The sequence below is a fragment of the Amblyraja radiata genome, chromosome 2 (genome assembly GCF_010909765.2).
Source record: "Amblyraja radiata isolate CabotCenter1 chromosome 2, sAmbRad1.1.pri, whole genome shotgun sequence".
Taxonomy (NCBI): domain Eukaryota; kingdom Metazoa; phylum Chordata; class Chondrichthyes; order Rajiformes; family Rajidae; genus Amblyraja; species Amblyraja radiata.
In genome coordinates, this window is record NC_045957.1 from 144,875,026 (window position 1) to 144,947,114 (window position 72,089).

At 43.2% G+C, this 72,089-nt stretch overlaps 1 protein-coding gene across 1 annotated transcript; it reads left to right on the plus strand.

The window, feature by feature from the left end:
• Positions 1-7,066: 7,066 nt before the first annotated feature.
• On the plus strand, positions 7,067-27,948 carry LOC116985479 (small nuclear ribonucleoprotein-associated protein B'-like). Its single transcript, XM_033040254.1, has 5 exons — positions 7,067-7,263; positions 14,709-14,820; positions 20,061-20,201; positions 23,715-23,838; positions 27,893-27,948. Exons 1-5 carry the CDS (start codon positions 7,067-7,069, stop codon positions 27,946-27,948), a joined length of 630 nt encoding a protein of 209 aa, XP_032896145.1.
• The last annotated feature ends 44,141 nt before the right edge of the window (positions 27,949-72,089 follow it).

The following is a 72,089-nucleotide window of genomic DNA, read 5'->3' on the forward strand; positions in this document are numbered from 1 at the left end:
AGCAAGTTTAGCAATTCAATATTAATTTCTTGGTGTCAGTTAATGTTAATTAGTGTGTGCGTACATATGTGCATGTTGGTCATTCACCGTCTCTCAGGTTATGGCATGCTGTTACGTATTGTGCACCAAGATGTGCCGTATTTCCTTCGCCAAGGATTATTCTTAGTTTTGATGTATCGTCTAGTTCTTTAAAATCAGGGGTTGCCACACTGAGTTTGTCAAAGTATGCTTTCCTTGTTTTGTCAACATTTTTGCATTTTAGGAGGAAGTGTACCTCTGTTTCAACCTCATCTGTCAAACAGTGGCTGCATATTCTGTTTTCTCTTGATTGCCAGAATCTCTTCTGTCTTCCTTTTTCAACTGCCAAATAGTGGTCACTTAACCTGTATTTGGTGAGGGTCTGTCTCTGCTTTATGTCTCTAACAGTTGAGAGATAGTCTGCCAATTTATATTCTCTTTTTAGGGCACGGTAACATTCTAATCTGCTTTGGCTTTTGGTTTATTTATCTCAATGTTCCAAATATACGTTTCTTTACATTGTTTGATAATTTGTTTCACTCTAACTGGTGATTAGGGGTCAGTATTGATCTGAGGCCGGTCAGGGTTTAACTGGATAGGGTTTAACTGAATAGGGGTAGTTAGTCTCAGTACCAACTGACACAGGGAACTCTTGTCTGGGTTCCCCTCTTGTGTTTGAAGGGCTTTAAACTGGAGGGTATCTGTGGGGCTAGATTTAAGGTGATTCCAAAAATTTAGTGCTCTTTTCTGGATATTTATTATCAGTGGGTATCTGCCTAATTCCGCCCTACATGCGTTTGTTGGTGTTTTGCTTTGGATATGAAGGATGTTCCGACAAAATTCCGCATGCAGGGCCTCCGTTGTATGTTTTTCTCATTTACTATAACTATGGTAACTGAGCGGACCACATACTTCATTACCATAAAGCGCAATAGGCTGGATTACACTGTCAAATATTTTAAACCAGATTTTAATTGGAATTTGGATGTTGTAGAAACTTCTTTTTATTGCATACAGAGCTCTTCGAGCTTTCTCTTTTAGTGCATTCTCTGCCATATTGAAGCTCCCTGATGCTGAAACAGTTAGACTAAGGTAAGTATAGCTCATAGTGTGTTCGATAACAGTACCATTGAGAGTAAATTTGTATTTATCTTCCTGACATCTGGGTCTTTTCTGAAAAACCATGATGTTGGTTTTCTTTAGATTTACTGCCTGGGCCCAATTTTGGCAGTACTTATGAAGTAGGTCCAACTGTTGCTGCAGTCCCTGTTCTGTGGGGGACAGCAGAACCAAGTCATCCGCATAAAACAGGGATTTTACCTCTCCGTCCAGAAGACAGAGGCCCGGCGCTGTGCTCTGGTCCAACTTTACTGCCAAATCGTTGATATATACATTAAACTGTGTCGGGCTCAGATTGCTGTCTTGCCGGACGCCTCTTCTCTGGGCGAAGAGATCAGTGCGTTTGTCCCCAATTTTAACGCCACATTTATTATTCAGATACATTGATTTGATAAGGTCATATACCTTTCCTCCTATACCACAGCCGAAAATCATTAATATATATGGTAAACAGTTGCGGCCCCAACACCGAGCCTTGCGGCACTCCACTCGCCACTGCCTGCCCATTCTGAAAAGGACCCGTTCACTCCTACTCTTTGCTTCCTGTCTGCCAACCAATTTTCTATCCACGTCAACACCCTACCCCCAATACCATGTGCTCTAATTTTAGTCACCAGTCTCCCATGCGGGATCTTATCAAAGGCTTTCTGAAAGTCTAGATACACTACATCCACTGGCTCCCCTTCATACATTTTGCATATCGCATCCTCAAAATATTTCAGAAGATTAGTCAAGCCTGAGTTTCCTTTCATAAATCCATGCTGACTTGGACTAATCCTTTTATTGCTATCCAAATGCCCCATTATTACTTCTTTTATGATTGACTCCAGCATCTTTCCCACCACCGAAGTCAGGCTAACTGGTCTGTAATTCCCCGTTTTCTCTCTCGCTCCTTTCTTGAAAAGTGGGATAACATTAGCTATCCTCCAATCCACAGGGACTGATCCTGAATGTATTGAACATTGGAAAATGATCACCAATGCGTCCACTATTTCTAGAGCCACCTCCCTGAGGACTCTGGGATGCAGACCATCAGGCCCAGAGGATTTATCATCCTTCAGTCCCATTAGTCTACCCAATACTATTTCTCGCCCAATGAAAAATGTCTTTCAGTTCCTCAACCCCCTGAGATCCTCTGTCCTCCAGTACTTCTGGGAGATTGTTTGTGTCTTCCTTAGTGAAGACAGATCCGAAGTACCTATTCAACTCTTCTGCCATTTCCTTGTTCCCCATAATAATTTCACCTGTGTCTGCCTTCAAGGGACCCACATTTGACTTTGCTACTCTTTTTCCCTTAACATATCTAAAGAAGCTTTTACTGTCCTTCTTTATATTCCTGGCCAGCTTCCCTTCGTACTTCATCGTTTCAGCCCGTATTGCCCGTTTTGTTTCCTTCTGTTGTCCTATGAATGTTTCCCAATCCTCTGGCTTCCGGCTACTCTTTGCTGAGTTATACATCTTTTCTTTTAGTTTTATTCTATCCCTAACTTCTCTTGTCAGCCACGGTTGCCTCCTACTCTCCTTAGAATCTTTCTTCCTTTTAGGAATGAAATGATCCTGCACTCTATAAACTCTTTCTTGGGGTCCTGAACCAACCTGATTTTACCAGTCTACCTGCATATTGAAATCCCCCATCACCACAGTGGCATTACCTTTGTTACATGCCAGTTTTATCTCCTGCTGCAACTTACACCCTACATCCGGGCTACTATTTGGGGGTCTGTAGATAACACCAATTAGTGTCTTCTTGCTTTACAATTCCTCAACTCAATCCACATTGACCCTACATCGTCAGTCCCTATGTCTTCCCTCGCAAAGGGACTGAATTCCATCCCTCACCAGCAGAGCTACCCCCCCTCCTCTGCCCACCTGCCTGGCCTTTCTATAGGATGTATAGTGGGGAAACTGCTAGAATCAGTTATTAAAGATGGGATAGCAGCACATTTGGAAAGTGGTGAAATCATTGGACAAAGTAAGCATGGATTTATGAAAGGTAAATCATGTCTGACGAATCTTATAGAATTTTTCGAGGATGTAACTAGTAGAGTGGATAAGGGAGAACCAGTGGATGTGTTATATCTGGACTTTCAGAAGGCTTTCGACAAGGTCCTACATAAGAGATTAGTAAACAAACTTAAAGCACATGGTATTGGGGGTTCAGTATTGATGTGGATAGAGAACTGGCTGGCAGACAGGAAGCAAAGAGTAGGAGTAAACGGGTCCTTTTCACAATGGCAGTCAGTGACTAGTGGGGTACCGTAAGGCTCAGTGCTGGGACCCCAGCTATTTACGATATATATTAATGATTTGGACGAGGGTATTGAATGCAACATCTCCACATTTGCGGATGACACAAAGCTGGGGGGCAGTGTTAGCTGTGTGGAGGATGCTAGGAGGCTGCAAGGTGACTTGGATAGGCTGGGTGAGTGGGCAAATGCATGGCAGATGCAGTATAATATAGATAAATGTGAGGTTATCCACTTTGGTGGCAAAAACAGGAAAGTAGACTATTATCTGAATGGTGGCCGATTAGGAAAGGGGGAGATGCAACGAGACCTGGGTGTCATGGTACACCAGTCATTAAAAGTAGGCATGCAGGTGCAGCAGGCAGTGAAGAAGGCGAATGGTATGTTAGCATTCATAGCAAAAGGATTTGAGTATAGGATCAGGGAGGTTCTACTGCAGTTGTACAGGGTCTTGGTGAGACCACACCTGGAGTATTGCGTACAGTTTTAGTCTCCTAATCTGAGGAAGAACATTCTTGCCATAGAGGGAGTACAGAGAAGGTTCACCAGACTGATTCCTGGGATGTCAGGATATGAAGAAAGATTGGATAGACTCGGTTTGTACTCGCTAGAATTTAGAAGATTGAGGGGGGATCTTATAGAAACTTACAAAATTCTTAAGGGGTTGGACAGGCTAGATGCAGCAAGATTGATCCCGATGTTGGGGAAGTCCAGAACAAGGGGTCACAGTTTAAGGATAAGGGGGAAATCTTTTAGGACCGAGATGAGAAATACATTTTTCACACATTTTCCAGGTGAATCTCTGGAATTCTCTGCCACAGAAGGTAGTTGAGGCCAGTTCATTGGCTATATTTAAGAGGGAGTTAGATGTGTCCCTTGTGGCTAAAGGGATCAGGAGGTATGGAGAGAAGGCAGGTACAGGATACTGAGTTGGATGATCAGCCATGATCATATTGAATGGCGGTGCAGGCTCGAAGGGCCGAATGGCCTGCTCCTGCACCTATTGTCTATGTTTCTATGTTTCTATGTAAGCAAATGTTTTTGCAGGGCATGGAATGCAAAAATTGCTTACAGGAGGCAAATGCCAATGATGATGTTGATCAGAACTAGAAAAGCTCAATGTTGAATGAAGACTTCTAACTTGAAGGTCCCAGACACAGCAATATTTCCCATTCACTGCTGGGATGTTTTTCCCCGAATTTACTGCTGGTTGTGTGATTTTTTTTAAACACACAATTGAGCACTTTGTTTGAATGTTTCATATTTAAAAAAAAACTTTAACATGCATGGCCCCAGTCAAAATGTGTCAGCTGATGGTTCACGTAAAATTGGTGTTACCTGGACTAGAGGGCCACCCCCGACTGCACCTGGAGCAATGCTGGGCTGTGATTAACTCGTGTCTGTCCTCACGCCACCCCACCCACCTGTCAAGTCAACAACATATAACAATGTTTTTATCATGCCAATAAAGTTTTTTTAATTGAAAATTGAAATTGAAAATTGAATTGGAAGAGGGAATTAGAAGCAACACTAGCAAGTTTGCGGATGACACAAAGCTGGGTGGCTGTGTGAACTGTGGAGAGGATGTTAGGAGGTTGCAGGGTGACCTGGACAGGTTGAGTGAGTGGGCAGATGCGTGGCAGATGCAGTATAATATAGATAAATGTGAGGTTATCCACTTTGGTGGAAAAAACAAGGGGGAAGGTTAGGTAAGGGGGAGGTACAGCGAGACCTGGGTGTCCTTGTACACCGGTCACTGAAAGTTGGCTTACAGGTACAGCAGGCAGTGAAGAAAGCTAATGGAATGTTGGCCTTCATAACAAGAAGATTTCAGTATAGGAGTAGAGAGGTTCTTCTGCAGTTGTATAGGGCTCTGGTAAGACCACATCTGGAGTATTGTGTACAGTTTTGGTCTCCTAATTTGAGGAAGGACATCCTTGTGATTGAGGCAGTGCAGTGTAGGTTCATGAGATTGATCCCTGGGATGGCAGGACTGTCATATGAGGAAAGATTGAAAAGACTAGGCTTGTATTCACTGGAGTTTAGAAGGATGAGGGGGTATCTTATAGAAACATATAAAATTATAAAAGGACTGGACAAGTTAGATGCAGGAAAAATGTTCCCAATGTTGGGCGAGTCCAGAACCAGGAGCCACAGTCTTAGAATAAAGGGGAGGTCATTTAAGACTGAGGTAAGAAAAAACTTTTTGATCCAGAGAGTTGTGAATTTGTGGAATTCCCTGCCGCAGAGGGCAGTGGAGGCCAAGTCACTGGATGGATTTTAGAGAGATTTAGATAGAGCTCTAGGGGCTAGTGGAATCAAGCAAAATGGGGAGAAAGCAGTTATTGATTGGGGACGATCAGCCATGATCACAATGAATGGCGGTGCTGGCTAGGAGGGCTGAATGGCCTCCTCCTGCACCTATTGTCTATGTTTCTATGTTTCTATGTAAGCAAATGTTTTTGCAGGGCATGGAATGCAAAAATTGCTTACAGGAGGCAAATGCCAATGATGATGTTGATCAGAACTAGAAAAGCTCAATGTTGAATGAAGACTTCTAACTTGAAGGTCCCAGACACAGCAATATTTCCCATTCACTGCTGGGATGTTTTTCCCCGAATTTACTGCTGGTTGGGTGATTTTTTTTAAACACACAATTGAGCACTTTGTTTGAATGTTTCATATTTAAAAAAAAACTTTAACATGCATGGCCCCAGTCAAAATGTGTCAGCTGATGGTTCACGTAAAATTGGTGTTACCTGGACTAGAGGGCCACCCCCGACTGCACCTGGAGCAATGCTGGGCTGTGATTAACTCGTGTCTGTCCTCACGCCACCCACCCACCTGTCCAGTCTCGTCGGCAGTGTGTGTACAGGGGAGAGTCGCAGCGGCTGTTCCACGATGGTGAGAGGAGTGATCCCGCGGTTCACGACCACATGTGCTCGCATTTCCCGGGCAGCGAGACAGCGCAGCCCCGGAAAAATGCGTGTGCTGGGTGGGTGGGTGGACTGAGAGTGAGCGGTTGGCAAGATGTTGGAGAATCTCTCTCGGTGGCACTGTGGATATTGCTGATTTAAAGCCACATTCTCAGGAACGACGGCGACTGAATTGGACTAGTTCTTGGGTTAAATATGTTATTACATCTACAGGTCTTTCCGATAGAATGATACAATTCTGTACAAATGCAATGGAACATTTTTAAGGAATAAAATGTAAAGGATTTGGAATGAGGGGCCACTCCACAAGGATTTGGAGCACACTTAGGAATCCATAGAGGGAAGTTGGATGAATCCTTGGAGGGGAGGGAATTCTAAAGAGGGGATGATTTGGCCAGGGCTTTTGTGTTGAAGCATCGAAGGCTGATGTGTATAAAATCGGCAGAGGCATAGGTAGGTGATTAGCCACATTATTTAACCCATGGCTAAACTAGATGGCATATATTTTAGGTGAGAGGGAAAAGATTTGAAAGGTACCGGAAGGTAATTTCTTCACATAGAGGGTGGTTGCATATATGGAAAGAGCTGCCAGAGGAAATGTTAGCAGTGGATGCAACTGCAATATTTAAAGTACTCTTCGATAGTACATGGATAAGTAAAGATTTGTGTGTGTGGGGGGTGGGGGGGATATGGGCCCAACATAGACAAATGGGATTAGTTTGATTAAACAACTTGGTCAGCATAGACATGTTACTGTGCTGTATTAGTCTAATAGTTTCCTCTTATTTTCAGCCTATTGGGAGAAGTGCTAAATTGGTGCGTTTTATGGATCACAGGATGCGCTGTGTTCTTCAGGACAGCCGTGTTTTCATTGGAACTTTAAAAGCTTTTGACCGGCATATGAACTTGATTCTTTGTGACTGTGATGAATTCAGGACGTTGAAGTATGTATGCTTACAATTTCACAATTTGAAAAAAATAGGTTTATGTTTTGACCTAGGTCTCTGTCGCTTGTAAACTGACTTTCATTATCCTGTTCATGAAACCACCGCCACTTCTGTGGATATCGCTGGATTTTATCATGTCACAGGAGTAGGTGGGATTTGTGGATGTCCCAAAAACTGGTGGAGGTGTTTATTAATACATTAACATATTCATTTCCGAATTCAATTCAATTCAATTTCAATTTAAAAACTTTATTGGCATGATAAAATACATCGTTATATTGCCAAAGTATAAAACATGACATACATATTTAAAATGCATAAGTATAAATACAAGTATACAGTGCATGGATAGATATGTTCCTGTACATAAACTCGCAATAGACCTATAGCCCTTTATTGATTGCTACATGTTATTGCAGCTGTAAGCAGTACAACACAATAGCAAGTTTAGCAATTCAATATTAATTTCTTGGTGTCAGTTAATGTCAATTAGTGTGTGCGTACATATGTGCATATTGGTCATTCACCGTCTCTCAGGTTATGGCATGTGTTACGTATCAATCAACCTTTATTGCCTGTTGCTTGCAAGATGACAATAAAGGTTGATTGATTGATTGATTGTGCACCAAGATGTGCCGTATTTCCTTCGCCAAGCATTATTCTTAGTTTTGATGTATCATCTAGTTCTTTAAAATCAGGGGTTGCCACACTGAGTTTGTCAAAGTATGTTTTCCTTCTTTTATCAATTTTTTTGCATTTTAGGAGGAAGTGCACCTCTGTTTCAACCTCATCTGTCGAACAGTGGCCGCATTTTCTGTTGGTTGCCAGAATCTCTTCTGTCTTCCTTTTTCAACTGCCAAATAGTGGTCACTTTCCTTGCCTTTGTACTTTGCTGCTTACCTTTGTAATACGTGGCTAGCAGAGCCTTGTCAGTATCTTATCACTTAACATATCGTCGGTCCCATTATAATCCCGGTTTTCCCAGACTTTTCATTCACACCTTCAGTAACGTTACCTTTGTCGCATGCTAAACCCAAAAGACGGTCTTAGCATCTGTTGATAATATAAACCATATAATCATATAACAATTACAGCAAGGAAACAGGCCATCTCGGCCCTACAAGTCCGTGCTGAACAATTTTTTTCGCTTAGTCCCACCTGCCTGCACTCATACCATAACCCTCCATTCCCTTCTCATCCATATGCCTATCCAATTTATTTTTAAATGATACCAACGAACCTGCCGCCACCACTTCCACTGGAAGCTCATTCCACACCGCTACCACTCTCTGAGTAAAGAAGTTCCCCCTCATGTTACCCCTAAACTTCTGTCCCTTAATTCTGAAGTCATGTCCTCTTGTTTGAATCTTCCCTATTCTCAAAGGGAAAAGCTTGATCACATCAACTCTGTCTATCCCTCTCATCATTTTAAAGACCTCTATCAAGTCCCCCCTTAACCTTCTGCGCTCCAGAGAATAAAGACCTAACTTATTCAACCTATCTCTGTAACTTAGTTGTTGAAACCCAGGCAACATTCTAGTAAATCTCCTCTGTACTCTCTCTATTTTGTTGACATCCTTCCTATAATTGGGCGACCAAAATTGTACACCATACTCCAGATTTGGTCTCACCAATGCCTTGTACAATTTTAACATTACATCCCAGCTTCTATACTCAATGCTCTGATTTATAAAGGCTAGCATACCAAAAGCTTTCTTTACCACCCTATCTATATGAGATTCCACCTTCAAGGAACTATGCACGGTTATTCCCAGATCCCTCTGTTCAACTGTATTCTTCAATTCCCTACCATTTATCATGTACGTCCTATTTTGATTTGTCCTGCCAAGGTGTAGCACCTCACATTTATCAGCATTAAACTCCATCTGCCATCTTTCAGCCCATTTTTCCAAATGGCCTAAATCACTCTGTAGAATTTGGAAATCCTCTTCATTATCCACAACACCCCCTATCTTGGTATCATCTGCATACTTACTAATCCAATTTACCACCCCTTCATCCAGATCATTGATGTACATGACAAACAACAAAGGACCCAACACAGATCCCTGAGGCACCCCACTAGTCATCTGCCTCCAACCCGACAAACAGCCATCCACCATTACCCTCTGGCTTCTCCCATTCAGCCACTGCTGAATCCATCTTGCTATTCCTGCATTTATACCCAACAGTTTAACCTTCTTAACCAACCTTCCATGAGGAACCTTGTCAAATGCCTTACTAAAGTCCATATAGACAACATCCACTGCTTTACCCTCTTCAATTTCCCTAGTAACCTCTTCAAAAAATTCAAGAAGATTAGTCAAACATGACCTTCCAGGCACAAATCCATGTTGACTGTTCCTAATCAGACCCTGGTTATCCAGATGCAATATAATCATTGTCCAGTTATCTCGACACATGTGGCAATCAAAGCCCGCCAGCTGGTATCTGCTATTAGAGTGGAAACAGCCCTTCCGTCCAACTCTCCCACACCGGCCAACAATGTCCCAGCTACACTAGTCCCACTTGCCTGCACTTGGTCCATATCACTCCAAACCTGTCCTATCCATGTACCTGTCTAACTGTTTCTTAAACAATGTGATAGTCCCAGCCACAACTACATCCTCTGACAGCTTGTTCCATACACCCACCACCCTTTGTGTGAAAAGGTTACCCCTCGGATTCCTGTTAAATCTTTTCCCCTTCACCTGGAACCTATGTCCTCTAGTCCTCGATTCCCCTATTCGGGGCAAAAGACTCTGTGCATCTACCCGATCTATTCCTCTCATGATTTTGTATATCTTTATAAGATCACCCCTCATCCTCCTGCGCTCCATGGAATTGAGACCCAGCCAACTCAACATCTCCCTATAGCTCACACCCTCTAATCCTGGCAACATCCTCGTTAATCTTTTCTGAACCCTTTCAAGATTGACAATATCTTTCCTATAACATGTTGCCCAGAACTGAACATACTATTCTAAATGCAGTCTCACCAATGTCGTATACAACTGTAACATGACCTCCCAACTTCTATACTCAATACTCTGACTGATGGCCAATGTGCCAAAAGCCTATTTGACCACTTTATCTATCTGTGACTCGAACTTCAAGGAACCATGCACCTGTACTCCTAGATCCCTCTGCTCTACAATACTTCCCAGAGGCCGACCATTCACTGTGTAGGTCCTGCCCTTGTTCGATATCAAAAAATGCAACCCCTCGCAATTCTCTGTATTAAATTCCATCAACAATTTCTCCGCCCACCTGGCCAATCGATCCAGATCCTGCTGCAATCTTTCACAACCATCTTCACTATCTGCAAAACCACTCACTTTTGTATCATCAGCAAACTTGCTAATCTTGCCCTGTATGTTTTCATCCAAACCATTGATGTAGATGACAAACAGTAACGGGGCCAGCACTGAACACTGAGGCACACCACTCATCACAGGCATCCAGTCTGAGAAACAACCTTCCACCATCACCCTCTGCTTCCTTCTATGGAGCCAATTTGCTATCCATTCACTATCTCTCCTTGGATCCCATGCGATCTAACCTACCATGCGGAACGTTGTCGAACACCTTACTGACGTCCATGTACACAACATCTACAGCTATTCCCTCATCAACTTTTTTGGTCATGTCTTCAAAAATCAATCGGATTAATGAGGCACGACCTCCCTCGTCCAAAACTACACTGGCTATGCCTAATCACGAGGTTAATTCCCGGGACTGTCATATGTTGATAGATTGGAACAGCTGGGCTTGTACACTCTGGAGTTTAGAAGGATGAGAGGATATCTTATTGAAACATATAAGGTTATTAAGGGTTTGGACACACTAGAGGCAGGAAAGATGTTTCCAATGTTGGGGGAGTCCAGAACCAGGGGCCATAAGTTTAAGAATAAGTGGTAAGCCATGAAGAACAGAGATGAGGAAAAACTTTTTCACACACAGTTGTGAGTCTGTGGAATTCTCTGCCTCAGAGGGTGGTGGAGGCTGGTTCTCTGGATGCTTTCAAGGGAAAGTTAGATAAAGCTCTTATGGTTAGCGGAGTTAAGGGATATGGAGGGAAGGTAGGAATGGGGTACTGATTGTGGATGATCTGCCATGATCACAGTGAATGGTGGTGCTGGCTCGAAGGGCTGAATGGCCTACTCGTGAGCCTATTTTCTATTATCAGCCCTTGCCCATCCAAATGCCTGTATATCTCATCCATCAGAATACTCCCCAGTAACTTACCAACTACAACTCACTCGCCTATCGGGACGACAGATGGCACAATGGGCTAAGTGTTCGGCTGGCAACCGGAAGGTAGCCGGTTCGAATCCCGCTTGGAGTGCATACTGTCGTTGTGTCCTTGGGCAAGACACTTCACCCACCTTTGCCTGTGTGTGAATGTGTGTGAATGTGTGTGAGTGATTGGTGGTGGTCAGATGGGCCGTAGGCGCAGATTGGCAGCCACGCTTCCGTCAGTCTGCCCCAGGGCAGCTGTGGCTACAGAAGTAGCTTACCACCACCGAGTGTGACTGAGGAGTGAATGAATAATGCGATGTAAAGCGCCTTGAGTATTAGAAAGGCACTATATAAATCCCATCCTTTATTATTATTATTATAGTTCCCAGCATTTTCCCCGCAGCCCTTCTTGAAAAGAGGTACAACATTTGCCACCCTCCAGTCTTCTGGCTCCTCTCCTGTATGTAACGACAACTTGTAAATTTCAACCAGGGCTCCCGCAATTTCCTCTAGTTTCCCACAATGTTCTTGTATGTATCAGATCATGCCCTGGAGATTTGTCTACCTTCAAACACGCCAGTACCTTCAGTTAGGGTAGGCAGTGGCTTTAAAAAATCTTGAAAACTGCGCATGCGCAGATTGTTCTCTCGACTTTTATCAAGTAATTTGTCTTCAATAGGTCCTATCTCTTAATAAAGTATTTAAAAATATATAGCTCTAAGAAATTTACTTACCATATTATTTGTATACAAAATCCATTCTTCTCTCTTTGTTTCCTGTTGTACCAAGCTGTTTTAAATGTTCTCATTATTTTTGTTCCTTTGCGCTGTTGAAGTTCTTTAAGTTCCGGCGTTGGTCTGACCTTTTAAATTATTTTGGTCTTTTCCTCGTAAGTTTGCTTCGAGAAACTCTTCAGGTAATCACTATCCATCTTTGAAAAGCCCGCCAAGAAACTTGCGCATGCGCAGTAGGCTGATGCGCAGTGCGCAGCGCAGCACATGCACGCAGTCCACGGTGTAAAGGCAGAATTACAGCTGCCTTTACGGGCCGTTCCCATTGGAAATATCGTCGACGGCACGTGAGTGGCACACACTTCCGCATTTTAAATGTACTGCGGATGAAAGGCACGGGAGAATTATGCCTCCCTAGGAGATCGATCTCTTAGAGAAGCATAATTCTCCTGCGCCTTTACTATTTCTGACCATTTTATATACGTTATATATATATATATTTATATTTATATATATATATAAAATGGATATATATATATATGTATATAAAAAATATATATATAAAATGGATATTTTATATATATATATATATATATATTAAAAAAATATCAATTTTATATATATATATATATATATATATATATATATATATATATATATATATATAACGTATATAAAATGGTCATAAATAGTAAAGTATATATATATAGTTAGTCCATTTTATAATTTTAGTCGGCACGTACTTCATCGACCGTGACCCTGACTGCTCTCAAGACACTTCCAGTGACTGCTCCAATTTCCTCCGTCCTACTGTCTTTCTCCTCGGTAAATACAGAGGAGAAATACTCATTTAGGACCTTGCCCATCTCCTGTGGCTCCACACAGAGGTGACCGCTTTGATTGCTGAGAGGTCCCATTCTCTCTCTAGTTACCCTTTTCCCAGTGATGTATTTATAACATCTTTTGGGATTGACCTTAATTCTACCCCCAGAGCTATCTCCTGGCCCCTTTTTCCCCTTCTGATTTCCTTTTTTAGTTTCCTCCTTAGTTGCCGAAACTCCTGCAAGGAGTTGGGATGCACTTGATCCCAACTGTCTATACCTATCCATGTATCCTTCTTGTTTTTGACCAACGTCTCAATTTCCCTCGTCAGCCAAGCTTCCTTATGTGTGCCTGCTTTGCCCTTCACTCTAACGGGGACGTACACATCCTGAGCTTTCTTCAGTACAATTTTAAAAACATCCCAATTGGCCGATGTTCCTTTCCTCTCAAATCTGCTCCAGTCAAATAGAGCGAGACCTTCTCTCGTACCCTCAAAGTTGGCCTTACCCCAGTTGAGCATTTTAACACGTGGACCCTCTCCATCCCTATCCATAACTATCTTAAACCTAATCAAAACGTGGTCACTGGTCCCAATAGGCTCCTCCACACACACTTCAATAACTTGTCCTTCCCAATTTCCCAATACTAGATCCAGCGTTGCCCTCTCACATGTGGGAGCCTCCACATCCTGTTTAAGAAAACGCTCCTGAACACTTTTGAGGAATTGCACCCCATCTGAACCCTTCATGCCATGATTTTCCCAGTCTATATTGGGAAAGTTAAAATCCCCTACTACAACAACCTTGTATGACCTACAGCTGTCTGCAATCTCCTGGCACATTTGTTCTTCTAATTCCCGTTGACTATTCGGGGGTCTGTAGTTCACCCCCAACAAGGTGATCATTCCTTTCTTGTTCCTCAGCTCCACACATGTCCTCACGAGACGAACTATCCATAATGTCACCTCTGAACACAGCCGCGACATTCTCCTTAACCAACAATGCAACCCCAGCTCCCCTTTTCCCCCTCACCTCTGTCTCTCCTGATGCTCCTGTGCCCTGGAACATTGAATTGCCAGTCCTGCCACTAATTGGGGGGACTATGTATAAACACTGCTGTAATTTCTACATGGTGAAACCAAAATGTATAAAAATGACCTTTATTAAAATCTGACACTGTGCACTTTAACCACATGTGATTTTCTTTTTTCTATTACAAATTTAAAATTGTGAAGTACAGAGGCAAATAAATAAATGATGGGTCTTTGTCCCAAACATTATATCACTTTAGAGTTGTGATCACAGCCTTTGACAGTGACACTGGATGGCTAATCAAGTCGTCCACAAAGAGGGGTCTCGACCCGAAACGTCACCCATTCCTTCCCTCCAGAGATGCTGCCTGGCCCGCTGAGTTACTCCAGCATTTTGTTTCTATCTTCAATCTTATTGAAGGGCTTTACTTCCACATTAAAAGTAAAGAAGTGTGTGAGTTAAGAATATATTCTCCATGTAATTCCTTTTCAGCTACTTAATATCAAACATTGGATTTTTTGCGTGTGTGTACAATTAAATGCTCCTTAATTTAAAAGTTGTGAATTAAATTTTGTTATTGCATTTTTCTTCCTATCTAATGACTGGATTGGTGTAGATCAAAGAATTCCAAGAAGGGAGAACGGGAAGAAAGAAGGTCGCTTGGACTTGTGTTGCTTCGAGGAGAGACACTTGTAACAATGACTGTGGAAGGGCCTCCTGTGAGAGAGGTAAGTGTAGTTTATAGTTTTTCCCTTCAATTAGATCTTTTGCAAGAAAAAAAACCTAGAAGCTTTTTCTTTAAATGGATGTTTTTTCCTAGATGTTTTTTCTTTAAATAACCTGAATGATATAATTAGCAAAGAAATAGATGTCAGTGAGTTTTCTGTGTGAAACAAGACCTTGGTTGAAACCTTGATAGAGTAATAGATGTTTTGGACGATGCAAGCCTTTGGTCCTCAGCATGAAGTCCAATCCTAGTCCACGTGCATCATTCCAATCTTTTGCATCCAACTGAAATTATACTGGTTTTTCATAATCATGATGTCATATTTGATCCAATGACAACCATCAATCAGGCCTTAATTTTTACTGGGGAAGATAGAAAGTGCTGGTGTAACTCAGTGGGTCAGGCAGCATCTCTGCAGATCATGAATAAGTAATGTTTCGAGTTGGGACTCTTTCATTCACTCACTTATTTGTAATGTCATTCAATTGTCATGATTGTAATATCTATAAATTCCTTTCCCAACGTTATCTGTAATTCTACCTCTTTGTTTCTTAATTAATCTCTGGCCAAATTATTGATAATTTCCCTTGATAACTCGTAGAAACAAAGAACTGCAGATGCTGATTTATACCAAAGACAGACAAAATGTGCTGGAGTAAAGCCGCGGGTCAGGGCAGCATCTCTTGAGAAAAAGGATAGCTTTCCCTTTTCTCCAAAGATGCTGCCTGACCTGATGTGTTACTCCAGCACTTTGAGTCTATCCCCAGGCAACTCATTATGTGGCTTACTGCAGGGCTGCCAACTTTGGGTGAGAGTTGGGAGTGAGGCCAAGCCCGAGGGAGCATAGTGACCGAGGGGGGGTTGGAGAGGACACCCCCCTACAATGGTACTGAGCTTTTCACAATTTCAAGCTGAAAAATGCATATCTGGTGCATAGACTGGATAGACTCGGATTGTACTCGCTAGAATTAAGAAGATTGAGGGGGGATCTTATAGAAACTTACAAAATTCTTAAGGGGTTGGACAGGCTAGATGCAGGAAGATTGTTCCCGATGTTGGGGAAGTCCAGAACAAGGGGTCACAGTTTAAGGATAAGGGGGAAATCTTTTAGGACCGAGATGAGAAATACATTTTTCACACATTTTCCAGGTGAATCTCTGGAATTCTCTGCCACAGAAGGTAGTTGAGGCCAGTTCATTGGCTGTATTTAAGAGGGAGTTAGATGTGGTCCTTGTGGCTAAAGGGATCGGGGGGTATGGAGAGAAGGAAGGTACAGGATACTGAGTTGGATGATCACCCATGATCATATTGAATGGCGGTGCAGGCTCGAAGGGCCGAATGGCCTACTCCTGCACCTATTTTCTATGTTTCTATACTGTAGCGAGTCTTTTAACTTGCACTTGAATGCAATATTTATGCTTTAAATTGGATTAGCTATGAATAAGGTTAGGCTAAATTACATTCCTAAATACATTCCACAGTAGAGTCAGGCTCTGATCAACAGGTGTAGCACATGAATGATCTCAGTGTATGCATGTATGGAAATCAGATTATAATAAAGCACTTGGCCCATGTTGACCAACCTGGGTCTCACTGCACACCTGGTACTACTCCTGACCCTGACTCCAGTTACATACCTTCTCTCATTCCTGACCCCAAGTCCAGCCTTACACATGGCCCCCTATTCAACCCTGATCATAGCTGCTTACCTGCTTAGGTTCCCAGTGCTGAACATTCCCATTGTCCCAGCTTTGACTGCACACCTAGTACTATTCCAGACCTTGACTCTGGATGCACACTTGGCCTTGCTCCTAGCCCCTCTGCACTAACAATATATCTGGCCCACACAAAGCCCCATATCTGACCCCCTGGACTTAACCTATTGCGTTCGAGTCCACAGGTGCTTATCTAATGCGGTAATCATTTATGGGCACTTCACGAACCAAATTTTGTATAACAAAATCTGCTACATCCAGTGGCTTCCTTGTTATCTAACATGCCAGTTACTTTGTCAAAGAAGTCATCAATTGGTTGAACACAATTTCTCATCCATAAAATTATACTCGCTCAGCTGTATAGTATTCTGTTACAATTTCCTTCATTTTCCTAACAAAACTCCTGAAGTCATTTTCACCCCCAATATTTTCAGTATTTTGCTGTCTTCCTCTGTCTCAGTTGGGACTTTTCCAATATGTAAAGTCCAATAACAATATATATATATTAAAGCAATAATATTCTATTTAATGTGATCTTGAGAGTACATCATATTTTCTGTGGTATTCATAACACAACAATGATAAAAATATATTTGTTTTGATTGCACCTACCAGCATGCATACATTATTATGTTTCAGTTAATATGTACCGAGGGAAATTTTTTGTTGCAGTGCTCCCTATTCCCAATTACTTTTACACTGAAGTGATTGAAATCCAAGTGAAATTTAAATGGCATCAGAAAAGTAAAACCTCTGGAATGGATGATAGTCATTACGTGGTTGGTCGGAGTCAGTTTCAGCACAATTACTATGTTAAACTTTTAATCTTCAGATGTCCTGGTTCAAGCTAAAACTAAAGCCAAATAATAACCTCCTCATACATTCCCCTGCAAGTATCTGTCACTCCCTTAAAGATGCCCTTCTTTGAACAAGCTCTTAAACATCGCATCTGAATCAGTTTCCATCTGATTACCCTCCTTGAGGATGTTCATCTGTGTGTTCAATTAATAAAACAATGAGATTGGGGACATTTCTATTCAACACGTCAAATAAATTTGGGGGGGGGGCAGTTAGAAATAGTCAGTGAGGAAAACAAATGACAATAGTGCTACCTTCCCAATATTTCACTGAAGGAAATAATGGGTTATCGGGGCTGTATGTTGTGACAGACATCCTGACACCTTGCAAGTCATTTTAATATTACACTTATCCCATCCCCTTAGATATTATAGATTTATAATTTAAGGTTTTGTCAACTAATTACAAATCAGGCTAATTACAAATAAATAACATTAGCCAACTCCGAAACACGAAGTGCTGAGCATTGGAATCGGACATCACGGACAACTGACCTCAGTTGCACGCTCACATCTGGTAGTGCTCTCTGTCTGAACCAGGGGCCGCGGAGCGTTTTTGAAAGTGGGGGGGGGGGGGGCTGAGCGATCACTGACCTTGGGGGTACCCGGTAAAGGAGTGGAGCGACCGGGCTTTATTCTTTGGAGCGCAGAAGGTTAAGGGGGGACTTGATAGAGGTCTTTAAAATGATGAGAGGGATAGACAGAGTTGACGTGGATAAGCTTTTCCCACTGAGAGTAGGGAAGATTCAAACAAGGGGACATGACTTGAGAATTAAGGGACAGAAGTTTAGGGGTAACATAAGGGGGAACTTCTTTACTCAGAGAGTGGTGGCTGTGTGGAATGAGCTTCCAGTGAAGGTGGTAGAGGCAGGTTTGTTTTTATCATTTAAAAATAAATTGGATAGTTGTATGGACGGGAAAGGAATGGAGCGTTATGGTCTGAGCGCAGGTATTCGGGACTAGGGGAGAATACGTGTTAGGCACGGACTAGAAGGGTCGAGATGGCCTGTTTCCGTGCTGTAATTGTTATATGGTTATATGGTTAGGGGTGGGAGGGGTTGCCCCCCCCCCCTCCCATGGGAGGGACTTTTTGAAATTTGATGTATTAAAATCATGTTTTAGTGCATTGTAGAAGCATAATTTCAATGTTTTTTGTTTGATTTTTAAGAGGTAACTTTTTCCACACAAAGGGTGGTGGGTGTATGGAACAAGCTGCCAGAGGAGGTAGTTGAGGCAGGGACTATCCCAACATATAAGAAGCAGTTGACTGATACATGGTTAGGACAGTTTTAGAGGGATATGGACCAAAAGCAGGTAGTGTAGCTGGGACATGTTGGCAGGTGTGTTCAAGTTTGGTCGAAGGGCCTGTTTTCACACTGTATCACTCTATGACTACGTTATACCTCCACCATGCAAGAATGCTTCAAAATCAAGTGGCCATATACTCAAGCATAGAAACATAGAAAATAGGTGCAGGAATAGGGCCAGCACTGCCATTCAATATGATCATTGCTGTTCATCTAAAATCAGTTCCTCTTTTCTTTTTTTTTTTCCCCCCCATATCCCTTGATTTCGTTAGCCCCAAGAGCTAAATGTAACTCTCTCTTGAAAACATCCAGTGAATTGGCCTCCACTGCCTTCTGTGACAGAGAATTCCACAGATTCACAACTCTCTGGGTGAAGAAAGTTTGTTCTCATCTCAGTCCTAAATGAGCAGGATGCTTTCTCCAACCACCCCCATTTGAAGGCCACTATCTTCCACCGCTTCTACCCAGTGCTCGGTACCTACTTCCAGCAGCCACTGGTTGTCCTCCAGGATGCACTGAGCCACAGCCTGGTCCATGCCAGTCACCAGGGCAAATTCAGCACAGAGACTCTCACGGCAGTGGCGCAACGCTTCCGACGCTTCCAATGGCCCAGGACTCTTACACTGAGGCTGCTGCATGGCCGAAGCTGCAGCGAGCAACTTGCCAGCCCGGCAAACACTCGCCATCCCCGGCTCCCCGTCCGTATCTGCCCCCGCCGCTGCTTCTGCTTCCATCCCTCCCTCCACCCCGGCTCTCCAACACCCACGACCAGGATGCTCAGAGCACAGCAGCGGAGATATTGAAACATGTCTAGCCAAAACAGTGGGGCCCCTCCCAGCCCCACCCCCCCCTCCCAGCCCCACCCCCTCCGTCCCCTCCCCCGGTTCCGGGCCCCATGTGAACACCTCTTTCCTGCCGCTTGCTCGTGTCACCCGCTTCCCGCAAATCCTTAAATTCCATCTGCCGCCAGGAGCAGGACATGGCCTTACTTGTTGTGCCGGGTGACACTCATTCACTGCCCGGTCCGTGTCTTTCAATGTAAATGTGCATGGGGACATGGTTTGGAGGTGTGTGATGGTTCGGTCAAGTGAGAATAACAGAGAATAAGAATGCTGCTATCCTGTCAACAGACACGCGCACACAAGCAGTTGGTATTAGTTTTGAAATTCTTGTTGATCACAGAATCTCTCACGACAGAGCGTGAGAATTGGGCGAAATACGTGAGTCTCACGCTCAGTGCGTGAGTTGGCAGCTCTGTCACTGAAATTTCAGTTAGTAATACTCTGATGAAATGTTTGGAAGTTTTGCTAATTCACAAGTCTATACAAGTATGTGATCTTTGTTTTCAATGCTTATTCGCAGGTTGGCATTTCCAGAGTTGCAGTTCGTGGTCCTGGTGTTGGCAGAGCAGCATTGAGAGGAATACCTGTCAGTATATCAATGATCCAGATACCTACAGGTCTAGCTGGACCAGTAAGGGGGGTCGGCGGTCCTTCACAAGAGGTAACAGTAAAACGTGACCATAACCGTATTACATATTTGTCCAAAGATAGACACAAAAAGCTAGAGTAACTCAGCGGGACATGCAGCATCTCTGGAGAGAAGGAATGGGTGACGTTTCGGGTCAAGAAGCCTTCAGTGGTTACGGATAAGGGAAACGAGAGATATAGATGGTGATGTGGAGAAATAAAGAACAATGAAAGATATGCAAAAAAGTAATGGTGATAAAGGCAACGGGCCATTGTAATCCGTTTGTAGGGTCAAAATGGGTGGGGGAGGGTTAGAGTGAGAGAGAGAGAGGGAGAATGCCGGGGCTACGTGAATAGAGTGAAATCAATATTCATACCACTAGGCTGTGTGCTGCCCAAATTAAATATGAGATGCTGATCCTCTAATTTGATCAACTAGTCAGATGGTGACTGAGTTCGTGGATCTGTTGCAAGTTCTAACCAGCCACTGAATTCAAAAACAGAAGAAGTTTCAGGAATTATATCCTCCACTGCTGGATTTCATGGAGAGCAGAGTGACCGATATCTGTCAGCAGCTTGGAGACTTCTCTGCATGTGTCAAAGTCCTGAACTTGCTGGTGTTCACCACCCAGATAGGTGCAGGTTGCTCAGAGAATCATAGAGTGTGGAAACAAATCCCTCGGTCCAACTTCCCCACACCGACCAACATGTTCCAGCCACACTAGTTCAACCTGTCTGTGTTTGGCCCATATTCCTCTAAACCTTTCTTATCCATGTATCTGTCTAATTGTTCCTTAAAAGTTGCAATAGCCCCTGCCTCAGCTACATCCTCAATCAATACACCCCACTGCCTTTTGTGTGAAAATGAGGATTGCACCATGAGAATTTGTGACCCACAAGTTCTGGAGCCAAAGCTTCAGTTCGGTAATCAATCTAATCAAAGTATCTATCAGTTGCAGTATTTTGCATTGGCATGTGGTATATTGTTCTTTTGAATATAATGTTACCAATTTTGCTCTACTTATTACATGTCAGACGGGGTATTTCCAAAATAGCCCAGGAGTGTGGGTGCAATTTAGTTTTGTCTGATCCACAAAAGGTGCAGTCATAAAATCAATTGCCAATTGTAAACATACACATCTTTCTGTGTACTGCAATCATAACTCCTTTGCGTACACTGAAACTGAATTTCACTTCTTCATCTGAACTAATTCTATACTCGACATATAATTCACACCTTGGCAATCCACTCCAAAATCATTCATAAATATCCAACATTCCCACTATTAATTTGCTAAAAGTAGACACACAGCTGGAATAACTCAGCGGGACAGGCAGCGTCTCTGGAGAGAAGGAATGGGTGACGTTTCGGGTCGAGACCATTCTTCAATGCCTGGTCTGTACCAACTGTGTCAAATGGTAAGGGTTTGAGCCTTGCTCCAGCATAGCGTAGGATAATTGTATTCACTGCAGCAAATATCAGGATGAGGTATGTCATATGTAAAATGATACTACAGGTGTATTGATATGTTCATTTGAAGCACACACATAGTGATCAAATGGCAGATGTGTATAGATTTGGATTTCATCTCTGGTGACTATTTGGAAAATGTTTAGTTTAGTTTATTTATGGTCACGTGTACTGAGGTACAGTGAACAGCCTTCGTCACGTGTTAACCAGCTAGCGGAAAGACAATACATAATTACCTCGAGCCGTTCACAGTGTATGGATACATGATAGAAACATCGAAACATCCAAAATAGGTGCAGGAGGAGGCCATTTGGCCCTTCGAGCAAGCACCGCCATTCATTGTGATCATCCACAATCAGTACCCCGTGCCTGCCTTCTCCCGATATCCCTTGATTCCGCTAGCCCCCTAGAGCTCTATCTAACTCTCTTTTAAATTCATCCAGTGAATTGGCCTCTACTGCCCTCTGTGGCAGAGAATTCCATAAATTCACAACTCTCTTGGTGAAAATGTTTTTTTCTCATCTCAGTTTTAAAAGGCCTCCCCTTTATTTTTAGACTGTGCCCCCTGGTTCAGGACTCCCCCAACATTGGGAACATTATTCCTGCATCTAGCTCATCCAGTTATTTTATAACTTTATATGTTACCCTCTCATCCTTCTAAATGTGATAAGGGAATAACATTTTGTGCAAGGTAAAGCCAGCAATGTCCCATCAAAGATAGTCCAAGGTTCCCCAAAGGTAGATAGTAGTTCAGGACTGATCTCTGGTTATGTTAGGATGGTTCAGTTGCCTGATAACCGCTGGGTTAATTCCCAGGATTCACCATGTTAATTCCCGGGATGGTGGGACTGACATATGATGGAAGAATGGGTGATGAAAGAATGGGTTGACTGGGCTTGTATTCACTGGAATTTCAGAAGGATGAGAGGGTATCTTACAGAGATGTGTAAAATTCTTTAAAAGTGTGTCACAGATTAAGAATAAAGGGTAGGCCATTTAGGACTGAGATGAGGAAAAACTTTTTCACCTAGAGAGTTGTGAATCTGTGGAATTCTCTGCCACAGAAGGCAGTGGAGGCCAATTTACTGGATGTTTCCATGAGAGTTAGATTTAGCTCTTGGGGCTAAAGGAATTGAGGGATATGGGGAAAAAGCAGGAACGGGGTACTGATTTTAGATGATCAGCCATGATCATATTGAATGTCGGTGTTGGCTCGAAGGGCCGAATGGCCTACTCCTGCACCTTTTTCTATGTTTCTATGGGAAGAACCTGTCACTAGGAGAGGGGAGAAGAGGAAATGGCCAGGGTACGACTTATCCTTGGTTATGCTGCTGTCCTTGCCAAGGCAGCGTGATGTATGAAGGGAGTAAATGGAAGAGAGGTTGGTTTGTGTGATGGTCTGGGCTGCATCCGCAATTCTCTGCTATTACTTGGATGGAGCTGTTCCCAAACCAACATGTGATGTATCCTGGTGTATCCAGATATGTACGGCACATCTGTAGAAGTTGGTGAGGGTTGTTATGGACATGCCGAACTTCCTCAGCCTTCTTAGGAAGTAGAGGTTTTGGTGTGTTATGTCAGCTGTGGTTCAAGTCTTTGTCTCAAAGTCAGAAGTCTATTGAATTTTGTTGTTGAAAACCAAGGGTGGATTTGGTGATTGCTTGAGGACACAAGGTTTTCGGATAAAATGCTAAATTGAGACCCCAATCTGGTACCTATCGTATTTGGATGGGAAGTTTTCATGCTACTATTTTGGAGAGTGGGGAAGTTGTCACTAGTATCACTATTGCTCATTCAACAATGCCATTATCTTATTGCTGTTTGTGAATCAACCCTATGTATAAATGGCACACATTGTAGCAATGACTTTGAAAGGAACCCATTGATTGTAGCTCGTTAATTATTTACGATTGTGAATGGCAGTGTACAGTCTCTGTCTAAAAGCCTGTCTTCTGGGAACAATTTAATATTTGTGCCAACATTGATACGTTGTTCTCTGTGTTAGGTAATTCCTCTTGAAGTAAGTTCTTGGGTGATTCTGTAGCTTTATTGCCTTGTGTTTGTTTATTGTTTCAGGTAATGACACCTCGGGCTGGAGAATGTGGAGGTGTACCTGTTCCTAGTTTTTCTGCTGCCCCTCAACCCCACATACTAATGAGAGGGGTCCCACCTCTTGTGAATCTTGTGGAAGCAGGAGCAGGTGGGTACATGAGTATTTACCTGTCACATATGTGATGCACAAGGCACCAATATCAGTTTCTGGGCTTGATTGAAGGTGCATTGTGAATAGCTATTTTTTCATCATATTTACAGATTCAGAGGTGGAACACATAATTGTCTTATTGCAGACTCTGCCTGATCTCCATGTTGACATAAGGAAATAGTGATGCTGGAATCTTGCACAGAACACAAAGTGATGGCATAACTCTGTGGTTCAGGCAATATCTCTGGGTATAATCAGGAAATATCTATGGGCACATGATGTTTTAGGTCAGAACCCTTTTCCAGACCAAAGAAGGATCCTGACCTGAAAGGTTACCAATCCAAGTCCTCCTGAGATGCAGCCTAGCATCAAGTTCAGAACAATGTTACCAAGTTTATTTGATCACCTATAACATAGAAACATAGACATAGAAAATAGGTGCAGGAGGAGGCCATTCGGCCCTTCGAGCCAGCACCGTCATTCATTGTGATCATGGCTGATCATCCCCTATCAATAACCCGTGCCTGCCTTCTCTCCATATCCCTTGACTCCACTAGCCCCTAGAGCTCTATCTAACTCTCTCTTAAATCCATCCAGTGACTTGGCCTCCACTGCCCTCTGTGGCAGGGAATTCCATAAATTCACAACTCTCTGGGTGAAAAAGTTTTTTCTCACCTCAGTCTTAAATCACCTCCCTTTATTCTAAGACTGTGGCCCCTGGTTCTGGACTTGCCCAACATTGGGAACATTTTTCCTGCATCTAGCTTGTCCAGTCCTTTTATAATTGTATATGTTTCTATAAGATCCCCCCCCCTCATCTTTCTAAACTCCAGTGAATACAAGCCCAGTCTTTTCAATCTTTCCTCGTATGACAGTCCCGCCATCCCAGGGATCAATCTCGTGAACCTACGCTGCACTGCTTCAATCACAAGGATGTCCTTCCTCAAATTCCACAACTATAACTTGTTCAATAATAGCCAGTTTGAGTTTCACCTGGACTACTTGGTTTCAGACCCTAGTCCAAACATGGATCAAACAGATATATTCCAGAGTTGAATTGAGAATGACCCCTTCGTGTCAAATTAGTATTTGACCCAGTGTAACATCGAGCTGGCCTGGAAAAGCTGAACTTAATGAGAAATGAGGCAAAATCACTCTAGTGATTAGAATTGTACCTTGAAGAAATACAGCGTGGTTGGGGCAGTATTGAATATAGAAAAGGGAATATCTCTGATGGGATGCTGGGGATAAGCTCTTGAAAAAAATTGGTGATGAGTTAAAAACTGGTTAAATAGAGAGATAGGGAGAGAGAGAGAGAGAGAACATTAATAATGTAAAATCTGTGCAATGAGGATGGTTAGAGAGAGGGTGGAATCTACATGGAATTAATTGGAGCTGGGGACATCTACTATGGAATGAGATTTATAAATCCATAAATGAAAGGAGCAGAATTGGGCCATTCAGCCCATCAAGTCTACTAAGCCATTCAGTCATGGCTGATCTATCCCTCCTAACCCCAATCTCCTGTCTTCTCCCCCATAACCCCTGACACATACTAATTAAGAATCTATCTACCTATCTCTGCCTGAAACGTATCCATTGAATTGGCTTCCGCACCCTTGTGTGCCAATGAATTCCACAGATTGACCACCCACTGACTAAAGACATTCTCCTTCCTAAAGCAATGTCCTTTTATTCTGAGGCTATGATCTCTGGTCCTAGACTCTCCAACCAGTGGAAACATCCTCTCTACATCTACTCTAGCAAAGCCTCCCCCCCCCCCCCCCCCCCCCACCCTTTTAAACTCCAGCAAGAAGAGCCCCGGCACTGTCAAATGCTCATCATATGTTAACCCACTCATTCCATATAACCCGTCACCTGTCCCGTCTCATTTCCTAACAGGAGGTCCAACACCACCCCTTCTCTAGGAGGTACCTCTATGTATTGCTGCAAAAAACTATCCTGCACACATTTTACAAACTCCAAACCATCCAGCCCATTTACAGAATGTGTTTCCCAGTCTATGTGTGGAAAATTGAAATCTCCCACAATCACTACCTTGTGCTTACTACTAATATCTGCAATCTCCTTACATATTTGCTCTTCCAATTCTCGCTCCCCATCATTCCTGGGATCATTCTCGTAAACTTCCTCGAGACCATCTCCAGCTCCAGCACATCCATTGTCAGATATGGGGCCCAAAATATCTCTCAATACTCCAAATGCGGTCTAACCAGCGCCTTGTAAAACCTCAGCGTTGCACCCCTGTTTTTGTATTCTAGTCCTCTCGAGATAAATAATGTGCAAGTTTGGTCAACACCTTCCTAAAAACAAGGGAAAGAAAACACAGAGGTTGAACTACAAGATTGGTGATTTTTATTCCTAGCTGTGAGTTGGACAGCGATCGAAAATCAAAAAATCAAGTTGCTATAAATCTGAAATAAAAACTAACTGCTGAAAATATCAGCAGGTCGGGTGGCATTTATGAAAAGAAAAATAGTTTGTTTCAGATCGAGTTCCCTTTGTCAGAATCCAGGTATATACATCTGTCCCATTTGTGATGTTCATCCTTGCTTTCTATTTCCTTACTCGTCTTTGATAAGGTGTTCATCTACACTCACTTCCACAGTGTGCACTCTCACGCTCTTTCCTTCACAGCTTTCCCCACCTTTTCTATAGCTTTAAACCCGTCCCACGGTGCGAGTTCATTCAAGAGCTCTCCCGAGTTAAAAAAAAATCAAATTCGTGGTAAGCACGGAGAATGAACGTAACGGGGGGCGTCTCTTACCGGCTCGTAACCCTAGCGGCAGGTACTCGGGAAGACTCGCTAATGGCAGGTAAGCACGGGAAGACTTGTGAAGATTTTTCAACACGTTGAAAAATGTCCACGAGAGCCCCGAGTACCGACGACTGGCCATTACCGTAAATCTCCAAGTTCGAATCAGGGCAAACTGGGGAGAACTCTTGGAATGAACTTGCACCGTGAGACAGGGCTATTACACTATTTTTCACTTTCTCAGTTCTGACGTAGGGTCTTCAATCCAGAATGTTAATTGTTTCTCTTTCCATAGATGCTGCCTGACATGCTGAGTATTTTCAACATTTTCCATTTGTAGTTTGATCATCAGTATCATTTTTTAATTACTAATTATCTTCAACTGCTTTTCCAACCATTCACAACAGCTTAATCAATGACCTTCCTTTCATCAAACGATCTGAAGTGAAACGTTTACTGATGTGTGTACAATGTTCAACTCCTTTCACAAATGAATCAGTCCGTTCAGTTTAGTTTATTGTCACGTTTACCGAAGTACAGTGAAAAGCTTTTGTTGTGTGCTAACCAGTCAGCAGAAAGACAATACACATAGAAACATAGAAAATAGGTGCAGGAGTAGGCCATTCGGCCCTTCGAGCCTGCACCGCCATTCAATATGATCATGGCTGATCATCCAACTCAGTATCCTGTACCTGCCTTCTCTCCATACCCCCTGATCCCTTTAGCCACAAGGGCCACATCTAACTCCCTCTTAAATATAGCCAATGAACTGGCCTCAACTACCTTCTGTGGCAGAGAGTTCCAGAGATTCACCACTCTGTGTGAAAAATGTTTTTCTCATCTCGGTCCTAAAAGATTCCCCCTTTATCCTTAAACTGTGACCCCTTGTCCTGGACTTCACCACCATCGGGAACAATCTTCCTGCATCTAGCCTGTCCAAACCCTTAAGAATTTTGTAAGTTTCTATACGACCCCCCCTCAATTTTCTAAATTCTTCTCTCAATACTCCAAATGCAGTCTAACCAGCACTCTTCTAAATACACAAATGCAATCGATCCATTTACAGTGTGTAGATACATGATAAGGGAATAATGTTTAGTGCAAGGTAAAGCCAGCAAAGACTGATCAAGGATAGTCTGAGTCACCAATGAGATGGATAGTATTTCGGCACTGCTCTCTGGTTGTGGTGGGATTATTCAGTTGCCTGAGAACAGCTGAGAAGAAACTGTCCCTGAATTTGGAGGTGTGCGTATTCACACTTCTATTCCCATGCAGCAAGACTAAGACAGTATCAGGCATGGGTTCATGTGGCCAATGCCTTTGTGCCATAAACATAAGAAAATTAGAAAGAGGAGTAGCATTAGAGGCCAACTGGACCCTCAGGCCTCCTCCTTTATAATAAACGCGTGGCTGATCCATTCTTGGCCTCATCACCACATACGGCGCCAAGCAATGACCATCTCCAATTTTAATTTCTGCATTGGAACATCAACTACTTTTGCCATAGAGGCAATGGTTCTATAAAAGGTAAACAAACCTATAAATAAAAGGTTTGAAAGTGACATAGATCACGCTGTTTGCCTGGTAGCACACGTACCTACATGTCAGTTTTGAACTTTTTGTGACATTATGTAAAAAGCAAAACATGAAATATAGACTATTAATGATCAATGTCCAATCCTTCATGCTGCAGGCTTTCTGGGACCGCCACCTCCTGGCTTGAGATTTCCATCTGGACTCTCAATGGGGATGCCTTCAGCCAGAGGAGTTCCCATGGGAATTCTGCCAGGAATTAGACCACCAATGTTGCCCAGGATGAGAGGTAAGTATCAAAATAGTATTGTACCTTGGGTTATGTGGGTCTCTCCTGAATATCTTGTTTGTTCTGAAGAGTTTAGAGGAGCTTCATTTTGATTCCACTGATATGGTTTGCTGTTTGTTAGCATCCCTTTCTTCAGTAAATTGTGCGCATTTTTTCTACTCGTTTCACTATTTGTCCCAGACTTAGTTTTGTTTAGAGGTACAGTGTGGAAACAGGCCCTTCGGCCCACCGAATCCATGCCGACCCATACTCTAGCACTATCCTACGCGCAATCTTTATCAAAGCCAATTAACCTACAAATCTAGACGCCTTTGGAGTGTGGGAGGAAACCAGTACATAGAAAATAGGTGCAGGAGTAGGCCATTCGGCCCTTCGAGCCTGCGCCACCATTCAATATGATCAAGGCTGATCATCCAACTCGGTATCCTGTACCTGCCTTCTCTCCATACCCCCTGATCCCTTTAGCCACAAGGGCCACATCTAACTCCCTCTTAAATATAGACAATGAACTGGCCTCAACTATCTTCTGTGGCAGAGAATTCCAGAGATTCACCACTCTCTGTGTGAAAAATGTTTTTCTCATCTCGGTCCTAAAAGATTTCCCTCTTATCCTTAAACTGTGACCCCTTGTTCTGGACTTCCCCAACATCGGGAATAATCTTCCTGCATCTAGCCTGTCCAAACCCTTAAGAATTTTGTAAGTTTCTATAAGATCCCCCCTCAATCTTCTACACCTAGGGAAAACCCATGCGGCCACGGGGGGAATGTCCAAACTCAGTATAGACAGCACCCGTAGTCAGGATCGACTTGGGTCTCTGGCGCTATAAGGCAGCAACTCTACTGCTGCACAACCATGTGGCCTTCATGTTGGTGAACAAGGAAAGCACATTCAATGTAAGTAACTACTCTCCCTTGTGTGTGTGTGTGACCCCTTTCCTATCAAAACCAACTTTGCCAGTTGAAAGAAGTGACATCATTCTTTGGTATGATATACTACTCTTCCAGTTCCTTTCTCCAGTCTTTGAATGTGTTTTTATCTTTGAAATTAGCACCCCCGTGCCTGCATCTCTCCAAATGTAACCCTTCAGGATTACATTTCTGAAATGATCCCAAGTTACAAATGTTTTTCTAAATAACTTCTGGATATTCCTTCTGGCATTCTTGTGTTGAATTCACATTATTAAGTTCAGATGTTTTTTGGTTTTGGGTTTGGTTTTCTTGCTTGAGCGCTGATCCTGGTGTTATAGAACGGGTACTTTGTGTTTTAATTGTAATTTAACTTCCATGTTACAGATCAATTGTGGTTCTTGTTTTGTTTCACTCTTGATTAACCATTTATGCTGCATCACTTAAGGTAGATGAAATGCATGAAATATTTTATTTAGCTGTTCTACTTATCCAAACTTCTAAATTGTTCTTTAGAAAGCAGAAAATATTTAGATGCTGCTACTTGTATTGTTACTGTGTTTTATATTGCATGGCTGTATTCACATAGGTCTATTGGTTTCTCCCCAAGGTTTCCCTGGATCACGAACAAATCCTCCAAGGCCTTAGAAGAAGGGTCGAGAGACTTTTTGAAATTTACTCAACTGTGAACTGAATAGTTCATGGAATTAAGTTATTTTCGTTTACCTGTTAGATGTTTCCCATCAAGGAGAGGCTGATGACCTTCCCTTTTTGTCCTCTGGTTCAAACATCCATGATTTTTAAATCAGTTTAGATTGATCAACAGCAGATTTCTGACAATATTTGGCCAAAATGTAATTTTTGTTGTTTCATGGACTATCAGAACATACCATTCTCTGCATTACAATAGTATTAATTCTTGCTAATATAAAGCTCATCCAATTTTGAAATTTTTTTTTTTGAAACATGCCGTATATTGACGGTAAAAGAAACAAGAGTAATGGTGTTCATTTAAACCGCATGCTTTGTCAGACTGCTAGAATGGAACAGTTAAATTCGGGATCACCCAAGCTTTTATGAAACTTTGGCTATGATGTTGAAGGGTCAAGTTTCAATTTAATACCATTCTAAAGTACAAACCTGAAAGATACAAAGTTCCACTTCCAAACTGTTGGCATCTCTATAGAATGGCAAGAACACTTGAATTGGTTTCAATGTATCTTGGTTAAATTGAAGTTCTTGTTCTCAGTTTCTGATTGTATCTTCAGTGGAATTAAATGACTCTACTCAATTTCTCTCTGTAACTGTTACATTTTCAATAAAGTGGCATTGACTAAGGAAATGTTAATGCCTTAGAATAGTAAGATTAAACGAGAACTTACCAGTTTGAAGTTTGATCTGTATTTTATGAGGAGGAACGTTGAGGGAATACGTGAAGAACCCGCTTACGACGCATGCGTGTCATCCTTCAAAGCAGCGGTGTGAGGTCACAGAAACACTATAATGACCTAATATAGTAAGATTATCAAAGAGATACCAGTTTAAGATATGACTAATCGAGGGTGGGAGCGGAGGGCACGTATTCCCTCAACGTTCCTCCTCATAAAATACAGATCAAACTTCAAATTGGTAAATTCTCGTTTAATCTTACTATTTTACTTCGGAGTCACGTGAGTGACTACGTGAAGACTTCAAAGCTCTGTGACCTCATGCCGTGGAACGAGTCCATGCTTCACAACTGCCTTGGTTGTGGGGAGAATGATGTTAACATCATTAAACATAATACGATATTGAAACCCAACTGTAAAATATTAATTCCAATTATTGCCCCTATTTATGCAGTGAATTATATGCAGAACTTAAAATTGTTTCTGCAATTCTTCCAGGTTCAATAACTGGTTTGTTATAAAGTCGTTGGATAGTTTCCTCCGTTGACCATTCTACTGTCTTGAGGGTTTTGTCCATTGGTACGTCCAGCTTCATAGCTGCCAATGTAGCTGCAGTCCTGATGGAGTAAGATTTAATTTCTCCTTAGAGTCCACTCCAGCCTTTGTCAGGACTAGCTTAGCCATTTAGAGATGATCTGGCTGTCACTGTTTTGAGTGGCTATTAGTAGCTGATAAACGTGACATTTCTTCCCTCTGATGATCTAGCATACTTCATGTATGATAGTAAATGAGTTATAATACAGCAACGACCATCTGTCGTATAGGCTCTGTACTTTGTTTTTAGGCCTGCTGACCCCTGTCTGTTCGGTTTGACCCTTTGATTGATGTGCCAGGTTTAATTCCCTGATGAAATCATCATGTTGTCCAGCCTTAGTTTCTGTAGTGACTGGACTCTGCACCGTGACCAAGGCCATCAGCATGACTGTTTACATAGTCAGTTTCTGTAATGACAGAGCTGTAGCTGGAGACCAGTTTCTTAACTTGGTCAGTACAAAACTCACATCCCATATATGAATGTACCTAGTTCTTGGGGATTAATTTTAACATGCCCTTAATGAGTTTTGTTACCAGTGTGTGTGTCCCCACAGAATGTCGCTCTGTACCTTCGACAGGTATGTAGACAGAGCACTCCTGGCGCAATTATGGTACTATGACTAAGCCTCTCATCGTAATGGAGGCTTGCCAGGAATTCCAGAACAGATGGCTGTTTATAGATCTGTGGGTGATAATAGTTATTAACGTACTTCCTATTTCTAGAGAATACCAAGTACTGTTGAATGACGCGTGACTGCGTTCAGAATTAGATAATGTCTGATATTATATGGCTGGCACACAGTCCCTATGCCAATTCTACTAGCAGTCTGATGGATAGTTAGTTCCCTGCCAGTCTCCATTAAGGCTGTCCATATTACCAGCAAAGTCAGTGCCATGTGAACTGTGTTAGCAGTGAACTGCAGATGACCTGTAGTTTAACACATCTGTGGGTACCTCTAATTGGTAATCTAGCCAGCATATCTTGATACGATGCTTGCCAAATAGTACCCTAGGATCAATACAGAAGATGACACAAAGTTCCCCTCTGAAAGAATATAAGTACGAAGTTCCATTAACCTAAGATGAAGTGGCAACCACCTCTGATTATGATAAGGATATTTAGTACACAAATTTCTGTGATTCTTATTGGATGTCTCCATAACATCTATAATGTGTGTACGTAGTTTAATAATGCTTCAATTTGTTGCTTCCTTGTCTGAATGACGTTCAGTTCAGTACATGCTGAACTAAGGAGCAAGTAATGAATACCTCCACATTCTATATCAGTGGTTTGGGAGGTTCCAGGTTTGCATATAAGGCCAGTGCATCCTGGTGAACTAGTGTCATGTTTATTTCTAATAGTGCGGCCGTTAATATCCCGCTGATAGGACTTTAGAACTTTCTTTCGGTTCAATACCTTGTCCTGTTATGTTTTTGGTTACTGCTAAGACTAAAGGATCCAGCAGTCCAATACAATTCCTGATAGATAGCATTCCCATCTCAGGATTACACAGTAATGTCTGTTCCAGTAATGTCTGTTTCAGGGGAACAAAAGCACACCTGTGAGTAAGGCTAACTGGTCAGATTTGAAGCCAACATCCTGACCAACGTGTCTCCAAATACTTCAGTTAACACTGGCCACATTCAGAGCCCCACAATTTCCCGGAGGTAAATGTCTTGCCAACACCTCAGCAAAGGTATTGGCTTGCAGGTGATGTGTAGACATGTACTTTTATCCAACCGCTCCTGCCGACCTTCGTGCTCTCGGGCACTAGTCGCACACGGTTTTTGCCGCAGCTGGTCCCCATGCCTACGGGCACTGGTCGCTCCTGGCCGCCCCATATAATTGTGCCGTTGCTCGCAGTCCCGGTACTCCCCAGCACCTGTCGCTGACGGCCCAACATGCTGCAGCCACTCGTACCGGTTTCCCAGATCCGCGAAATTGGCCGCTGCTGGCTGCGCTATATCCTGCAGCTGCTCATCCTTACTTCGGTATCGGTAAGTATTATCCGGAGGCTGTTTCTCCACATCACTTTCGCAGTGATGTACTTTGCGCTTTGCCTTCCCGCCCGGTCTAGGATTTGATTTTCCCGGCGCGGGGTTTAAAACCGGCACAGCTGATGTCTCCATACAAGTTGCCTGTGCCAGCGGCTGCTGCTGCAGGTCCCCGGCACCTTCGCCACTGACGTCCTGCAGCTTCTTTACAGCCTTTCTACGCGTTGCTCTGTCCATTTCCTACACAGGGTGAAATGCAGAGTCCACTTTCTCCCCTCCTTCAGGGTTATGTAAATCTGTGCCTTGGTCAGGGTCTGACCAAATTTGGTCCTGCCCACTCTCCTCCGAGGAGTAAGAGATATCTTGCTGCCCCACACGGGGTACCGCTGTGGGACTTACCTTTTGCCCACTGTGTAGCAATGTTACAAAATTTTGAGATTTTAAAAATCAAGTCTGCAATTTATCCCATCAGATAAAGCATAAACATAAGTTTAATTTGACACCTAATTCACTTTCATATCTCAAGTATTTAAAAAGTTATGGCCATTTTCATACTGGGAAATGAGCATCTTGTTCCCTATTGATTTTCTATGGACATAACAAAAAAGCTGTGATCGTGAACAGTCAAAAGCCCATAACTTTCTTAAAAATTAAGAGAACTGAATGAAATTTTCAGTTATCATAGATTGAAGCATTCTGAAACAAATATAAAATAATCTTACTTGGATGACCTGAAATTAAAGCATATAATTAGTTAGTTACCTAATTGTAGCTAATTTCAGACTTCAATTACTAGATCTAAACATCTATCCATTTCTTAATAAATGATTAACATTTTTAAATAGCCTAAATGTCCAAATAATATTCACAAATAATTCACAATAAAACATGATTTTTAAATCTCATTTACATTAATTTATAGACCAAATGGAAGGAATTTAGTGTTTAATTGCTGTAAATAAATGCCCATTTAAATCAGCTTTCCAGTGGGTCCCTGTGAACGCGCTGGTTTAGAACGTTCACATTGCGGTAGATTTGTGCCTCAAATGCCCAGAAAAATACTGCGGGATATAATGGGCCCAAAATGAGCTACTCGCAATATTAAACTTTGTATAAAGGGATCTTTAGAAGCCCTTTTTAATGTAAAAATATACAGCCTACCTTCAGTTGACTGCTTTATGAGACCATGCGGTTGCTGGTGGTCGCGGGTTTAGAGGTTGATTTTTAAACTACTATAACTATTTTACGAGGCCTTTAAAACTAATAATAGCTTTTGCGACGGGGTCTTCCAGCGATTTTTCGTTAATAATTAACTAGGCTGAACATCCTCGATTTGAACAGCCTAGAGAAAATCGGGGTTTAAACCCGCCCCCCTCTAAACGGCGCCACTTTGCCACTTTGGTGGCAAAAACAGGAAAGTAGACTATTATCTGAATGGTGGCCGATTAGGAAAAGGGGAGATGCAACGAGACCTGGGTGTCATGGTACACCAGTCATTGAAAGTAGGAATGCAGGTGCAGCAGGCAGTGAAGAAAGCAAATGGTATGTTAGCATTCATAGCAAAAGGATTTGAGTATAAGAGCAGGGAGGTTCTACTGTAGTTGTACAGGGTCTTGGTGAGACCACACCTGGAGTATTGCGTGCAGTTTTGGTCTCCTAATCTGAGGAAAGACATTCTTGCCATAGAGGGAGTACAGAGAAGGTTCACCAGACTGGTTCCTGGGATGGCAGGACTTTCATATGAAGAAAGACTGGATAGACTCGGCTTGTACACGCTGGAATTCAGAAGATTGAGGGGGGAATCTTATAGAAACTTACAAAATTCTTAAGGGGTTGGACAGGCTAGATGCAGGAAGATAATTCCCGATGTTGGGGAAGTCCAGAACAAGGGGTCACAGTTTAAGGATAAGATTTAGCTCTTAGGACTAACGGAATCAAGGGATATGGGGAGAAAGCAGGAATGAGGATACTGATTTTAGATGATCAGCCATGATCATATAGAATGGCAGTGCAGGCTCGAAGGGCCAAATGGCCTACTCCTGCACCTATTTTCTATGTTTCTGTTTCTATGACTGATAGAAATGCATGCTCCATTCTTGAAGGTATCTCGTGCGGGATTTTAAATCCCCGTCAAGTCATAATGTACCAATAAAGATGCTCTGCTTTCTTTCCATAGATTATCTGCTCTAGTTTAGTTTAGTTTAGTTTAGTGATATAGCACGGAAACAGGCCCTTCGGCCCACCAAGTCCGGTCCGACCAACAATCCCTGTACATTAACACTATCCCACACACACTAGTGACAATTTACATTTGTACCAAGCCACTTAACCAACAACCTGTACGTCTTTGGAGAGCGGGAGGAAACGGAAGATCTCGGAGAAAACCAATGCAGGTCATGGGGAGGACGTATAAACACCGTACAGACAGCACCGGTCATCAGGAAAGAACCCGAGTCTCTGGCGCTGTGAGGCAGCCACTGTACGGCTGTGCCACCGTGCCACGAAGGTTTCTCATGTGAGATTTGAAAGCCCAGTCTAGTCATAGTGAACCGACAGAGATGCTCTATTTTCTTTCCATAGATTATCTGTTTAGTTTAGTTGAGAGATACAGCGGGGAAACAGGCCGAGTCCGCACCGACCCCTGCACACGAACACTATCCTGCACACAGTTCTTCAGACTGAGAGTCAGGGGAGAGGGAAACTAGAGGTATGAAAAGATACAGAACAAAAATAATGATCTGTTCTGCACCTTTTCTCACCTCTAGTTTTCCTAACAATATGGAAACCTTTGAACCATTGAAACGAAGATTGACACGAAATGCTGGAGTAACTCGGTGGGACAGGCAGCATCTCTGGATACAAGGAACAGGTGACGTTTTGGGTTGAGGCCCTTCTTCAGACCCTTCAACCATTGAACCAGTTCATTGGAGGTCTGTGAAACAGTTCAGGGCAATGCACCTTCTAGTTTTGTCCAGCACATTGGGGAAGTGAGTTATGATTTACTCTAAAACCTTGGCAACAAAAGTTAATGACCCCCCCCCAATGGAAAGGAACCGCAGATGCTGCCGTCACCGCAAAACGTCAATGATTCCGGGAATGCCGAGGCGACAGGGTGAGAGAGAGAGAGGGAATGAGAGAACGAGAGAGACGAAATGGGAGCGGGGGAGAGAGAGAGAGATAGATAGAGAGAGAGAGCGAGAGAGAGAGAGAGGGGGGGAAGGGAGGGAGGGAGCGAAAGACAGAGAGACACAACGTGGGTCGGTAGGTGAATGACTAACCTGCTAACCAAGAAGAAGCTCGCAGTCTGAGCCCTCAACCATGATGATGAGTTTTAAGAAATTCTCAATGTCGTTAATGCATCGATCTACATTCCTCAGTGTTAGTGTGTTTTGACCAAGTATTAATGACGTCACATTCCTTTGAATAAAATTCACAGGGCGTCATTAATACTTGGTCAAACACAATTACATTTACTGAGGAATGTGGATAGATTAATTGATGACACATTGTATAACTACGTGTTAACTACTGGCTGTTAACGTGCTAGTAGTTAACACATCGTTTTTGTCTGATGGCCGGTGCAATTGTTTTTATCCATGTTCGTTTAAAAAACAAAAATCCGTATTTAACAAGGCGAATTTAAAAAAAATAATTGGTATTTAGCAACGCAAATTCATATTTCCGTGCGAAATACGGAAAGTTAGCGCGGGGCCCCCCATTGGCGCGGGGCCCAATTGGGAGCAATCGGTCCAATCGGCTTAAGGCCGGACCTGACTCTGGGAAGGCCCTGGGGATGTATCTGCCTTCAGTCCCAACAATTTACGTAACACCATTTCCTGACTCGTGGTTGTTCTGGGAAGAGAGGGTGAAGAAGGATCACCATCACCTGGTTAAGCGCTGGAAACATAGACATGTAGGTTTATTCTCCCGCGTCACCATAAGTCACCTCGTATTGCCCTGTGCTGCGGCAACGACTTCCCTCTTTCTAGGGGGTTCTTCTCCACCAGGGACTGAAACCCACGTGGTATCATCTGGCTCGACTGCAACAGCCAGATGTTGTCTCATGGGTGTGTCCCCGCCACAGGTTGTGTTGTTGGTTCAAGTTGTTTACTGCTTGCTGTAACACAAGGGCCCACAACTTAAGCGTGTGGGAGGGAGTTTGTGTACATATCTGCTCTTTTAGTAGATCATTCACACTCTCCACCACCCCTGCTGTTTGCGGGTAATACGGGATGTGGAGGTGTTTAAGAAGGAACTGCAGATGCTGGAAAATCGAAGGAAGACAAAAGTGCTGGAGAAACTCAGCGGGTGCAGCAGCATATAACCATATAACCATATAACAATTACAGCACGGAAACAGGCCATCTCGACCCCTCTAGTCCGTGCCGAACACATAATCTCCCCTAGTCCCATATACCTGCGCTCAGACCATAACCCTCCATTCCTTTCCCATCCATATAACTATCCAATTTATTTTTAAATGATAAAAACGAACCTGCCTCCACCACCTTCACTGGAAGCTCATTCCACACAGCTACCACTCTCTGAGTAAAGAAGTTCCCCCTCATGTTACCCCTAAACTTCAGTCCCTTAATTCTCAAGTCATGTCCCCTTGTTTGAATCTTCCCTACTCTCAGTGGGAAAAGCTTTTCCACGTCAACTCTGTCTATCCCTCTCATCATTTTAAAAACCTCTATCAAGTCCGCCCTTAACCTTCTGCGCTCCAAAGAATAAAGCCCTAACTTGTTCAACCTTTCTCTGTAACTTAGTTGCTGAAACCCAGGCAACATTCTAGTAAATCTCCTCTGTACTCTCTCTATTTTGTTGACATCCTTCCTATAATTAGGCGACCAAAATTGTACACCATACTCCAGAATTGGCCTCACCAATGCCTTGTACAATTTTAACATTACATCCCAACTTCTATACTCAATGCTCTGATTTATAAAGGCCAGCACACCAAAAGCTTTCTTTACCACCCTATCTACATGAGATTCCACTTTCATGGAACTGTGCACAGTTATTCCCAGATCCCTCTGTTCACCTACATTCTTCAATTCCCTACCATTTACCATGTACGTCCTATTTTGATTTGTCCTGCCAAGATGTAGCACCTCACACTTATCAGCATTAAACTCCATCTGCCATCTTTCAGCCCACTCTTCCAACTGGCATAAATCTCTCTGTAGACTTTGAAACTCTACTTCATTACCCGCAACCCCACCTATCTTAGTATGATCTGCATACTTACTAATCCAATTTACCACACCATCGTCCAGATCATTGATGTACATGACAAACAACAGTGGACCCAACACAGATCCCTGTGGCACCCCACTCGTCACTGGCCTCCAACCTGACAAACAACCATCCACCATTACTCTCTGCATCTCCCATTCAGCCACTGTTGAATCCATCTTGCTACTCCACCATTAATACCCAACCATTGAACCTTCTTAACCAACCTTCCATGAGGAACCTTGTCAAAGGCCTTACTGAAGTCCATATACACAACATCCACTGCTTTACCCTCATCAATTTCCCGAGTAACATCTTCATAAAATTCAAGAAGATTAGTTAAACATGACCTTCCAGGCACAAATCCATGTTGACTGTTCCTAATCAGACCCTGTTTATCCAGATGCTTATATATATTATCTCTAAGTATTCTACCCATTAATTTTCCCACCACTGACGTCAAACTAACAGGTCTATAATTGCTAGGTTTACTCTTAGACCCCTTTTTAAACAATGGAACAACATGCGCAGTACGCCAATCCTCCGGCACTATTCCCGTTTCTAATGACATTTGAAATATTTCTGCCATAGCCCCTGCTATTTCTACACTAACTTCCCTCAATGTCCTAGGGAATATCCTGTCCGGACCTGGAGACTTATCCACTTTTATATTTCTCAAAAGTGTCAGTACTTCCTCTTCTTTGATCCTCATAGTTTCCATAGCTACTCTACTTGTTTCCCTTACCTCACATAATTCAATATCCTTCTCCTTGGTGAATACCGAAGAAAAGAAACTGTTCAATATCTCCCCCATCTCTTTTGGCTCTGCAGATAGTTGGCCACTCTGACTCTCTAATGGACCAATTTTATCCCTCGTTATCCTTTTGCTATTAATATATCGGTAGAAACCCTTCGGATTTACTTTTACCTTACTTGCCAAAGCAACCTCATATCTTCTTTTAGCTTTTCTAATTTCTTTCTTAAGATTCTTTTTACATTCTTTATACTCCTCAAGCACCTCATTTACTCCATGCTGCCTATAACTATTGTAGATCTCCCTCTTTTTCCGAACCAAGTGTCCAATTTCCTTTGAAAACCATGGCTCTTTACAATTTTTACGATTTCCTTTCAACCGAACAGGGACATAAAGATTCTGTACTCTTAAAATTTCACCTTTAAATGTACTCCATTTCTCTTCCACATCTTTCCCATAAAACAAACTGTCCCAATTTACTCCTTTTAAATCCTTTCGCATCTCCTCAAAGTTAGCCTTTCTCCAATCAAAAATCTCAATCCTAGGTCCAGTTTTGTCCCTCTCCATAATTATATTGAAACTAATGGTATTGTGATCACTGGACCCGAACTGTTCCCCAACGCATACCTCTGCCACCTGACCCATCTCATTTCCTAACAGGAGGTCCAGTACCGCCCCTTCTCTAGTAGGTACTTCTATGTATTGTTGCAAAAAACTATCCTGCACACATTTTACAAACTCCAACCCATCCAGCCCATTTACAGAATGTGTTTCCCAGTCTATGTGTGGAAAATTGAAATCTCCCACAATCACTACCTTGTGCTTACTACTAATATCTGCAATCTCCTTACATATTTGCTCTTCCAATTCTCGCTCCCCATTTGGCGGTCTATAATACACCCCTATAAGTGTTGCTACCCCTTTCCCATTTCTCAGTTCCACCCAAATAGCCTCCCTAGACGAGCCCTCTAATCTATCCTGCCAAAGCACTGCTGTAATATCTTCCCTGATAAGCAATGCAACACCTCCACCTCTTGCCCCTCCAATTCTATCACACCTGAAGCAATGAAATCGTGGAATATTTAGTTTCCAATCACAGCCCTCCTGCAACCATGTTTCACTGATCGCCACAACATCATACTTACAGGTGTCAATCCAGGCTCTAAGTTCATCCACTGTTCTTACAATGCTCCTAGCATTAAAATATACACATTTAAGAAACCCACCCTCTCTTATTCTCTGATTATTTTCTTTTTCTTCTCTCTCCCCTACATTTTGGGTCAGAGTGCTACCATTCTCTGCCCCCTGCTTCACACACTGACTGCTAGCTTTCCCAATTTGAGTCCCTCCCCCCAACCATACTAGTTTAAAGTCTCCCCAGTAGCCTTTGCAAATCTCCCCGCCAGGATATTGGTCCCCCTTGAGTTCAAGTGCAACCCGTCCTTTCTGTACAGGTCGCACCTTCCCCAAAAGTGGTCCCAATGATCCAGAAACTTGAATCCATACCCACTGCACCAGTCTCTCATCCACGCATTTATCCTCCACCTCGCTCCATTCCTACTCTCACTGTCGCGTGGCACAGGCAGTAATCCTGAGATTGTTACCTTTCCAGTCCTTCTCCTTAACTCTCTTCCTAACTCCCTAAATTCTTCTTTCAGGACCTCTTCTCTTTTTTTACCTATGTCGTTGGTACCTATATGCACCACAACCTCAGGCTCCTCTCCCTCCCATTTCAGGATTTCTTGGACACGTTCAGACACATCCCTGACCCTGGCACCAGGGAGGCAAACTACCATCCGGGACTCCTGTCTGCGTCCACAGAATCGCCTATCCGACCCCCTGACTATAGAGTCCCCTATTACAATTGCCCTCCTCTTCTTTTCCTTACCCTTCTGAGCAACTATGGCAACTATGAGCATCTATGGAGCGAAGGAAATAGGCAACGTTTCGGGCTGAAACCCTTCTTCAGTCTGATGGAGGGTGGGGGGGGCGGGAAGAAGAAAGGAAAATGGAAGAGGAGGAGCCCGAGGGCTGAGGGAAAGCTGAGATGGGGATGAGACAGCAAGGGCTACCGGAAATTGGGGAATTCAATGTTTATGCCGCTAGGGTGCAGACTGCACAAGCGGAATATGAGGCGCTGCTCCTCCAATTTCTGGTGTTGCTCACTCTGGCCATGGAGGAGGCCCAGGACAGAGAGGTCGGATACGGAGAGGGAGGGGAAGTTGAAGTGCTGAGCCACTGGGAGATCAGGTTTGTTATTGCGGACCGAACGGAGATGTTCGGCGAAACGATCGCCGAGCCTACGCTTGGTCTCACCGATGTAGATCAGCTGACATCTAGAGCAGCGGATGCAATAGATGAGGTTGGAGGAGGTGCCCATTATCAGCTCCCCACTATTGTACTTTGTTACCGGTAAAGTTGGGCCCATTGTCAGATTAAATCTCTCATGTGGGATCATACACAGCCATTAGCTTGTGCAGACCATGTACCTCCCACCACTGGGACAGCCACTGTGTCATCCACACAGCCAATACCGTTGGCAACTGCCCAGGAGTCGTTGTGCAGTCGGACTGGAGCACTGTCATTGGGCAAAGGAGGAGTGGCCACCACAAGCTGGGCTAGTTGGCCCGAGCCGCCAATGCCAGAGTCTTGTCGCACCTTGCCAGAGGTACGCTGGAGGGCAGCCACCTACCAGACGGCCTGACTTGCAACCCAACGACTAGAGCCTTCGGTAAACCATGCCTCTGGTTGTTTGTCAGGGGAGAGGGCAGAAAATGGAACCCCCCAAGCATTGGGGGAGGCAGGGGGGTGGGTCGGGCTCAGGGACTGGGTCACCTCCTGAGGGGAAGGCCATGACCGTCGGCAGACTTAACCCATGTCAAATTGGTAAGTGAGGGAGCATAATTGGTAAGGTGTTCGACAACAAGGAGGGCCAAGTAACATGCAAACAACTGCTGTTCAAAGGGCGAGATCATGCAAAATCTTAGTCCAGAAGCCGAGAGGGGCTCGCCTTTTTGTTTAATATAGACTTTATTCAGGTGATAAATATATATAATCCATGAACTGTGCAAAAAATTCATCCGACATTTTCGGAGGCTATACAGAACATTCAATACTGTTTACATACATTGCTCAAATTTCACAAATTTATCCCCCACCCTTGCCACTCATGTGTCCCACTGGCGTGGAATTATTTCCCTTATTTTGAGGGGCCTCCACCACTCCCCGCCCCCCATGTCCAGCAGCGGAAGGAACCTAGACTGTGGTCCTCCGAGAGGGGCTCGCCATCCATCATGCGTTTCCCACAGACTCCACTCCACTCCACCTCACCTGAAGAGCAGTAAGTGACGCCTGCAATTCAAAAGGGCCATTCTCCCGCTGTAAAGCAAGTGGGAGCGCCAGTTCCAGCATCCTCCTAGACATCTAAAAGGTCACGTGGTAGAGGGGGTGAAGCAGCATGGTAAGGTGGGGGGATGTGATGTCGCTAATACCCCAAAAGGCCAACGAACTGCTGAGCCTCCTGTTTTGTCCGGGGGACCTCAGCGGTGAGAATCTTGTTTTGGGCCTTTCCTGGGATGTCCCTGTGGCCGGCGTGTCACTGAATACCCAAAAGGACAACACTTGGGGCCGGGCCCTGGACCTTAGCTGGATGAACTGCCCACCCACGGGAATTAAGGTGTAGAAGAGTCAAGGGCCTCTGTCACAATCTCTTCACTTCACGAGTGCCCTGCAGTAAAATGTCATCCATGTAGGGCAGGCACGGAAATCGCTATCAAAACATGGGGGGGGCCGGGGGGACACATTTTCTTGGCGGCCACGCGCACACACACGCACACACACACGCACACACACACTCACACACCCACACACACTCACACTCACACTCATACACTCACACTCACACTCATACACTCACACACACACACACACTCTCACACACACACATACACACACACACTCACACACACACACACACACACTCTCACACACACTCACACACCCACACACTCACACACACACACACACACACACTCTCACACACACACATACACACACACACACCCAACCCACACACACACACCCACACCCACACCCCCACCACACACCCACACCCACACACACACACCCACCAACCCACTCACACACACAACCCCCCCCCTCACACCCCCACACACACTCACCCCTCAACCTCACCACCCTCACACTCATCCCCTCACTCACACTCCCCACTCACCACCCCCCCTCCCTCACACTCACACACACCCACACTCCCTCACACCCACACCACCATCACACCCACCCGCCCCACACCCCCCCCCTCCCCCCCACTCTCACCCCCACTCTCACCCACACACCCCCCACCCCACTCCCACCCACCCACCCACCACCCCCCCGGGACACCCCTCCCCGCCCCCCCCACCACCCCACACACCACACCCCACACCCACCCCCCTCTCTCTCTCACACACACACACACACACACACACGAGGCTTCTGAAGCTTCAGCCGTGGGGCCTGTGGAGACCCACTGTCAAAATAAACGTAAGCGAGAGAGGTGTCGGAGCGAGCACTCGATGCTGGTGCTCGGTCTGTTCAGCAACAAGGGTGAGATCAACATCAGACAAGGCGCTAGTGGGGAGAAAAAGACTCCGTGCAGACAGCTCCCGGAGTCAGGATCTAAACCCGTGTCCCTAGCGCTGTGAGGCAGCAGCAACGCACGGGCCTAGTGGCCTCGCTCGCTGTGTACGTGCCAGCAGCTGCAGCAGACCCTCCGCCTTCCAGACAGAGAACCACATCCCTGGCGGTGACCCGGTCCCCGTTCCCTCTGCTCACCGGGTGCCGACTCCACGCTGTAACGAATCACGCCCGAGTCAAGCAACGCGCTGGGCTGGAGGAGAGAGTGAGATTCATTAGTGCGAGGCTTCGGCCGTGGGCTTGAATTGGCCCGTTAACGGGGTCTTTCATCGGCCGGCGGAGGCTTCATCATCGGGAGCCTTGATCGCCTCGATGCAGCAGTTTGATTTTAAGCAGCGACGGGCGCTGAAAGGCCCCACGAATGGGCCGATTCAGCCCTTAGAAAGCGGCTGATAAAGTCCGGATGACAAAACCATGAGGGGGATTGTCCCCCACCTCTCAAAGCCTGGGGGGGACCCCTCTACTCCCCAGGATTTCCGCCCCAGGAGGAGGGTAACGGGCATAAGGCCTAGTGTCGCCTGGTCGATCAAGGGCCACTGGGGACCCTGGCCACACCCCTAGTCTCCAGGGGAACCAGCGTGGTCCAGCCCCAGGGGCTCGCGTCTTGGGCAGTGTTCTCTTCATTCTTCCCATGATTTCCCCTTTTTCACACAATGTATTTTCCAATTGACACAGTCGGAACGCCATCTATCTGTTCCTTATCCACCAAGTTAGATAGGGCTCTTAAAGATAGCGGAGTCAAGGGATATGGGGAGTGGGCAGGAACAGGGGTACTGATTGTGGATGATCAGCCATGATCATAATGATTGGCAGTGCTAGCTCGAAGGGCCGAATGGCCTACTCCTGCATCTATTGTCTATTGTCATTCCAGCTCGGAGGAGGGTCAAAAGCAGTTCCTTTTTGGACAGACGTTCCTTAGCTTTGTCTTATCTTAGGAATTGGATGCATCAATTCTTTTCACGTCGCCTCGAACAGGCGTGGTCAGTCAAATGGCCCAAACCCTCTAGTATAGGGGCCTCCAAATATTTCAGCAAGAGGGCCACATTATATATTTGGCACATTTTTGCAGGCCTTAGGAAAAAATCAAGAAATTTCAGAGAGAGAGAGAGAGAGAGAGAGAGAGAGAGAGAGAGAGAGAGAGATAGAGATAGAGAGAGGCAGAGCTAGAGCGATAGAGAGAATAGCTATCGTAGAGAGATAGATCTATCTACTCTCTCTCTCTCTCTCTCTCTCTCTATCTCGCTCTCTCTTCTCTACTCGCTCTAGCTCCTCATCTTCTCGACTCTCTCTCTCTCTCTCTCTCTCTCTCTCTCCCATCTCTCTCTCTCTCTCTCTCTCTCTCTCTCTCGCTCTCTCTCTCTCTCTCTCTCTCGCTCTCTCTCTCTCTCTCTCTCTCTCTCTCTCTCTCTCTCGCTCTCTCTCTCTCTCTCTCTCTCTCTCTCTCTCTCTCTCTCTCTCTCTCTCTCTCTCTCTCTCTCTCTCTCTCTCTCTCTCTCTCTCTCTCTCTCTCTCTCTCGCTCGCTCTCTCTCTCCTCTCTCTCTCTCTCTCTCTCTCTCTCTCTCTCTCTCTCTCTCTCTCTCTCTCTCTCTCTCTCTCGCTCTCTCTCTCTCTCTCTCTCTCTCTCTCTCTCTCTCTCTCTCTCTCTCTCTCTCTCTCTCTCTCTCTCTCTCTCTCTCTCTCTCCTCTCTCTCTCTCTCTCTCTCTCTCTCTCTCTTCTCTCTCTCTTCTCTCTCCTCTCTCTCTCTCTCTCTCTCTCTCTCTCTTCTATCGCTCTCTCTCTCTCTCTCTCGGCTCCCTCTCTTCTTTCTTCTTTCTTTCTTCTTTGCTTTTTTCTTTCTTTCTTTTGCTCTCTCTCTCCACGCTCTCCCCCCTCCCTCCACATCTAGACCACCAGGGGAACATGCAAGGATTTTATTTGTGGATTTTAGGTCTGCATTCAACACCATTGTGCCAAAGCTTACTAACTCATCTCTCCCAGTTGACTGTGCCTGAACCCCGCTGTCAATGGATCACCAACTTCCTGATAGACAGGAAGCAGCATGTGAGGCTGGGGAATGCACATTCGGACCCACAACCCCTCAGCATAGGAGCATCGCAAGGCTGAGTACTCTCCCCTCTCCTCTACTCTCTCTAGTACCAACGACACTGCACCTCCACCGATTCCTCTGTCCACAAGCTTCTCACGTTTGCGGATGGCACAACCCTGATTGGAGTGATCCAGGATGGGGAGGAATCTGCCTACAGGCAGGAAGTGACAGGGCTGGCATCCTGGTGCCATCGCAACAACCTGGAGCTCAATGCTCTTAAGACTGGAATTGATTGTAGACTTTAGGAGAGCTCCCTCTCTCCTTGCCCCACTCACCATCAACAACACCACAGTCACATCTGTGGAATAATTTAAGTTCCTCTGAACCATCATCTCCAGAGACCTTAAATGCCCAACAGAGGATGTACTCCCAGTGGCAGCTGAGGAAACACAACCTGCCACAAGCAAAGATAGTCCAGTTTTACACTACCATCATAGAATCTGTCCTCACCTTCTCCATCATGGTTTGGTTTGGCTCAGCCACCAAGCACGACATCCGCATAATTCTATTAGCTGAGAAAGTTGTTTTTTTTTTTTGTTTGTTTTTTTTTGTTTATTTTATTAGAAGTTAATACAGTACAAAACAGTACAGTGGCACCTAATTTTAGGTGCCAACTATGTCATACCGTAATCCATTCCATGTACAACCTCTAGTTTTATGTTATGAGAAGGAAGTAAGAAAGACAAGTAAAAGAAATCAATAGAAAGGGGAAAAAGTGGAAAAATAGTTGTCCTTCATAATTTCTACAGTAGTTTTACCTCTCCTGACACTATTAAACATAATTAAGGGAAAGAGAAAAACATAAAATAAAGTGTACATAAAAATTATTAAGTCATACAACATATAATTGTGAATAAACAAAAAAAGTGAGTGTAATTTATCAAAAAAGCGATAAATTACAAAAAAGCCACCTAAGGTAGCTAGGTTTGTTTATAAATTGACCTCCGTCGATGAGATTATGCACTGGGCCTTATCCCCCTATTAGAATTTGACCCATCGTTAGTCGGTTCCCTCTAATTGTTACCAAAATTATCATATCAGGTCAATTAATCGCTGAACAGTTTAAAATAGAATAAAATAAAAGGGAAGGTAGAAGATTTGGATTAAAATAAAAGAAATTATGGGTTAAAGTACCTCGTCAATAATTACACTTTTCATTTACCTGTATGTTAGTTAATTCATAATTAGTATTTAGTATTTAAAATATATGTCTAACCTCCCCCATCCTTCCTGCTATATAGTTAGTCGTGTTAGTATAGTACATTACGCCTTTAACGTTAGTTGAGTTTATTGCGCGTAAGTGGTTAATTAGTTAGTTAGTTATATGTATAAATAATAGGTCATATAGTGTGGAACAAATGCCTCATATCATGGCCATTTCAAAAGGAGACGGTCTCATAGTTCTCCGTGCTGAGAAAGTTGTTAACATAGAAAATAGGTGCAGGAGTAGGCCATTCGGACTTTCGAGCCTGCACCGCCATTCAATATGATCATGGCTGATCATCCAACTCAGTATCCTGTACCTGCCTTCTCTCCATATCCCCTGCTCCCTTTAGCCACAAGGGCCACATCTAACTCCCTCTTAAATATAGCCAATGAACTGGCCTCAACTACCTTCTGTGACAGAGAATTCCACAGATTCACCACTCTCTGTGTGAAAAATGTTTTTCTCATCTTGGTCCTAGATTCTTAAACTGTGACCCCTTGTTCTGGACTTCCCCAACATCGGGAACAATCTTCCTGCATCTAGCCTGTCCAACCCCTTAAGAATTTTGTAAGTTTCTATAAGATCCCCTGCTGTTGGCTGCAACCTTCCCCCCACTGACGAACTGTACACTGCAAGGGCCAGGAAGCAAGCGGGTAAGATAATCTCTGACCCCTCTCACGCTGGCCACGAACTCTGTGAAGTAGTTCCCTCTGGGAGGCGACATCGGACTATCAAAGCAGCCACAGCCAAACATAAAAACAGCTTTTATTCCACGAGCAGTAGCTCTACTCAACAGCCAAAAGTTTGTAGCCTCTTTTTACACTGGTGTTTAATTTTCACATGCTTTATTTATTTTTTTGCTAGTCTAAATAATTTTTTTGAATGTATTGTAAAATTAATGTCTTACATTGGGATATTAGGACATTTTTTGGTGAAAAATAACGTTTTATTAACCAAAACATACAATTAGCTGGAAATAATCAATTTACTGTAAATCTCAAAAGCTCCTCCACTGCACTTAGATAGAAAGAAAGGAAGGAATGGAATAGATGAAAGAGGCAAGAATGGGAAAGATTTGCTCCCAGATTTCAGGGAAAGGTTTTTAAAGCAGCACAATTCTGCCTTCAAGGTGGATGTCCCCTTTTTGAAAGAAAAATCATTTTGTTTTCTCTCCAGGGAATTACCATCTACATTCCTGGAAACCTGCAGGCACACACCCATATATAATCACTCCATATTACGTACACAAATCAAAGGTCCATCATTTCAAGTGGCTTAATCTGAAGTGTTAACAAGAGATTCTGATCGCTGCAACATATTAAGGTCAAACTCCATTCACACGAGTAAATATGTGGTTGACAGTAAATTAGAATACAAAGGTCAGTGGTTAACGTATTAAAACAAATTTGCAGATTTGTCCAATCTTTTATTGAATATAATATTAAGGTCATGAGGACATAAGGGCGTAAGGAATAGGAGTAGAATTAGGTCCATCAAGTCTCCTCCGCCATACAATCATGGCTGATCTATCTCTCTCTCCTAACCCCATTCTCCTGCCTTCTGCTTTCTCCCCATAACATCTGACACCTGTAATATTAATTACTAATGTATTATGATGTATAAACTAGGTTAATATTTTAGCATAGCAGTGCAAACTTCATACTGTCAAAGGCAACATTTCTTTGTTTTTTAATAATATTTTTATTAGAAACAGCGTACAGTAGTATAAACCGCAGCATATGACAAATACATTTATTGTGCATCTTCCAGAAAAAGAAAAGAGCAAAACGTGTTGATATACCTACTTCATTTCTCACCACACCCATCACCCTGTCCGTGAATCGGTTTAATTCCAGAGTTGTGTTGCACCATACTATACTTGTAATGAATCAATGAAAGGAGACCATATCTTTAAAAATTGTTCTGATTTTCCTGCTAGGACGAGTCTCATATCTTCAAGATGTAGCATCTCAGACATGCTTGTCATCCACATTTTAAGAGTTGGTGTGGATGCATTTTCCCAAAAAATTTAAGTATACGTTTTTTGCCATTATCAGGCCATAATTGAGGAAACGTCTTTGAAATATTGATAGCTCAGAGCAGGCTCCTGTTGTTCCATAAATAATCAATTCTGTATGGGGGTCCAGTTTTGTTTTTAATAATTTTGAGAAGATTTCAAAGAATCCTTTCCAAAATTTATGGAGATTTATGCAAGAGGCAAAGGAGTGTGTTATAGTTGCTTCTTGAGATAGACATTTGCAGACAGGAGATACATTTGGAAAAATGGTGTTCAGTTTAGTTTTTGAGTAATATAGTCTATGTAGTATTTTAAATTGGATTAGAATATGTCTAACATTAATCAAACAATTATGTATATATAGGAGATATTTTTCCCATCTGTCTTCGGGGATTTTTAGGCTTAATTCCTGTTCCCACTCTTTTCTAATTACATCTGACGATGGAATTTCTATATTTAGATGAATATTGTACGTATGATATTAGATTATTTGACTCTGCGTTTCTATTCATACCTTCATCTAATATATCTGGCAACAGAGTTTGGTACTCGTGGGTATATGTTTTCAAATAATCTCAAATTTGAAGATATCTAAAATATTGATTACCTTTCAGACTGTATTTTGATTGTAATTTCTGGAATGATAAGAGGTTTCCCATTTCGTACAAATCTCCAACCTTTTTGATTCAAGTTCAAGTGCTCAAGTTCTTTTATTTATTTATTTATTTATTTTTAATTTTATTAGAAGTAAGTACAGTCATATGGCACCAAAGTGCCTAATATATATATTTCATAATACGTTTTATGTACAACTTTTTTTTTTTTGTTACATTGAAAAAAGATTAGAATAAGAAAAAGAAGTTAGATAGTAAAGGATAGAAAGATGTGAAATATATAGTGTGTGAAGAAAGAAAACGAGTCAATGAAGAAAGCTGAGAAAGAGAAAATAGAAAAAAGAAAATAAAATTTAAAAAAAAGGAGATCATTATTTATAATCTTGACCAACCCTCGTCCAGTCCTGAAAAAAACGACGAATGGAGACCAACTCGTTATGAATTGGTCTGATTTATCCATTAGGAGGAATCGCATTTCCTCAAGATGAGCGGTGTCCAACATACTTGCAATCCACATTTTAAGCGTTGGTATTGATGTACCCTTCCAAAATGTAAGTATTAATTTTTTTGCTATTATTAAACCATAGTTAAGGATTAGATTTTGAGATGTGTTCAATTTATTCCCATCTTCCATTACGCCAAATATAATCATTTCAGTATTAGGTTCCATTCTTGTCTTGAATAATTTTATAAATATTTCAAAAATATAATTCCAAAATCTATAAAGTTTTATGCAGGAAACTAAGGAGTGTGTTATAGTTGCATTTGGGCTAGACATTTATCACAAGTGGCGGATATATTTGGATAAAATTTGTTCAATCTTGTTTTTGAATAATATAATCTATGTACAATTTTAAATTGAATTAGATTATGTCTTACATTAGTTGAACATTTGTGAATATATATCAAGTATTTTTCCCATGTAACCTTCGTGATTTTTATCATTAGTTCCCGTTCCCACTCTTCTCTAAGTACCTCTGTCGATGGTAGGTCTATATTTAGAATACTATTATAAAAATATGATATTAATTTTTGTGAGTCAGCTTCAATATTCATTGCTTCTTCCAATACTTCAGAGGTTATTTTTTGATATCCTTGTATATATTTTTTCATGAAATCGCAAATCTGAGGATATTTAAAATATTGGTTGTTTTTCAATTTAAATTTTAATTGTAATTGTTGGAATGATAGTAGGTTTCCCATTTCGTACATATCCCCGATCCTTCTAATTCCGAGACTTTCCCATTGGTTATATGTCTTATCAATAAGAGATGGTTTAAATAAAGGGTTATTCGCTATTGGCATTAACAATGATAGATTTCTAATTTTAAAGATAATTTTATTTGTTTCCAAATTCTTATTGTACCATATATAATTGGGTTCTTCTTATATATTGTGTTGTTCAGTTTTTTTGGGGAGAAGAGGATCGTTCCTATGTTACAAGGACGGCAATCCTCCTTCTCCATTTTTATCCATTCTGTCTGTTGGGTAGAACTATCCAACCAATAAATCATATTCTTAATATGCACTGCCCAGTAATAATACATAAAATTCGGAAGTGAAATTCCCTTACCTCTTTTGGTTTACATAAGTGTTTTTTTGTGATTCTATGTGATCTATAGTCCCAAATATAATTAGTAATATTAGAGTCTAATTTTAAAAATATATATTTTGGTATATATACTGAATAGACAGAAATAGGTATAGTAATTGTGGTAGGAAGATCATTTTTATTGCATTTATTCTACCTAAAATGATAAGGGAAGTGTTTCTCCAAAATTTAATCAGCGTATTAAGTTTATTTAATAAAGGTATGAAATTAGCGTTGAATAATGCCTTATATTTTCTACTAATCTGAATACCCATATATTTAAATTTTTCTGTTGCGATTTTAAAGGGGAACTTCAATAAGTGTGTAGGTTCTTGAGGTTTTAATGTCATGATTTCACTTTTATTCCAGTTTATTCTATATCCAGAAAAAGACCCAAATTCCTCTATTAAGTTTAATAAATTTGGTATGCTCGTTTGTGACTTTGTAATATATAAAAGTACATCGTCTGCATATAATGAGATTTTATTCTTTGAGACCCTGGTATTATAGCCCTGAATATTCGGATGAATTCTTATCCTTTCAGCCAGGGGTTCTATCATAAGGGCAAATAGCAGGGGTGATAGTGCACATCCCTGCCTATTACCCCTTGATAGTTGACATTTTTGAGATAACATGTTATTAGTTAAAATTCTTGCCATCGGTTTATCATATAATAATTTTACCCATGTTATAAAATTCTCTCCCATATTAAATTTTTGTAGTACTTTATATAAGTATTGCCACTCTACCTGATCAAATGCTTTCTCTGCATCCAAAGAAATAATTGATATATCTTCTTCCTCTACTTTATGCGAGTACATTATATTAAACAGGCGTCTCAGATTATTAAATGAGTATCTTTTGGGTATAAGCCCCATTTGATCAGGGTTTATCAATTTACTAATATATTTGCTTAATCTTCTTGCTAAAATCTTTGCTAAAATGTTCTGATCTGTATTTAAAAGTGATATAGCTCTGTATGAGCCCGGATCTTCTAAATCTTTATCTTTTTTTGGAATAAGCGTAATAGTTGATTCTGTTAGTGTTTCAGGTAGTTTGTTTTCTTTAAAAGCATGGGAGTATAAATTAAATAAATAAGGGGTCGTTATCTCATGAATTTTTTTATAAAATTCATTATTAAAACCATCTGGTCTTACCATTTTTCAGCGATTTTATTGTTTCACCTATTTCTTTGATTGTAATTTGAGCTCCTAATTCCTCGTTCCAAAAGGTCCAGTATTGGAAGATTACAGTTATCTAGAACATTTTTTATTTTACTATCTTCTATTTTAATTTTAAATGTATATAAGTTTTGGTAAAATTGAGCAAATCTATTATTAATATCTTTAGGTAGTATTAGTAATTCACCTTTCTCTGATTTAATTTTGGTTATAGTATTTTCCTTTTCTTGTTATTTCAATTGGCGAGCTAAAAGCTTATGTGGTTTGTCACCAAACTCAAAATGTTCCTGTTTTGTAATTTGGAATAGTCTTATTACTCTTGCCGATAAAATTCGATTAAGTTTAAATTACAGTAATATTATCTTATTGTGTTTATCTGTCGTGGAATCTTTAGCATTATCTAACTCTAACTCCCTGAATTCTTGTTCTAACAACATTTGTTCTGTCTTATTCTTTTTATTTTGAAAACTTTGATATGAAATTATAATTCCTCTCATAAATGCCTTAAAAGTTTCCCATAATAAAGAAGGCAAAGTACCTGGTGTATCATTTGTATCGAAAAAAAGTTTCATTTGTTGTTTTAAATATTGATAACCTTGCACGTCATTTAAAATATGTGTATTAAACCTCCAAAAATCTTTTTTACCCGGCATTCCCTCAAATTTTACTGTAAATGTCAACGGAGAGTGATCTGAGATACTACTAATGTGGTATGTGGGGTTGTTTGTCAAGTGTTCAAGTTCAAGTGAGTTTATTGTCATGTGTCCCTGTATAGGACAATGAAATTCTTGCTTTGCTTAAGCACACAGAAAATAGTAGGCATTTACTACAAAACAGATAAATGTGTCCATATACCATGATATAAATATATACACACATGAATAAATAAACTGATAAAGTGCAAATAGCAGAAAGTGGTTATTAATAATCAGAGTTTTGTCCGAGCCAGGTTTAATAGCCTGATGGTTGTGGGGAAGTAGCTATTCCTGAACCTGGTTGTTGCAGTCTTCAGACTCCTGTACCTTCTACCTGAAGGTAGCAGGGAGATGAGTGTGTGGCCAGGATGGTGTGGGTCCTTGATGATACTGCCAGCCTTTTTGAGGCAGCGACTGCGATAAATCCCCTCGATGGAAGGAAGGTCAGAGCCGATGATGGACTGGGCAGTGTTTACTACTTTTTGTAGTCTTTTCCTCTCCAGGGCGCTCAAATTGCCGAACCAAGCCACGATGCAACCGGTCAGCATGCTCTCTACTGTGCACCTGTAGAAGTTAGAGAGAGTCTTCCTTGACAAACCGACTCTCCGTAATCTTCTCAGGCAGTAGAGGCGCTGATGAGCTTTTTTGATAATTGCGTTAGTGTTCTCGGACCAGGAAAGATCTTCAGAGATGTGCACGCCCAGGAATTTGAAGTTCTTGACCCTTTCAACCATCGACCCGTTGATATAAATGGGGCTGTGGGTCCCCCTCCTACTCCTTCCAAAGTCCACAATCAATTCCTTGGTTTTGCTGGTGTTGAGGTCCAGGTTATTGCGCTGGCACCATATGGACAGTTGCTCGATCTCCCTTCTATATTCTGACATCCCCATCAGTGATACGCCCCACAATAGTGGTGTCGTCAGCGAACTTGATGATGGATTTCGCACTGTGGTTGGCTACGCGGTCATGAGTATAGACTGAGTACAGCAGGGGGCTGAGCATGCAGTCTTGAGGTGCTCCCGTGCTGATTGTTATCGAGGCTGACACATTTCCACCAATACGAACAGATTGTGGTCTGTGGATGAGGAAGTCGAGGATCCAGTTGCAGAGGGATGCACAGAGACCCAGTTCTGCGAGTTTGGTAACCAGTTTGGAGGGGATGATTGTGTTGAATGCCGAGCTGTAATCGATGAATAACAGCCTGACATATGAGTTTTTGTTGTCCAAGTGGTCCAGTGTGGAGTGGAGGGCCAGCGAGATCGCATCCACCGTTGATCTGTTGTGGCGGTAAGCGAACTGCAGTGAGTCCAGGTTTTTGTCGAGGTAGGAGTTGATTTGCTCCATGATCAGCCTCTCAAAGCACTTCACCACCACCGGCGTTCATGCCATTGGTCGATAGTCATTGAGGCACGTCACCTTACTCTTCTTGGGCACCGGTATAATTGATGCCCTTTTAAAGCAGGTGGGGACCTCAGGCCTCAGAAGTGCGAGGTTGAAAATGTCCGTAAAAACTCCAGCAAGTTGGTCCGCACAGGTTTTTAGAACACGACCGGGTATACCATCAGGACCAGGTGCTTTTTGGGGGTTCACCCCTCTGAAGGATTTCCTGACGTCGGCCTCTGTGACTGAGACTGAAATGCCATCACAGCGAATGGGGGCTCGGGAAGGCACATCAGTATTCTCCCTGTCAAAGCGTGCGTAAAACGCATTGAGCTCGTCAGGGAGTGATGTTTCACCGACATTCGAGCTGCCTCCTGGTTTTGCCTTGTAGGAGGTGATTGCATTCAGGCCCCGCCACAGCTGCCAAACATCTGTCTCATCCTCCAGTTTGGAGCAGAAGTCCCTTTTGGCCTTTTTGATGGCCTTACCAAGGTCGTATCTGGACTTCATGTAGGCCACTGTATCATCGGACATGAATGCCCTGTGTCTGGACTTTAGAAGAGTGCGGATCTCAAAGTTCATCCAAGGTTTCTGATTGGGAAACACTCGGAAGGTTTTTGTAGGGATGCAGTCCTCCACACATTTCTTTAAGAAGTCTGTAACGACTGTGGCGTATTCGTTCAAGTTCGTTGCCGAGTCCTTGAACATTGCCCAGTCTACAGACTCCAAACAGTCCTGGAGTTGTTCCTCTGCCCCCCCCCCCCCCCGACCAGCTCTGTGCTGTCCTCACTTCTGGGGATGCGCTCTTCAATTGATGCCTGTAGGCAGGAAGAAGCAGCACCGCGGTATGGTCGGACTTACCGAAGTGAGGGCGAGGGATAGAACGATAGGCATTCTTGATGGTGGTGTAGCAGTGGTTGAGGGTGTTAGGTCCTCTGGTGCAGCAGGAGACATGTTGGTGGAAGTTGGGGAGTGATTTCTGGTCTTTCCCAATGAATAAACGTTTTATCTATAATAGATGGTTTGAACGACGGGTTATTAGCTATTGGAGAAAGAAGAGATAGATTTCTTGCCATAGAGGGAGTACAGAGAAGGTTCACCAGACTGATTCCAGGGATGTCAGGACTTTCATATGAAGAAAGACTGGATAGACTCGGCTTGTACTCGCTAGAATTTAGAAGATTGAGGGGGGAACTTATAGAAACTTACAAAATTCTTAAGGGGTTGGACAGGCTAGATGCAGGAAGATTGTTCCCGATGTTGGGGAAGTCCAGGACAAGGGGCCACATTTTAAGGATAAAGGGGAAATCTTTTAGGACCGAGATGAGAAAAACATTTTTCAACAGAGAGTGGTGAATCTCTGGAATTCTCTGCCACAGAAGGTAGTTGAGGCCAGTTTATTGACTATATTTAAGAGGGAGTTAGATGTGGCCCTTGTGGCTAAAGGGATCAGGGGGTATGGAGAGAAGACAGGTACAGGATACTGAGTTGGATGATCAGCCATGATTATATTGTATGGCGGTGCAGGCTCGAAGGGCTGAATGGCCTACTCCTGCACCTATTTTCTATGTTTCTATGTCTATGTTTCTATTTCTTAGATTAAGAGTAAATTTTACTTGTCTCCAAATTCGTAAAGTGTTATGAATAATCGGGTTTTTCTTGTATATTGTGTTCTTCAACTTTATTGGGGGAGAGATGGATCGCGCCTATGTTAAAAGGCGGGCAATCCTCTCTCTCCATTACTAACCAATCTACCTGTTGACATGAATTATCCAGCCAGTAAATTACATTTTTAATATTCGCTGCCCAATAATAGTACAATAAATCGGGGAACGCCAATCCACTGATTTCTTTGGGTTTACATAAATGTCGTCTATGAATTCTATGTGATTTATAATCCCAAATAAAATCTGTGATCTGGGAATCAAGTTTTGAAATAAGTTTTTAGGTAAATATATCGGTATTGATTGCAAATGTTTAAATTATAATGTTATATTTTTAATTGTCTGGTGTATATCGTGTTTTTATCCTTGAGAGCAAAGCATCTAGGAAAATTCCTTGTACAGAATGTACACATACTTGGCTAATAAATTGTATTCAATTCAATTTAATTCAATGTGGATATTTTGGAGAGGGTGCAGGTGAGGTCTACCTGAATGCTGCCTGGATCAGAGGGTATTAGCTATCGGAAAGGCAGGAGAAAGTTGGATTGTTATCTCTGGAGCATTGGAAATTAAGGGAAGGTCTGATCACAGTATGTAAAATCATGAGAAGCGAAGATAGGGGAGACAGTTAAAACATTTTCCCAAGGGTGTATGGTGTGGTATATAAGTGTCCAGGAATGGACAGTGTGGTGGTGGGGGTGGCGGTGGTGGTGGCAGGCACAGTTGGGGTTTCGGCCCGGTGCAAGGATGGCGTTGGCAGCCCGGCCTGGCAGCAAAGGTCGGCAGGTCAGTCTGCTATAACCAAAATCTGTTATAAAGAGGTCCATTATGGATGAGGAAGGGCATATTTGCTATTGAGGGAGTGCGGAGTAGGTTCACCAGGTTAATTCCCGGGATGGCTGGACTGAAATATGAGGAAAGAATGGGTCGACTGGGCTTGTATTCACTGGAATTTAGAAGGATGAGAGGATATCTTATAGAAACATAAAGAATTCTTAACGGATTCAATAGATGATGCAGGTAAAATGTTATCCATGTAGGGGAGTCCAGAACCAGGGGTCACAGTTTAAGAATAAGGGGTAGGCCATTTAGGACTGAGATGAGGAAAAATGTTTTCACCTTTAGTTGTGAACCTATGGAATTCTCTGCCACAGAAGGCAGTGGAGGCTAATTCACTGGAGGTTGTCAAGAGAGACTTAGATATAGCTCTTGGGTCTAATGGAATCAAGGGATATTGGGAAAAAGCAGGAACGGGGTATTTTGGATGATTTCGGATGATCAGCCATGATCATATTGAGTGGCGGTGCAGGCTCGAAGGGCTGAATGGCCTACTCCTGCACCTATTTTAAATAAATAAATAAACTAAAATGAGTTTACTGCAGTATTATGATCTGACTGGATAGCATGTAAAATAAATCTAAACCCTAACCAACAACCAGGTTCAGGAATATTCAGGCTATTAAACCTGGCTCGGACAAAACTTTGATTATTAATAACCAATTATCTGTTATTTGCACGTTATCATTTTATTTATTCATGTGTGTATATATTTATATTATAGTAGGTACACAAAACAGCTGGAGAAACTCAGCAGGTGCAGCAGCATCTATGGAGGGAAGGAAATAGGCAACGTTTCGGCCCGAAACCCTTCTTCAGAGCTTATATTATAGTATATGGACACATTGATCTGTTTTGTAGTCAATGCCTACTATGTTCTGTGTGCTGAAGCAAAGCAAGAATTTCATTTTCCTATCAGGGACACATGACAATAAACTCACTTGAACTTGTACTAATTCTTTTGTTTTGAAAGGCACATTTAACTAAGGGAAATCAGCATGGATTTGTGAGGGGAAGATGCGTTCTGATTAATGATAGGCTGCTCAACAACTCCAGCTTAGTGATTTACACCATCGTCCCCTCTAAACTCATCAGCAAAATCAGGGAATCGAGTCTCTGCTTGACCTTATGCAATTGGATCTGTGACTTTCTGACCAAAAGATCACAACCACTTCCTCCTCAATGACTGTCAACACAGATGCACCGCAAGGTTGTGTGCTCAGTCCCCCTGGTCTACACTGTCTATACCCATTACTCTGTCGCTAGATATAGCCCCCCTGTAAATTTGCCAACTATAACTCTGGGTGGAATGAATAACAAGTAACATGTGTCAGAATACAAGAAGGAGATTGAAAATCTGATTGAATGGTGCCAGAACAACAATCTTACTTCTTCAGACTGAAGAAGGGTCCCGACCCGAAGCATCACCTACCCATGTTCTACAGAAATGCTGCCTGGCCCACTGAGTTACTTCAGCACTTGAGTCTTTTTTTGTAAACCAGAAACCAGTTCCTCGTCTGGAGGACTGGCCAAATTGTGTGCCTTCCACCACAGTGATGAATGCTGTGGTGGATATTTGTGTAAATGTTTTTATTGTGTGTTCATTTTTATTGTACCGCTGCTGGTAAATTCATTTCACTTGCACTTATGTGCAAGTGATGATTAAAACTTGATTGATTGATTGATTGGTCTCTATATTTAAACAGTACTTGTTACTTGAAGAGCCTTGCCCCACAGCCAACTGGCGTGGGAGGTTGGATTCAGCTAATTTGCACCCTTTTTCAACAGAGCACATGTTATTGGGGGTAGGGTGTTGACTTTAGAGCACATGGTATTGGGGGTAGGGTGTTGACATGGATAGAAAATTGGTTGGCAGACCGGAAGCAAAGAGTAGGAGTGAACGGGTCCTTTTCAGAATGGCAGGCAGTGGCGAGTGGAGTGCCGCAAGGCTCGGTGTTGGGGCCGCAACTGTTTACCATATATACTAATGATTTGGAAGAGGGAATTATGAGCAACACTAGCAAGTTTGCGGATGACACAAAGCTGGGTGGCAGTGTGAACTGTGAAGAGGATGTTAGGAGGTTGCAGGGTTGCCTGGACAGGTTGAGTGAGTGGGCAGATGCGTGGCAGATGCAGTATAATATAGATAAATGTGAGGTTATCCACTTTGGCGACAAAAACAAGGGGGCAGATTATTATCTCAATAGGGTTAGGTTAGGTAAGGGAGAGGGGCAGCGAGACCTGGGCGTCCCTGTGCACCGGTCACTGAAAAGTTGGCGTGCAGGTACTGCAGGCAGTGAAGAAAGCTAATGGAATGTTGGCCTTCATAACAAGAGGATTTCAGTATAGGAGTAAAGAGGTTCTTCTGCAGTTGTATAGGGCTCTGGTAAGACCACATCTGGAGTATTGCGTACAGTTTTGGTCTCCCAATTTGAGGAAGGACATCCTTGTGATTGAGGCAGTGCAGCGTAGGTTCACGAGATTGATCCCTGGGATGATGGGACTGTCATATGAGGAAAGATTGAAAAGACTAGGCTTGTATTCACTGGAGTTTAGAAGGATGAGGGGGTATCTTATAGAAAGGCAGGCACGGGTTATTGATAGGGGACGATCAGCCATGATCACAATGAATGGCGGTGCTGGCTCGAAGGACTGAATGGCCTCCTCCTGCACCTATTTTCTATGTTTCTATGTAGATCAGGGCTGCCAACTCTCACGCATTGAGCGTGAGACTCACGCATTTCACAAATTTCTCACGCTCAAAAATCTGCAGGTGCTGGCAGTTCAAAATAAAGCAAAAATTGTTTTAGAGGTGAGTAAAAACCATGAGGGGAATATAAGGTGAATGCATAGTCTGTTTCCCGGGATATGTGATTCAAGAACATTGGTTTAAAGCAGGGCTGTCAAACTACCGGCCCGCCGGTTGATTTTGGGTGAAATAAAGTAGTGTAGTTTCTCCCGTGCAGATGCGGTGAGACACAGCGATGGTCCCAGCACCAACCCCCCTCCCCCTTCCCCCCCGAGGCACGGCACACACCTCCCACCCTCACCTCCGGCGGCTCTGTCCGTCAGACGCTCGCTCTGTCCACACCCCATGGAGTTTTAACCCCGGCCCTGAGCCAGGAGCGGACCGGGTGAATGGGGGCATCGGTGCCGCCTCTGGAGCCGCGGGGATGAATCTCGGGCTAAGGCTCCGCTACAATGCCCGATCCCCGGGTCACTGACCCTCACCTCACCCAGACCCCAGCTGGACACAGAGCACCTGGGCCGGCCCCCATTCCCGGGGATGGGGGGGGAGGGAGAGGGAAATGCTCCCTGGGCATCGCCAAGTCTCCGCTCACTCTGGATGTTGTCACCGCTTCACTGACACACACTCTCTCACACACACTGGCACACACATGGTTTAAAGGGATATGGGCCATATGGGACTAGTTTAGATGGGATATCTTGATCTGCATGAACAAGTTGGGATGAAGGGCCTGTTTCCATGCTGTAAGACTATGACACATTGTAGAAAGGGTGCAATTGCTCTGGGTTTTAACATGCAAAATGAAAACGCTTCTGAAGCGCCATTTACCATTTAAATAATCGTAAACTATCAATGCGTTTTGAAATAAATTTTACTCAGATGCAAGCTAAGGAATGGGATAATTATCAGCTGTTGGTTGGACAAAATCAGGACATTTTATTATTTGCTAAAATATATTTCTCAATGTTTCTTGTTTAAAGCCTGCACAATCAGTAAAATGTATTTCAAAACGCATTGATAGTTTACGATTATTTAAATGGTAAATGGCGCTTCAGAATTGTTTTCATTTTGCATGTTAAAACCCACCTGAGAACCATGGGCGATTTTGCAATTTTACTGACGGATTTTTCACTTTTAAAACTTTTCATATAACAAATGAATAAAGATAAAAAGTTAATAATGCCTTACTTTTGATGAAATGCAGCGAGCAAACGCGATAATTCTCGATATTTTCGATCTTTAAATCTCCACGGCAAATGTCCGCTAAGCACTTCCGCTGTTTTTGCACCTTCAACTCCCTCTTGAATTTACCTTAGTTTCTATCTTTCTTTTGGACTGTAAATTTAGGTAGCTGTGCCTCACGGTCACCCCGACTGGCACAGTTAATTGCAGCTCAAAAACGGGCCGTTTTCGATGTTTTTAACGGGTGTGAAAGTGCGTGTTTTCCCATTCACTAACATGTACCGGTAGTGACGCATGTACTCCAGTTAAATTTTGCGGTCACGTGGGTGCGGATCTACGCTCCAGTGACCTTTAGTGAAATCACCCTATTGTGGGATGTAATTAGGAATGTAACTTCTGAACCTTATTCATACGTAATCCAATTTAAAGCATAAATGTTGCATTCAAGTGTCAATTAAAAGACTCGCTACTGTATGCATCAGATTGCACAATTACAAGCTGAAAAATGTAAAAGCTCCCTACCGTGGGAGGAGGGACACGGCCCACCCCCCTCGTCGCAATTTCTCACTCTCAACTCTCACCCAGTGTTGGCAGCCCTGATGTAGATGGTCTGATGGTCTGTGGTATCGTAAACTGTCTATGATTTAAAAGTAAAACATTTCCTCGGCTGACGTGTAGCAGAGGGCACTCTACTCTCATGTAACTATCAACAGGTAAAGTCTAGTTTCATCGCACCAACTTGCTAGGCGGTTCTCGCTGAATGTCTACTCTGAATTACCAAAGTGTGAGACAAGGGACAGGCCAATGCAATTGATGTGCAAAACAAAATACACAAAGTGCTGGAGTCATTCAGCGGGTCTCTGTACAACATAGATAGCAGACGTTTCGGCTCTGGATTTTTCAGGAGGGTTTATATTATTTTAAGGTATCGTTTTAAAGAATTTTCACACATTCTACTTTCTATTCATCTGTCGTTAGTTAATTTCAATGTGTCATCAGTTTGTCGTGGCTGCGTTGTTTCTTAGTCAGTCGAGATTACGGGAAAAGTTAGGTTTCGTTTCCGATGTTGGCAAGACAGCCCCTCTCGTCTCCACGTGTATTATTGGCCGCTGGTGTAAAGGACGTCAGCTCAGTTTGCCGGCACATAGTAGAATCGAAACTGTGCAGAGGATAAAAGTGTGTGAGCAGATGATAGCTCAGTTTGCTGATGCTACTACAGTCTACACGAACGGCTGCGTGACCAGGTGAGAATTAAACCGCTCAGTCTGCGTTTGCTATAGAAACATAGACAATAGGTGCAGGCGTAGGCCATTCTACCCTTCGAGCCAGCACCGCCATTCACTATGATCATCCAAAATCAGTAACCCCGTTCCGACGTGTTCCCCATATCCCTTGAACGCCCTAGTGCCATTCCTATAATTCATCATCTAACCCCGTTTAATTCCCTCCCTGCATTGTATAAGGAGCGGAGAGCGCCTGCTATGCTAGAAATTGCTCTAAAAGAAAGAGATTCGGGTTTTTTGTTGTTGTGTGTCTTGAGGTTGAATATACAGTCGAATAACTGATACCGTGTTTTATTAATCTGAACTGAACATGTGAATTATATGTGATGGTCATATAAAATGCTGGCTTGGATTTGTAGGTGAGCGGTGTAGAGATAGAAGCTTGCTGTCTGCCGATGACTTCCAAGTAATACAAAAAATACAATCAGGCATCAATGTTTCTTGGGTACACAAAAATGCTGGAGAAACTCAGCGGGTGCAGCAGCATCTATGGAGCGAAGGATAGATGCTCCACAGATGCTGCTGCACCCGCTGAGTTTCTCCAGCATTTTTGTCTACCTTCGATTTTCCAGCATCTGCAGTTCCTTCTTAAACACATCAATGTTTCTTGTACCGATACTCGTACATCAGCGATCAAACTCTGCAGCCCCTATTGCTTATTGGTAGACTATAACCTAGGAAGCAGGTGTGTAAATTGTGTAGTCTTTTAATGATGCTATAGAAATAAAAATATAATTTTAAAACATATATTAATTATAAAAACAAATTATTAAAATATTATAAAAGCTATATTTAAAAATAATATTGTTTTTTAATATAACTGAACTGGGGATTGTCACTTCGCAGTTTAAATAAAAGTAATTTTAAAGAAGATGAAATTATTCCATGGAAATAAATTCAGTTGCACCTTATGCCGAGATCCCTTGGGGGGGTTGTGTAAGGAGCAGGGGCGAATTGAACCTGGCATCAAAACACTGCTTCACTAAATGTGATGCAAGGTGACGCTGATAGAGGTCGGTAGGTGAATTGCACTTCCCACCACACAAAATCCACACACAGGAGCACCGACTGCTTCGCCGACGTTACAACTAAAGATACATAGAAACATAGAAAATAGGTTCAGGAGGAGACCATTCGGCCCTTCGAGCCAGCACCGCCATTCATTGTGATCATGGCTGATCGTCCCCTATCAATAACCCGTGCCTGCCTTCTCCCCATATCGCTTGACTCCACTAGTCCCTAGAGCTCTATCGAACTCAAAGATACTAGGTTACTAGGGTTGGCCAGCGACCCACTTGATCCACTCAACGGCTTCTTTTTGTGCCATTTAGATCTCAAATTTTACGCCTAGGGAACGAGCTTTTTTAAAAAAAACGATGATGAGAGTGAAATTCTTTTTTTTTGTATACGAAGTGCACAAAAGAGTTGCTACAAAGGCGCGGACAAAGTTGCAATAAGTATTCACCCCCACATCCACCACCCTTTGACCCTCCACACTCGGTCCCCCTTAGTTTCAGGATCTATGGAGCGAAGGATCTATGAAGCGAAGGATCTATGGAGCGAAGAAAATAGGCAACGTTTCGGTCCGAAACCCTTACGGGTTTCGGCCCGAAACGTTGCCTATTTCCTTCGCTCCATAGATGCTGCTGCACCCGCTGAGTTTCTCCAGCACTTTTGTCTACCTTCGATTTTCCAGCATCTGCAGTTCCTTCTTAAACCCCCTTAGTTTCAAGCGCCCCACCACCAGCCCCAACGGGTCCCCTCCAGTTCTCGTCGGCCCTTCACACCCGAGTCCCCCTTAGTTCTGATGTCCCCCATGTCGGGTCTCCCTTTGTTCTCAGCGACTCAGCCCGTCCACCTCGGCCTGACCTCAAGACTCTGTCCTCAGCCTGACTCCGCCCTCGTGATCCTTATAGTTCTACAGCTTAGTCTTAATAGAGAATGTATGTATATACACCACTTCATGCTGACTGGTGAAAATCAACTCGATCGTGTTTACTGTTCCCTGGGCCGTGTAAAATTCTCCACGGCTTGCTGATGGAAATATGACTCATTAATGTAACATTAGTCACAATGTGATATAAATAGAAACAACCAACACCCCAAATGATTTTGATTGGTGCAGTCGAGAACTGAGGAGATTCTTGGCTTGATCTCCATTTTGAAACATAACACAACAGAAGCCGTTCAGCTCCTGATTGAATTCCTTTTTTACTTTGGGTTTCCAGCAGGGAAAGGGGCCCTTTGGACCACTAAGCCCATGCAGACTATCAATCACCCATTCACACGAGTTATCTATGTCTTTTCCATTTTTTTTTTACCCATTCCCTTCACATTAATCCCTTCACATTCACTCCCTTCACCACCTCCAGTTTAAATTCCAGTTGGAATATTTTGGAGGACCAAGAAACCAAGAAGAACAAGAAGAACCAAGATGAGCAATTTCACAGAGGCCAATTAACATACAAATGTACGCGTATTTGGGATGTGGAAGGAAACCCATGCAGTCACAGGAAGAATGTTCAAATTAGATTATTGTCTGTATGTATCTTGGTTCCAATTTGTTCCATAATCCTTAACCTGCAAAATAAACAAATGACTGTAATTTTGTTAAAGTCAGTTAGCTCAGAAATGTAAATATGAGGTAGACAAAAATGCTGGAGAAACTCAGCGGGTGAGGCAGCATCTATGGAGCGAAGGAAATAGGCAACGTTTCGGGTCGAGACCCATCTTCAGAAGCTGTAATCAGAAGAAGAAGGGTCTCGAACCAAAACGTTGCCTATTTGCTTCGCTCCATAGATGCAGCTGCACCCGCTGAGTTTCTCCAGCATTTTTGTCTACCTTCGATTTTCCAGCATCTGCAGTTCCTTCTTAAACAAATGTAAATATGAGCTGCCTGACTGTTTCTGAATGGCCTAGGTTCTACTCCTAGATTATGCATTCCTCCTCTAAATACCCAAGACTGGGAAAATAGTATTTGCATATTGAATATCAAGCTCTTGAATAGTTTAATGGAATTTGTATATGTGCACAGATGGCCTTGAGTAGATATATAGAGTAGTGGCATTTGTTGTAATCTTTCAGGGATGTTTCCAGATGATTAGAAAATTGAAAATATTACTCTGCTGTTCAAGAAGGGGGTGAGGCAGAAGAATGGAAACTACAGGCCAGTTAGCCTGACTTTAGTGATTGGTGAGATTTTCGAGTCCATTATAAAATACGTGGTTTCTGAGTACTTCGAAGCTCATGATAAAATATGGTTTTGTGAAAGGGAGATCTTGGATGACAAACCCGTTTTAATTCTTTGAGGAAGTACCAGCAGGATAAACAAATGAGAATAAGTGCATGTGGTTTCCTGGATTTTCATAAGTCCTTTGTGTTCGGAGGAGGCGCTGTCCTGAACGGCTGCCTGTCCTGCAGCTGTCCGTTTTTTTCCCTTTTTTATTATTTTTAGTTTGTTAAGTGTACAGTCAGGGGGTCTAAATCTTTTTATGTGTGGGGGGTGGTGGGGGGGAAGGGGGAAACTTCTTTTCTAAGTCCCTACCTGGTCGGAGGGGTTGCCTTCCTCCGAGCAGCGTCTTCGACCTGTCCTCGCGGCCTACCAGCGGGTCCTGGAGCGACGTTTCCCTGAGGGGACCTGGCCAGAACATCGGCTTTGGCGGCGGCGCAGAACATCGGCTTTGGCGGCGGCGCAGCGCTGGAGCGCTGTCGTGGAGCGGGTGATGCCTTTCCTGGGTCGCCGCGCTGGGACTTCAGTATGCTTGGTACCGCCGAGGAAAACATCATGGAGCCGCGGTTCTGCGGAGCGGCCAGCTGCGATGTTGAACTTACATCTCGCCGAGATCGCCAGTGTGCGGAGCTCCGTCCGGCGCGGTCTGTTGGCTTGGAAGCCGTAGGCTCCGGTGGGAAGGCGGCCGTTCCTGGCACCCCAAGCCATTGGGGGTTCTCCTGACGCTGGAGTACCATCACTCGGCTAGAACATCGGGCGCCGTGGCGGCGACTGTGGAGGCCTCAATAGGCCCAACTGTGGGTGGACAAGAGGATGGGGACTGGACTTTGTGCCTTCCCCCACAGTGGGAATCACTGTGGGGGGATGTTTTTATGTTTTGGTGTTGAATTTCTTCATGAATACTGTGTTGTATTTTTATTAGTGTGCTGCAAGGACATCAGAATTTCCCCTGAATAAGGGGATTAATAAAGTCTATCAATCAATCAATCAATAAGGTGCCCTACGTGAGGCTGCTAAAAAAGATTAGCCCGTGATATCAAATGGAAGATACTAGCATGGATAGCAGGATGGCACAAGGCAGAGAATGACAATAGACAATAGGTGTAGGAATTTGGCCCTTCGAGCCAACACCGATCACCATTCAATGTGATCATGGCTGATCATCCCCAATCAGTACCCCATTCCTGCCTTCTCCCCATATCCCCTGACTCGACTAATTTTAAGAGCCCTATCTAGCTCTCTCTTGAAACCATCCAGAGCTTAAAAGAGCACTTGCATGCCGTAGACCCGGGTTTGATCCTTACTACGGGTGTTGTCTAACCTACAAACCTGTACGTCTTTGGAGTGAGGGAGGAAACCGAAGATCTCGGAGAAAACCCACGCAGGTCATGGGGAGAACGTACAAACTCCGTACAGACAGCACCCGTAGTCGGGATCGAACCCGGGTCTCCGGCGCTGTGAGGCAGCAGCTCTACCCACTGCGCCACTGTGCCGCCGTTTCTGGTTGGCTTCCAGTGACTAGCGGTGCTCCAAAGGGGGTCGGTGCAGGGGCCGCAACTCTTCGGTGTATATTAATCATTTGGATGAGGGAGTTGAAGGCTATGTGGCCAAGTTTGCAGATGGTATGAGGATGGGTGGAGGGGCTGGTAATTGTAGAGAAAGCAAGGACTCTGCAGAAGGACTTAGATAGGTTGAGAGAGTGGGCAGAGAAGTGGCAGATGGAATACAGCTTAGCAAAGTTTGTAGTCATGCATTTTGGAAGTAGGGATAAAGGTGTAAACTATTTTCTAAATGGGGAGAGAATACAAAAAAACAGGGATGTAATACTGAGGCTTTATAAGGCACTGGTCAGACTGCATTTGGAGTATTGTGAGCACTTTTAACAAACAGTGAATAGCCTGGATAGAGTGAATGTGGAGAGGATGTTTCCACTAGTGGGAGAGTCTATGACCAGAGGACATAGCCTCAGAATAAAAGGCCACACCTTTAGAAGGAGATGCGAAGGAATTTCTTCAGTCAGAGGGTGGTGAATCTGTGGAATTCATTGCCACAGGTTGCTGTGGAGGCCAAGTCAATGGATATTTTGAAGGACAAAATAGTTTGGACAAAATTATTCAACAATAAAAAATGGACAATATTCTTGATTGCTATTCTTCTAAAATATATCCAGGGATTAAATTTGGCCTCTTATTTCTCTAACGATATTTGCAACAAAACAAGGCAATTTTAGTGGATGGGATAATGTGTGCAGTACTCTCACTGCCTCATGCTCACTTCATGATCTTTTCATCACCCCCAAGATCATAATTATTCTGTGCTATACGGTCCATTTGGCTTTACTATACTATGCTATTGGTAGCAAAGTGTAGAAGACATTGCTTTAAAGTAAGAAGGGCAGAATTTAAAGATATGCTGGGTAGTAGTTTATGCAAAGGGTGTGCATGCCTGGAACACACTACCAGCATTGTTGGTGGTGGAGGCAGATACAATAGTGGCGTTTAAGAGTCCCTTAGATAGGCACATCGAAATGCAGGGACTGGAGGGATATGGAACATGCAGATGAGATTAGAATATCATGGGGCCTGTTCATGTCATGGTTACGCAGGAAAAATGTCCCCAATGTTGGGCGAGCCCAGAACCAGGGGCCACAGTCTTAAAATAAAGGGGAGGTCATTTAAGACTGAGGTGAGAAAAAACTTTTTCACCCAGAGAGCTGTGATTTTATGGAATTCCCTGCCACAGAGGGCAGTGGAGGCCAAGTCACTGGATGGATTTAAGAGAGAGTTAGATAGAGCTCTAGTGGAGTCAAGGGATATGGGGAGAAGGCAGGCACGGGTTATTGATAGGGGACGATCAGCCATGATCACAATGAATGGCGGTGCTGGCTCGAAGGGCCGAATGGCCTCCTGCACCTATTTTCTATGTTTCTATGTCATCACAGACCTGTACTTGTGGCCTGTACATTTTTTATGCTATATGTTCAGACAGGTTCGTAGATTCCCCCACTTTCCCTCCTGAAGTCAACAATCAGCTACTTGGACTTGCTGACATTGGAAGCAAGATTTTTGTTGTGGCACGTTTCAATCTGATTATCAATCTCCCTCCTGTACTCTTGACTCATCGTTAGCTGCAACTCGTCCAACAATCGTGGTATCATTTGAAAATGGCGTTGAAGCTATACAATCATAACTTTGGAGAGAGAAGAGCAGGGGACTGAATGCACAACTTTGAGGTGCTCCTGATTTGACATTTATCGAGGTGGAAGCTGTATTACCAATTTGTCTGCCGTCTGCCGATGAGGATGCTGAAGATCCAGTTGCATAGTGGCGAGCGGAAACACAGTTCTCTGAGTTTGATAAGTTTAAAGGGGATGTTGAACACTGAGCTATAGTCGATGAACAGCAGCACTCTTTGTCCAAATGATCAGTGCAGAATGGAGAGTTATGCCCCTGTCCCACTTAGGAAACCTGAACGGAAACCTCTGGAGACTTTGCGCCCCACCCAAGGTTTCCGTGCGGTTCCCGGAGGTTGCAGTTGGTTGCCGGAGGTTGCAGGTAGTGGAAGCAGGTAGGGAGACTGACAAAAACCTCCGGGAACTGCACGGAAACCTTGGGTGAGGCGCAAAGTCTCCAGAGGTTTCCGTTCAGGTTTCTTAAGTGGGACAGGGGCATAAGCGAGATTGCATCCTCTGATTGATCTGTTGTGGTGGTAGGTGAATTGTAATGGGTCCAGGTCCTTACTCAAGGCTCTGGCAGAAGAAAAATTGTGATGTGACTAAATTTATAACTAATAAGTTCTTGCAAAGCATAAGTTATGAAATGGGAAAAACAAGAATTAAAAATGGCATGCGTTCTCAACAGGTCAGGCAGAATCGGTGGAGAGAGAAAGTGACTCAACATTTCCGATCTAGAGAAGCATGGATGTAAGTATATTCTAAGTTGTGAATGAAGAGAATGTTACACCATTTAATTCCACCGTTCCACCGTTCTGCATTTGCAGGTCTAATATGCTTACCCTTGTTACCCTGAGGGGGATCTTATAGAAACTTACAAAATTCTTAAGGGGTTGGACAGGCTAGATGCAGGAAGATTATTCCTGATGTTGGGGAAGTCCAGGGCAAGGGGTCACTGCTTAAGGATAAAGGGGAAATCCTTTAGGACCGAGATGAGAAAAACCTTTTTCACACAGAGAGTGGTGAATCTCTGGAATTCTCTGCCACAGAAGGTAGTTGAGGCCTGTTCATTGGCTACATTTAAGAGGGAGTTAGATGTGGCCCTTGTGGCTAAATGGAGAGAAGGCAGGTACGGGATACTGAGTTGGATGATCAGCCATGATCATATTGAATGGCAGTGCAAATGGCCTACTCCTGCACCTATTTTCTATGTTCTATGTTTCTATATATATTTAGGCAATAATAAGTCAATGGAAATGAAAATTGGTTATTAAAACAGACAGCTGATTCAACATTGTATTGTCCCAAAGACCAAAATAATATCTATTATGTTTTAAATCATTGATCCTGAGTCCAGGCAGCACAGGAATTGGACCTTTGGCTCACCATGTCCAGGACAATCATCAAGTATTCATTTTGCTTCCATTTATTAGGATGTGGTCTATCGCCTTCAATGCCATGGCAATTCAAGTGCTCATCCAGATACTCTTTAAATGCTGTGATGGTACCTGCCTTCACCACCTTTCAGATAGTGCATTTCAGATTGCAACTATTCTCTGCATGAAGACTTTTTCGTAGATCTCCTCTAACCCTGTTACTCGTTTAAACCGGCCCCCACTAATTTTAGATATCTGTTATGAGGGATTGATTCTCACTATCCACCTTACTTCTGACTCGCAGAATTTAGTACATCAGTATTAGATCTTTTCTCAGCAGTGGAAAGCATCTTGTTGTGGAAAGCATCTTGTCCGGAAATATCACGATGTGGTTTGGGAACTGCTCTGCCCAATACAAGAAGGCTCTGCAGAGAGTAGTGCGTTCGGCCGAACGCACTATGGGAACTTCACTTGCCCCCCTGCAAGAAGTATACATCAGGAGGTGCAACAAGATCATGGGAGACCCCTGCCACCCCTGCAACGGACTGTTCCAGCTACTACGGTCAGGCAAACGCCTCCGTTGCCATGCTGTGAGAACAGAGAGGTTGAGAAGGAGTTTCTTCCCAGAGGCCATTAGAACTGTAAACTCCTACCTCACTTTACTGTACCACTCTACTGTTTTTTTTTTAAATTGCTGTTTTTTTCCCCTTTTCCTTCCTCCCACAAAATGCAATATGTAAAAGATGATGTGATTCTGTTCCATTCTGTTGTAGTTTGTTTGTCTTTTTGCACAAAGTCTGCGAGCATTGCCACTTTTCATTTCACTGCACATCTCGTATGTGTACGTGACGGATAAACTTGACTTGAGCTTCCTCCACTCCAAAGAAGGCAAACTCAGTGCATCCAGTCTCTCTTCATATCTAATTTGCATTGTCTCAGAGGACTTCTGCTTTGTTGAGCATGACACAGATCCGCTGCTTGTTTTCCTGTTTGTTTTGCAATCGGTAGCAATGTGGATTCTCAGAAAATAACATTGCAAGATGGAGAGTTATATTACAGAATTGCATCTATTTCTGTAATACAACACAAAAGCAAAATCGAGTAAATGATGAAAAATCGTGGAAGAGCCAGCAGGTCAGCAGCATGTGTGGGAACGCTAACACAGTTAATATCTCCAGCCAATAATCTTTAATTTGAACTGAAAAAAGTTAGAAAAACACCTTTCCAAAACGCTGCAGCGAGACTCCTGACGGGCACCTGAAAAAGGGACCACATCACCCCGACCCTGGCCTCTCTCCACTGGCTCCCTGTGCGGTTCCGTATAAACTTCAAGATTCTCCTCCATGTCTACAAAGCCCTCAATGGGCTTGCCCCCACCTACATTAAAAGTCTTCTCACCCACCACTCCACCTCCAGGCCCCTCAGATCGGCCGACTTGGGGCTGCTGAATATCCCGCGGTCTAGGCATAAGCTTGGGGGCGACCGTGCCTTTGCGGTTGCAGCTCCTAGACTGTGGAACAGCATCCCCCTTCCCATCAGAACTGCCCCTCCATCGACTCTTTTAAGTCAAGACTAAAGACTTATCTATACTCCCAAGCCTTTCCTGACGTCCTCTGAGTGAGGGCTACATGTATATATGTATGTAGTTTGTTTGTTTATACTATTCTTATAACAAATGTAAAGCACTTTGGCCAACGAGAGTTGTTTTTAAATGTGCTATATAAATAAATGTGACTTGACTTGACCTGTATGCAAGCAGGTAAAAGTCTTGGGATGCAAGTCTCTAGTGTTAAAGGCATTAGATGAAGTGTAATT

Bases quoted from the DNA above. Each gene is read 5' to 3' on its own strand.
- LOC116985479 (XM_033040254.1), top strand. From the start codon at position 7,067: ATGTTACTGTGCTGTATTAGTCTAATAGTTTCCTCTTATTTTCAGCCT. The intron at 14,821-20,060 runs GTAAGTGTAGTT...GCTTATTCGCAG, and splicing joins AAGGGCCTCCTGTGAGAGAG to GTTGGCATTTCCAGAGTTGC. The intron at 23,839-27,892 runs GTGGGTACATGA...ATTCCCATGCAG, and splicing joins TCTTGTGGAAGCAGGAGCAG to CAAGACTAAGACAGTATCAG.